Genomic DNA, 60,222 nt, shown 5'->3' with positions numbered 1-60,222 from the left:
GACTTTTTTGAGAATAATATTTGCCCCCAAATTAGAAGCACCAGCCACAAGAATACAAGGCAAAGTGATCAGAAGACACAGCAAAGCAAAAAAAAAAAAAAAAAAACAAGAGCTTTAGATGTAGGAAATTATTTAATATGTAATTAGTTTTAAAGGTTGGGAGTCAAGTGAAATAATTTCCAGTTTCTATAGCCACTGAAGCTGCTTATCTGGTGAATTCCCTCATCCCAGCAAAAATATCCTGTAAAATGCTCTAGGAGAGAAACGGAGCCCAGAATTGGTAGTATGATGTTGATGTTTGAACCATCAGTGTGAAGTTGCCCCCTACAACCAGTGATATTAAGAGCATCTGTTATGAACTATTAAGGCATATCAAATGGATATATTCCCCCCCCACACTCCTTTATTAGCCTCTTTCCTTTCAAAGAGGCAACACATGATACTGCAACTCAGGTACTTGGGGGTCTCATCCAGTCCCCCCCAATCAACCCAACAAGCTCACCATCTGTAAGAAGAGAGGTCAATAGGTGGCATTGAAATTGGAGGGACCACAGCCACCCTTGCTTTGTCATAGAAGCTGTAGCTGCCCTGGGATATCAGCCCTCTTCTCCTCTTGAGAACATCTGGGAAATTCTAGAACTGCAGCAATTGTTTGGGAGTTCATTTCATCCAAGGCCATGCGCTGCTGCAGGCGTTGATATAAACCAGGCTGCTTGCTCTCTGCAGGCTGCAAAGGGAGCAGGTAAAATTCTGCAGGGCACAACCTGGTGCTGCTAAATATTTTGCAAAAAAAAAATGCTCCCTTAGGAATGCACAATGGTGAAAGAATAAGGAAACCCCCACAGTGAGAGAATGGATGGTGAAAATGTCAGCAATCACAGAAATGGTCAGAGAGAAAAAAAAACCCAAATACTTTTGTGAACCTTATGTGGACATTTTGCTAAAAGAAAAAAGAAACAAGAATGTATAGATTTGAAGATTAAGAAAGACAGGAATCAAATGAAGGATTGAAGGGATTTGTATAACATCTAAGAGGGAGGAGGGACAATAAGATTATAATCATCTGTTCTGCTTGGACCACTCTTACTATGGTACCTGATTGGTGGATTCCCCCATTATTTTACTCCTTCCACTCATGCCATTCACTTTCTGTAGATGGATCTAAGAGCACACATAGTTTTCCCTGAGTATTGCATGACTCCCTTCATTGACAAAACCATCTTCTTGTTCCACCTTCTTTTCAGTTTCTGATGTTGCTTCGCCGATAAATAGGAGAGAAATTGGTATGGTAGGAGAGAAATGAATCCATCTACCGCTTTCTCAGTATCATTTTACTGCAAAGTCAATTCCCAAAAACTGAGACAGCAAAGGAGATTCTCAATGTCTGGGACTTTTGACAAGTATTCTGTCACTTTATTGAATTGGGGGGAAAGTGGGGGGATAAAGAAGCTGAGCATAGTCAAAAGCTGGCAATGCAGCAGTAGCTACATAATAGACTTTCAGAACATACTAATGGCAACAAAGGGGAGGAAATCCTCCAAAGATGGTGAAAAAATAATTTCTACCTTTTGTAAGCAAGCTCCCTAAACATTTCTTAAAACAGACAAGGAATTATGGCAGGTTTTCAAAGGCTGCATCTCTTGGAAGACCAAGGCAGGAAGATTTTCCAAATACAGACAGTCCCAGGTTTTGGATGAGTAACTGCCCCTTCCATTGATCATAGGATGCCATAACACTGTTACAGTGAAGAGGGGGAGACATGGAGTTATGAACAATTGTGATAGATTTTTGCATCAGTAGTATTATAGATGTATTGTTTCAAGGTAGGAAACGCTGCTACACCAATTGCTGGCTATTATTTGCGTTTGTGTTTCAAGGGTTATCTACTGAAGAGAATTCTTGGCCCAGGCTGCCTCCCATCTCCCAGCATCCCACTGCAGCTATCATACAGAATTGTGGGCATTTCAGGAGTTAAAGGTTGGAATTGGGTGTGGGGGTGGCACCATGGTGTAGTGAGAAACATAAGGAAATGCTATTAGTATATACTTTTTTATATGCGGTATTTCTGCTCAGCTTCTGGTCAGAAAAGGCAAGCTTTCATTGCTTAATGGTTCTTTTTGAACTATAAATTCACAAAGATACAAATATGCTTCTTGCCTTATTATTCTGTCTGACCTGAGCTTTCTTATTTCTATCACAAACTGGGCTGAAGCTTATTTTTGTCTTTGAAATGGAAGCATAATCTAGGTGTCATTTCTTAGCTCTCAGCACCATCTTGTGGTCTGCCTAGAACATTGCATGTATTTTCATAAGTTTCTTTTGTGTGTACAGTACATTCAAAAGGTATTCAGCCCCCCCTTCACTTTTGTCAATTTTGTTATGTTGCAGCCTGATACTACAGTTGTTGAAATTCATTTTTTTCTCATTAATCTACACTCAGTACCCGATAATGACAAAGTGAAAACAGAATTTTAGAAATATCTGTAAATTTATTAAAAAGAAAAAACAGAAATACCACATTGGTGTAAGTATTCAGACCCTTCAGTCAGTGCTTTGTTGAAGCACCTTTGGCAGCAATTACAGCCTCGGGTCTTTTTGGGTATGATGCAACAAGCTTTGCACACCTGGATTGGGGGATTTTCTGCCATTCTTCCTTGCAAATCTTCTCAAGCTCAGTCAGGTTGGATGGCGATCATCAGTGGACAGCCATTTTCAAGTCCCTCCAGAGATGTTCAATAGGGTTCAAGTCAGGGCTCTGGCTGGGCCACTCTAGGACAGTCACAAAGTTGTCCCTAAGCCACTCCTGGGTTGTCTTGGCTGTGTGCTTGGGATCATTGTCATGTTGAAAAATGAACCTTTGGCCCAGTCTGGGGTCCTGAGTGCTGTGGAACAGGTTTTCATTGAAGATATCCCTTTACTTTGCTCCATTCAGCTTTCCCTCAACCTTGACCACTCTCCCAGTCCCTGCTGCTGAAAAACACCCCCACAGCATGATGTTGCCACCATGTTTCACTGTTCGGATGGTATTGGGCAGGTGATGAGCAGTGCCTGGTTTCCTCCAGACATAACGTTTAGAATTGAGGCCAAATAGTTCAATCTTGGTTTCATCAGACCAGAGAATCTTGTTCCTCATAGTCTGAGAGTCCTTCAGGTGCTTTTTTGCAAACTCCAAGTGTGCTTTCATGTGTCTTGCACTGAGGAGAGGCTTCTGTCTAGCCACTCTGCCATACAGCCCAAATTGATGGAGGCTGCAGTGATGCTGTCCTTCTGGAACTCTGTCCCATCTCCACACAGGATCTCTGGAGCTCAGTCAGAGTGACCATCGGGTTCTTGGTCACCTCTCTTACTAAGGCCCTTCTTTCCCAATTGCTCAGTTTGACTGGGCAACCAGCTCTTGGAAGAGTCCTGATTGTGCCAAACGTCTTCCATTTGAGAATTATGGAGGCCATTGTGCTTTGGAGAACCTTCTGTGCAGTAGAAATTTTATTGTAGTCTTCCCCAGATCTCTGCCTTGCAATAATCCTGTCTCTGAGCTCTGCAGGCAGTTCTTTTGTCCTCATGGCTTTTGCTTTGTTACAGTATGCATTGTCAACTGCGAGGCCTTCTAGAGAGGTATGTGCCTTTCCAAATCATGTCCAAGCAATTTAATTTACCACAGATGGACTCCAATCAAGATGTAGAAACATGTCAGCAACGATCAAGAGAAATGGGAGGCACCAGAACTAAATTTCAAGTGTTGTTGCAAAGGGTCTGAATACTTATGCCAATGTGATAGTTCACTTTTTCTTTTTAATAAATGTACAGACATTTCTAAGATTTTGTTTTCACTTTGTCATTATGGGGTACTGATTGTAGATTAATGAGAAAAAAATGAATTTCAACAACTGTAGAATCAGGCTGGAGCATAACAAAATTGACAGAAGTGAAGGAGGTCTGAATGCTTTCTCAATGCACTGTATATCCTACACAATCTTTTTGAAACAAAATTTTATTTTGTTGATCTCTTATGAGATTAATCTATCTCTCAAATAATAGGGAGAGATGAAATCCTAGTTTCATGCATCTATGCTACAAGATAAGGAGGTTGCATGATATGAATTCTTTCTCTTTTTCTCCATTTTAACCTTTTTATTACTACAAAAGGTAGCATTGGTAGTGAGAACCTTATGTTTCTCACATACTGGGATTAGGGGAAGGGTGCCAGATGAGGTGCCACTGGAAAACAGGTAGTGGTAGCAACTCTGTCACTAATCCAAAGTTGGGATACAGATCTTGATGTTCCAGAAAGTTTTGGGGAGAGAAAGTTAAAAAGTATGGCATCCTAAGTTTTGATCCAATACTTCACCTCCACCACCACCATTATCACCACCACCACCACCACCACCTTTGCCAAAGCCACCCTTGGTCAAACAAACCCATGAAACTTATTATCTCAAAAAGAATCTTTATTCTGTAAAATGCCTTTGATCAGATTGTACTCTGTGATCACAACTGAAGAGCACAAGCAGATAAAGAAGCTGATTAGCAGATGATAAATTCTGTTGGTGGTACAATCAATTCACAGTTTACAGGTAGCTGTCCAGTAATGCAGGTTTTTTCCATGGCAATGATTTCGCCAGCCATCCCTAGAGGACAAAATTAAGAAAAGAGAAAAGAAAATACAGCTATGTGGAAATAAAAAAAAAATAAGGCAGTGAGATGATAAGAGAAGTAGACAGTTGTAAAGTGGCCTGTGCACTTTCTTCCATATTGCATAAACTTAAGAGTGCTCCTCACCCATCTCTGGGTCAACAGAGAACTATTCCAGCATGAAATATGTTGTCCCCATTATGAATCCCTCTCCTGGTTGTGTTTCAAACCAATGTTTGCCCCTGACTTTCCTTTGAAAGAAACCCCACCCTCTCTCCCCTCTTCCTCTCCCTCTTCCTCTCCTCTCTCCCTCTCTTCCCACCTCCCTCTTCCCCCCTCTGTCCCTCTTCCCCTCTCTCTCTCTTCCTCTCTCCCTCTTCCCCTCTCCCTCTCTCTCTCTTCCCCTCTCTCCCTCTTTCCCTTTTCCTCTCTCCCTCTCTCTCTCCCTCTTCCTCTTCCCCTCTCTCTCTTCCCCTCCCTCTCCCTCCCCATTTTCTCCCCCTCTCCCTCCCCTCTCTCTGTGCCTCTCCCTCTCCCTCCCTCCCCCCTCCCTCTCTCTCTCCCTCTCTCTTTGTCATAGTCTGAGGACAAGAGGAAGACATTATGATGAGGACTCAGCAGAAAAAGATATTGGAGGGCCATTATTTGAGCCAGAATTGGGTGCAAATAGGGAAAAGCTCAAGTTGTATTTGATGTGTGACTGGAGGGCTGGGTGAAGGAGAAAATCAATGCTGATGAAAGATAAATTTAATCCCTTACCAGGCTTCCAAACCTTCTGGACCTGCTACAGCTCTCTTGACACAAATTATATCATCGATGATTTCATCAGTCACCAAATCTAGTGAGCAAACGGGAAATAATTGTGGCATGGAATAGAATGGGAGACATTCGAACAAAACAGCCAACAGACCTAACAACTCAACCTGACAATTTTCCATATTGATCTAGTCAATCTTTGCTTTTTAGGAGGTTAAAATCCAAACCTTCTCCACTAAGGGAGATGTCCTTAAACTGGAGATGCCCACGACGGAAGGTGGAACTTTCAGCATAGCAATACAAAATTAAAATGCACACCTTCTTTAATTGGATGACAATTACAATAGAAATGCAACATTCGGGTCAGGACAAGTGAAACATCCTGTTCCCTAAAATAGCTTCTTAGGAACTTGAGAAATAATAAACCTTGAAGCTCAGCCATATATACTTAGATGGGTAAGGGACATTGACAAGGCTGGAAAAAAGATCTGCTTTCAGATTTGGAAGTTTCTCTTACTTTAACTTACAGTGAAGATGGTGTTACTACTCATGGCTGATGCTTCCTGTCTGGACTATCTCAAAAGGCTGACATCAATCTTGCAAGTCTCAAAGTACATCTCTTTTGTTTAAACAAAAAACATGCATGAAGTTTCTTCCTGCCTCACCCTCTGTCTCGGCTGATGGAGAATGGCCATGATTGGCAATGCTAGTGGGTAACCTGTGGGACAGGCAAAATGGTACAACTTTCTCCCCCTTAAAAAGGAAGAATATGGTCACATTAACCCCTTGCAGTTGGAAACCCGAAGTGGATTCATAAATGACAGAACCAATAGCACCCAGCTGGCAAAACATGAATCTCTTTCCCAGTTTAAATGGATTTTTCGATAGCACAGGACTGCAGCCCTAGTGCTATTTCTAAAATATAGATTTAGCACTAAAAAAAACCCTAGCACTCTAAAAAGTGCGCTAAATCCATGAATGTAGGATATTTGATTTGTGTACATAAGGAATCTAAGCAATTGCATGTCTGTCGTTGATTTGTTCATCCTGTTTATAGGCTCACTACTTCCACCTAGGAATGGAGGAGAAATTAGTTGATTTTGAGATTTGAAGGCATGTTTTTCCAGTTTTATGACTTCCAACTATTATACAATTTACATGTTCATTTGCATATTTCTAAAATTTATAATCCAGGTTGTGTGTGTGGGGGTGTGTGGGGGTGTGAACAAAGATATTTTATACTGAAAATTCTACAAAATACATAGGCTGAAAGTAATGTGCATGGGAAATAACATGCAACATTTGTGAAAAGCAAAAATGTTCAATGAATAGCTGTGGAGTGCCTTGGTGCTCTCTGAGCTTGGTTGTTTGCTTATAGACATTTTATTATCTGACTAGACAACATCATTAATGTTAGTGAATGTGGAGTTAGTTCTCTGTTTATACACAGTAGCTTGACCTGCCAGTGTTATTGGCTACTAGAGAGAATGTGTTCTGATCTGTTTGTCTCTTAGCTTTTTTTACTGGAGCCATGGTGAACTACTGGTTAGAATGCAGTATAGCAGACTAACTCTGCCCACAGCCAGGAGTTCGATCCTGACTGGCTCAAGGTTGACTCAAGCCTTCCAGCCTTCTGAGGTCACTAAAATGAGGACCCAGATTGTTGGGGGGCAATATGTTGACATTGTACACCATTCAGAGAGTGCTGTAAAGCAGTGGTCCCCAACCTTTCCAGTTTTGTGCACCGGCAGCAGCAGGGACGGGAGGAGAAGGGATGGTTTTGTATGCATGTCTGACACTGACAAAAATGGAGCTTGCGCGGCCTGGTTCCCAACTGGCTGCAGTCTGTTATTGGGCCATGGAGTGGGGATTGGGGATCCCTCTTGTAAAGCACTATAGAGCGGTATATACTATTGCTATTGTCTTTTTTGAATGATGAATAAATGTGGTTTATCTCTATGTGTCTGTTGATGGCTGATTTATCTGAATGCCAAGCTTTCAGGAAATTGCTAGCATTTTTAGATTTGGCTTGGTGTAGGATGCTCATAGTTTCCCAGCTGAAACTACAATTGAATCTGTCCATGTGTTGTGAAATTAAGGAGTTTTCATCATGTCCTCTGCCTGCTAGTTGATGTTCCTGGATGCTCTCTGCTAATCTTCTGCCTGTCTGTCATACAGTATATAGTGGCTGCTCCAGTCCTTACACTGTATGTTGTAGATGAATCCTGTTTTTTTTTCTTCTCAGGCTACTGGGTCTTTTGTCAGGTACAGTAATTAAACATCTGCAAGAAAACAACCAAACTCAGAGAGCACCAAGGACGGCACAGTTCAATCCTGAGTTACCTATAATTCTCTTTTAATAAAAAAGCTTTGGCACGTTAACAAAAATGAGAAATTAAAAGAAATCCAGACCCAGATCCAACATTCTCTCTGGACTTTAACAGGAATATTTTAGAAAAAAAACCACTTACCACGACAAGATAAGCTGCAGAGGTTCTTCGAAGTGCTGTGGTGATCAGCACACCAGGAGCGACTGTTGATCTGGAAAATGCCATATTCAGAAGTACCATCAGAGTTCTGGGTCACCTTAGCTGTGTTGAAACCACTCGCAAAATATGCCAAGCAGACCCCTGAAGGGAGAAAATGATGTACAGATTCACATCCGTGTGGAAGTTTGGTTCAGAAAAGAAGCAGGTAAGAAATAAGAAATCACGCCAGAAATAAGACCGTTCGTTTTACAGACAGATTATTAGCACTACATGATGAATCCAGTTTGCCTAAGGCAGGGGTAGGCAACCTTGGCTCTTTTATGACTCGTGGACTTCAACTCCCAGAATTCCTGAGCCAGCCACGCTAAGGGGAAAGGGAGAGGTTGCCAAGCTGAGCCATGCTGGCTCAGGAATTCTGGGAGTTGAAGTCCACGAGTCATAAAAGAGCCAAGGTTGCCTACCCCTGGCCTAAGGCTTGAATCGCAATGGCACACTGGGTAGCTGGGGGTATATATGTGAAGATACATGGCCTGCTTGTACGCTTGTAGTAGAATACAGAAATTAGTCCCGGAAGATCAATTTGGAAAGGAACTTAAAGATTAGTGGGATACAGGTGATCCTTGACTTACAACGGTTCTTTTAGCGACCGTTCAGATTTACAACAGCACTGAAAACAGTGTCTTATGACCGTTTTTCTCACGAACGTTGCAGCATCCCCATGATCACATGATCCAAATTCAGATGCTTGGCAAATGACTCGTATTTATGACTGTCGCAGTACCCCGGAGTCGTGTGATCCCCCTTTTGTGACCTTCTGACAAGCAAAGTCAATGGGGAAGCCAGGTGCACTTCACAACTGTCTTAATAACAACTGCACTGATTCACTTAACAACTGTGGAAAAGAAGGTCATAACAATGGGGCAAAACTCCCTTGACAAATGTCTCACTTAGCAAAAGAATTTTTGGGCGCTATTGTGGTCATAAGTCCAGGACTACCTGCATAGTCTTCATTTTCTCAAGTTAAATGCAAAATAATCTCATGCACAGGAAAGAATTTGGTATTCTGCAATAATTATTCATTTTACAAGGTGGGGTTTTTTTTAGTAAATACAAGTAGAATACAAATGCTTAACATGGAATATAGATGAAGCCAATGCTTCTCAAGAGAGGGGAAAAAAACATTATTTGAAAAATAAAACAAGATGTAATTTGCCTACAAGAGACACACATTAGAAAAAAAGAAATAAAATATTTGATTTATAAATATTTGGGTGAAGAATTTATCTCAGCAACAGCTAAAAAAAGAAATGGAGTTGTCTTGTGTATAAAGACCCAACTAAAATCAAAACTTGCATTGACTGTTATCCAGGGAAGATTTTTTGGGTCGTAAGCTAATTTGCATGATACTAAGACTTTGATACTGGGAATCTATGTTCTAAATGAGAATAAATCACTGTTCTATAAAGCAGGGGTCCCCAACCCCCGGTCTGTGGACCGGTACGGGCTGCGGCATGCCAGCAACCGGTCCACACAAACAAGCAAAGCTCCATCCATGGGATGTAGACAGCACACAAAACCACGCACTTTCCGGTCCATGGAAAAACCTCTCTCCACGGAACCGGTCCCTGGTGCCCAAAAAGATGGGGACCTCTACTATAAAGAACCTATGGAGAGATCAATAGGTTTCTCTTATGAAAATTGGTGTTTAATGGGGGATTGGAATGGAGAGATTTCCCCACAGCTTGATGGAATGTCTGAAAAAAAAATTAAAATCACCAAAGCAAATAACAATTTTTTTTATTTGATGGACAGTTTAGGGCTGGTTGATATATGGATCCCCAAAAATGGTAATTTGGGATAGTACACCTAAATTTCTGAAAGACATAGATCCTTTTCGAGAATAGACATGATTTGAACTTCAAAGAATTTGGCTACTAAGATTTCTGAAATAGAGATATTACCAAAGGCTTTTTCAGATCATAATCCTACGAGTTTGATTTATGAAAGGAAATCCAATTATTTAGATGGAGACTTAGTGAAATGTTACAGAAAGAAGCAATAGTGGAGGATTGTAAAAAGAAATTAAAATCAAAAGTTATTTCATACAATATAATTGTGACACAAAAAGAAGAGGCAAACAGGAAAGACAAGCTGTTTTGGAAGAGATAAAAAGAAAATAAGAATTAAAGAAATTTCCAGAGAAGTATTTCTCATCAAATTAATTTTTTACAACTATAATTATGCTAACAGTAAAAGAAATTAAAATAAAAATGAACTAAAATTTTTGAGTTTACAACAATCTAATGAAAAATAAGCCGTGTTGATTTTCTTAGATGCAGAGAAGGGCTTTGATAATTTGAAATGATTGGTTCTTGCTCAAAAATTTGGAAGATATGAACTTTGAAGATAACTTTATAAAATGGCTAAGATCAAATTTTAATTCACAGAAGGAGCAAATAATTGCTAATGGAGATCTAACAAAACAGAGATAATGGAACAAGATAGGTATTACCCACTGTCTTTTCTCTTGTTTTATTTAGGTTCTTAAAATACTGAATAGAGATTTAAGACAAGAGGAGAGAATTGTGGGAATAAAAATTCTTTAAAATTCTTTAAAAAGAAACTTAGAAGTTCAGGGCTTTTGCAGTTGACTTTGATGTTGGTTTGGAAGATCCTTTAAAAATATTAATGGGAAAACTAAAATAATTTGGTACATTAGCAGGTTTCAAGGTCAACAACAGAAGACAAAGATATTAACAAAAAACCATGAATGTAGAAGATCAAATAAAACTGATGAATAAAACAGGTTTTAATATTGAGAAGAAAATAAAATAGCTGGGTATCAATTTGACAAATATGAACTGTATATTATTTCAAAATAACTATGTTAAGACATGGAATGAAAAATTTGCAGAGAGAGATCCTGCGTAAGACACTAAACTAGTGGAAAATAGAGGGTTGGATGGCAGGGTGTTGAATATTTGCAGATACTCAAACATTTATACTCATAAATGTTTGGAGCCTTAAGCATTATGTTGCTCAGACATGTTTTATTGTTTGTCTTGTGTTCTTTGAATAGTAAAAGCATGTTCTCCATCTTTTCTCCAGCAGGATTTCAAGAGCTGTGGTGGCGTAGTGGTTAAAATGCAGTGGTTAGAATGCCCACTGCCAGGAGTTCGATCCTGACCAGCTCAAGGTTGACTCAGCCTTCCATCCTTCCGAGGTCAATAAAATGAGGACCCAGATTGTTGGGGGCAATATGCTGATTTTGTAAAGAGCTGTAAAGCTATTGTTATTTCTAATCCACATATCTATGTAATCCAGGCCAACAAAGAGGCTGGATGCATCACAGTGCTACAAATGTTATTAGCATTCTTCAATCTGTTGCATCTAAGTTAAAGACTGTCCTAGGTCTGAGGATCCTTTACCAGCTTCAGCATAACATAATACATCCAACTTTGTCACTAATGTCAGACAGGTCATGTTCCTTTTCATTTTGGGTAAGCGGGTTGGACAAGATGGCTATTTCGACCCGTAGTTCCATTAGTGGCTATTGCAAGTATGGAAGTCAAGTCTATATACTATATCTATAAAAATAAACAACTGATCATAAATTATACAAAAACAAAAAAGTTTTCCAATAGCAGCTGCATGCACAAATGAACAGTTAATAGATATATAAACAAAGAGGTAAATCAGTATAAGTATATAGAGGTTATTTTTAAAACAATAAGGAATTTTATTATTTATTTATGTGTTAGATTTATTTGCTGCCTATCTCACTGTGGGGCTACTCTAATTAAAAGGCTCAAATTAATTATGCTGCCTCAAAGGCATACAACAGGGCCACAGCCAGCCCAAAATTTTATAGAATACAAGGAGGGAAATTTGGTCTGGCAACAATTAAATTATCTCAAGCCAAACCAATAGCACAAAGGATGTATGGAATATAATTGGATCTACCTTCACATCCTACAATCTGTGAATGGGTCCAATCAGCTTTCCTTAGGACATAATAGGTGTTAGCATAGCTAATGTAATCTTGAGGCTAGAAAGAGGCTTGCCAAGTGTTCAGGGCTGGTCCAGAACACTAACAATTTGATTCATAGTTACATCAAATCCCAGGATATTATTTCCACTGTTGCTAAAATATCAAGACTACTGGCAATTAGTTTGCGGGGGGGCGGGGGGGGGGAGAGGCATATTACCTATAGTTTCTCACCTAAATATCTAAGCCAGCTGGGTTATCCATGTGAATAGTTTAAGAAGGGATAGCTGATGTGGAACACCCTAAAGTGTTGATCCTCCATACTTCCACTGCTCATTGGCAAAAGGTACTAAAGGTGCCCCAACCAATTATTTACAACATTCTATTTTTTATGGGGAAAAAATTAAATTTATTGTTAAACCTCTATCACCCATCTCGCCGAGGCAGCTCTATATAAATAAGCCTTGCACTAGCTGACTCCTGCACAGTGTGGCCGCATGAAAAAGTTCCAGAATCAAACACAGCACCTGAACAGCACTGGAAGAATGCAGGATTCAGAGCCATTTATATTCCTGCCTCAGGTTTTCTACAGTCTGTTTTAAAATATGTGCTATGAGCACGTTCAGCAAAACCAATGTGTTCTTTCTTTCTTTCTTTTTTGCCACCCTTTCAGATAGAAAGCTGTAATCATTATTTTAAAAAAGAACAGTCAGGAGGCTACTCACAGTTATCCAAACTGTAGCCCTCATGCCCATCCAATCCCCAGCGTCGCAATATTGCTGCCAGATCACAGCGATTGAAGATCTTGCCATAGACTTTCACCATGAGGCAGGTCAACAGAGCTAACCACAGGCAGAGACCTTTCATTGCTCCTCAACAATGTGCTTCTGTTATCTCTGGTACCCTGAAAATGGGAGGGGTTCCCCCCCCAGGCTGGCAGATCTACAAAGAAAAGAGAAACATCTAGAGGCAAACTGTTGATGAGAAGGTTGCACTTTGATAGGGAGAGTTGTTTTTGTACATCAGGAAGCAAGAGTGCAGTGCAGAGGCACACAAAATGGAAGTGCAGATGGCATTGCCAAATGTCCAGAGCTGACTTGTGCATTGTGGAAAGAGTGGTCAGCTCATGAAATACTTCAAAGTAATTATTTAAGAGACACATATATAGAGAAGAGGCTCAAGTCTTGCTTGGTTTATGTATTTTTAAAAAAAAACTTATTAACAGCACTCAACCTTGCTCACCTCCTGTCTTTTGCAACCAGAATAGTTTCTAGGTTGATTTACTCAGAATGTTTTGAATAAGAAAACTCATCAAAGTTTTCAGAAGCCTGGGAAAGAGTATGCATGTGGGACAGGCTACAGAAGTGTTTCAGAAACCACTGGGGGAAAGCAAGGAAGAAGCTGTAGTCGGAGACAGAACTACTAATGCTGTTTAACATCTACCTGAGGCCACTGAACATTAGATGAGGTTATCCAACAGTTTAGGATGAGGTATCAACAGTATGCTGATGACACCTAGCTTTTCATCTATACCCCAGGCTGCCAGAGTGATGTCATGGACATCCTGTCCCAATGTCTGGAGACTGCAGGGGCCCAAATAGGATGCAGCAGGCTTCAGCTCAACCTAAGCAAGACTGGCTCATGAGTGTTTGGACCTTCCAATGCTGAGGAGTTTCCATCTTTAGTTTTGGATGGGGCAGCGCTGTCTCAGACAGACCCAATGTGCAAATTGGGGGTCCACTTGGGACTCACAGCTTATAGTGGAAGAACAGATGGCAGCTGTACTTATGCACACCTTTTGATTGTGCACCAATTGTACCCATTCCTGGATTGGGAAGCCCTGCTCATTGTCAGTCATGCCCTCATGCCCTCCCATCTGGACTACTGCAATATACTCTACACAGGACAGCCCTTGAAGAACATTTGGAAGCTTCAATTGGTGCAGAATGCAGCTGCATGGGTAGCAAATGGTGTCAGTTACTTGGCAGACTGTAACATCACCGCTATGTGCACTGCATTACTTGCGCTTCTGGGTACAACTCATTATCATTTTTAAAGTCCTTCAAAGCTTGGGACTGGGTTATCTGGAGATCATCTTCTCCCAGTTATTTCTACCCATTCAGTCTGATCAGGCAATATGCTCTGGGTCCTGTCAGTCAAGGAATGCCTGGTGGCAGGAAGCAGGAGATGCACCTTCTCTGTCTTAGCAACTGCCCTCTGGAAACTTCTCCCTCCAGAGATTAGGTTGGCCCCAATCCTACTGGTCTTTTGTAAGGTCCTCAAGACCTGATTATTTGCCCAGAATTGGAGCTAAGCTGGATCCGGGCTAGGCTGGATTTGAACTTATGATCATGTGATTTGCTTAATGACCATGGTGATTGACTTAATGACCATCATAAAAATAAGTCTGAATGTGTGGGGATTCGACTTATGACCGCAACCAAAATTCCAGGCTCAACTGTGGTTATAAGTCAAGAACTACTTGTATTGAAAGCCATTTCTTGATATCTTATTTCTTTCTTTTCTATTTTCCTTTAGCTTTTTTCCCCTTGCACTTTTTCCTTTCTCTTTGCATTTTTTCTGTTTTTTTCTTCCTTATTTTATGTTACTTTGCATTAATTTTTATCTTTATTTTTTAAATTTTTAATAAAAAATATTTTAAAATGATGTTCGGGGATTTGGAGGCTAAATCCTACAAACAGTAATTGAAGAACTTGGTATGTTTAGCTTAAAGAAGAGAAGGCTAAGGGGAGACATGATAGCAGTTTTCTGATACATGAAGGGATGTCCCAGGAAAAAGAGAATACATTTATTCCCCCTAGCAACTGATAGCAAGAGAAGAAGCAATGTGTGGAAGATTTACAGTGGAGATCCAAACTTGAACTAATAGACTGACATAAGGCTCTGTAGTGCATAGGGCTCCCGTGAATCCATGTTCTGTTAAGCCTGACCTAATCAGCAGTGTTCTCAGTTACAGTCACTCAACAAAGGATTGCAGGGAACAACTCTCAGTACAAGGCTAAGAGAAACAGACTCATGTACTTCAAGATCTGAGTAGGAGACTTTTCAGATTCAAATGCTGGCCTATCCTAGCCCCTTTCAGATATACCTTAAATGTGCACAAATGTATACATTGGTTTACTTGGGTATGTATTAGATGACTATGTTATGGGCTACTGAGCACGCTCCTGGTGAGTGTCCCAGTCAGTTCCATAGAGAAATAAGGTAGAAACAACATACAGTATTACATGATAACAGTAAGGCAGAAACTCAGGATAAATAAACTGCCCTCTGCCTATGATGTGGAAAATACAATTATATACAGGTAACATATGTCCCATCAGCACTCAATGATCGATACCTACAAAGATCATGGGTACAAATAAATGAACAATAATTTCAGTTCGTTTTGGTGCGGATGGCTGTATAATCACTCGCTGTACAGTCTCTGTGAATGTGCATTCAGAAGTATGCCAGCCTATGCCCTTCCAGGTGTTGTGGGCCCCATCTGCCCTCAACTCTGACAAACAGTGAGAGATACTGTTTTTCCAAACTTAATTGACTATACAGGTACTTCTCACACTCAGAGATAGAAAGAGCTGCTCAGCAGAAGTGATCTAAGCAGATCTACAGGAGGCAATTTATATTTCAACTTAAGTCCTCTGGCTTGTGATGCAGGGCAACCAGCCAATAGTTATCACCCTCTGAGGAGGAAGAAGAGTTGAGGAAGGCTTATTTTATCAGTGGCCCATCTCTTACCTCAGTCCCAAAGTTCAAAATGATTTGACTGCATGTCAAGTTAGCATAGCAGCCAGGTAAAACGAAAGAAAGAAGCATTCAGAGTATTATCCTTTATGGGTGCCAAGTCAAGAGCTCCAGAAGATTCCAAGTGACAGCTGACAAAGTGAGGCTCCAACTTTCCAATTTTTTGCCTGATAGCAGGTCGAACTTCTCCAGGCCACAACAAAGTTCTTAATTGGCCCAGCAAGACACACTTGCCAACGTACCCCATGAAGAGATGGCAGTTCACCTGACTTCTAGAACCTCAGCTCTGAGGTCATCCTTTGATGTCACAGCCTGTATCTGCTCTCAGTCTCAAGCCCAACCTTTTGGAATGAGAAATTCTCATCTGTCATATTCATGCAATGGCAGCCATTCCTGATTTTATCTCTCCTCTGAAAATCCATCTCCTTAACTTTACTGTATGAAGCCAGCCCTGAGCTATTTGATTGGTTGATTGCTTAGTTGACTGATTGGATTGTCTGATTGATTAATTGATTGATTGATTTGAAAGCAGCTCAGTTCTAAAATGTCTATGGATGGTTCACACTTAAAACAGGAAAACAATAAAAAAAATCTCAGCGTCTGGACAGACTACACAACAGCCAACCAAATAGGACTCCACAAGCACCCTACCTCAAGGCTTGGGAGAACACCCAGGTTTTCAACAACTTGCAGAACATCATCAGAATGTAATATGGATTTCTGGGGGAACCTTATCATACAGACAGAAATCATCAAGTAACCTGGCTTATGCCATGAAGAGCTTATACCTTACACAAGCTTATACTTTGAAGTGCATCAAAACTCTACTAGCAACTCTGCAAGCCATGGAAAAGTGGTGTCACATGGGCACATTGAAGTATGACCAACACTGCCTGTATTTTGGGCCAGCTACGGCTTCTGAAGGGCCTTCAACAGCAACCCCACATACAATGCACTGCAGTAGTCAAACCATGAAGTAACTAGAGTATGAATGACCATCTGAAGAGCTTCTCAATCCAGGAATGGATGCAACTACCACATTAACGAAAGCTGTGTAAAGGACCTCTTGGTCACAGCTTCCATCTGTTCTTTAAGCAAGAGCTTTGAATCCAAGATTCTCCCCCTCCCCCCAAAAAATGAGCACCAGTATTGAATGGGGAAGTGCAATTCCATTCAAGACAGAAAATCCCCAGGTAAAGGGGCCCAAAACCCACAGCCACTCCATCTTGGCAGGATTGAGCTTGCATCTGCTCCTCCCCATCCAGACTCATCCAGACTCCAGACACTGAGATAAGACACTGATAGCATCACTTGGCCAGCTCAGATTCAAGATGTACAATGGGGCATCCTCCATCTATTGATGATACTAGACCCCAAACTGATGGGTGACCTCATTCATGCGATGTACTGTAGATGATAAAAAGAAGGAAGTGACTATCAAGTTCTGAGACACCCTGCAAATGCCTCTGTAATCCAAGAAGCTAGATTGCAACCGCAACTTCTACTCAAACCTCAGCACATGATCTCACGTTCAGAAAGGACAGAAAAGGACTTGCGCATTCAGTTATATGTGCATAGTTTTCACTTTCAACCAAGCAGGGCCAGCAGATATGCAGAGATCATGATCGTAGTCTTCTCTGTTTACCATCTACATGTAAATTAGAATCTATTTTCTGGCTTCTGGAAGGCCATTGAACATAAGGAGATACAGACACAGCGGTGATAATTTCTCCCAGCCACGCCATACCCCATCTATTCCCTTTGCAACTCACCACATTCGAACAATGGTAGGGGTAAAGGCATACAATGAAACTGAAACAACACCTAGACTCTTCCATTTATAGAATGGAATGGAATGGAATGGAATGGAATGGAATGGAATGGAATGGAATAGAATAGAATAGAATAGAATAGAATAGAATAGAATAGAATAGAATAGAATATATACAACATGAAAATATATTCATCATAAATCGTGAAATACAATACATCATAAATTATGTTGACCCTCTGAATGAATCTTGCCTTTTTGAAGAACTGGAAGCTCTTTTACACTCTTTTCCTATATTACTGGAATATCCTGGGCAAGGAACAGGCATAAGCAAAACCAATTTGGCTGAGTAGGCCATAAAATCCATTGCTGGAACTCATTCCATAGTCAGAAAGCACTGTCCACAAATTTGGACTAATTGAGAATGCCACACTCGCACATCTATACCTCTACCCTCCACATTCACACAGCTGCTAGACCTGTTTGCTTCCATCTTGCCCTTTTGTGCCTGGATTTGTTCTTAAGCTGCACAATTAATATTAAAGCCCTGCAGAATAACAAGGGCTGGACTGCTGGGACATACCGCCTCTAGGTGGGATAGCCAGAATCGGAATGTGGTGAGGCTATTGAGGCCATGAATTAAACTCAAAGGGCAGAGGTAGGAGGTGGTGATGTAGGCAGTGTCTTCTTTTGAGGCTGAGTAGTTCTGCTATTTCAAGGGATTTGCCCTGACAAAAGACAGCCATGATTGCTGGAACCTTATCTCGGTCCTGGGCTGCCACCCACAGAGGGCCTCCAATTCACTGTTAGGCAGGGAAACCACTCAACTTGTTCCCGAGGCAATTGGCATGCCTCAGTGCTTTCAGACCAATCAGAGAGAATGTTGTAAAAATGGGAAGAAAAACACACTCACACCAGCCTATCCTCAACAGAGAGGTGCAATACACTTTTAATGAAGACTGTGGCTTCCAGACTAAATTAATGGGAATTTTAGCTGAGCAAGACTCATCTAAAGCACCTGTGCACATGTGTTGTCTGTGTAAAGGACAGCTATGTGTGGATGCCTTTTATAGGTACACAAGCCGACCTGCCAAGCTGCAGCCATATCCAGATTTCAAATACTCCATGCTCCTTAGTGTTGCTTTATCCCTTCCCTTTGTTGATCATCTCCACCACTGAATGGTGCACTCCAGGCCAAGAGGTAGGAGGCATCTAGTCAAGCTGCAAGATGCCCTGACACACCCCCACACAGTCAGGTGAAAAAAGTGACGTCAGCCTTCACTTATAAGTTTAGGAGTGGGGAGCACTGAAGATCGTAAAGGAGATGGAGGGTGGACAAGCAGGCAAGAGGAAGAGTGTGGGGTTCACTGAAGCATATCCTGAGAGAGCTGGTGAGTTGAAGAACCTTGGTCTGCAGGCAACAGGGACACTCAGAGGGCACCTTGATGCAAAGCAGATTGAGTAGAAGAGAGTTGGTTGAAGAAAAGGTCATCCAACAACTTAGAGAAAAGTTGCTGTGTGAAGAGGATTTCAGGGTTATACTTATTGGGAGCCAGCACATTGCTTATCCATTCCCAAATGAGAGATCATGGAAGCCAGTAGTTAGGAGACCATGAACCTGCTCAGGATAAATAGAGGAATGATTTTTTTCTAAACCACTGGGGTTGAAATAGTTTTCATCTCTGTGCTTTGGTTCTCTATTAAATTAGCCATGCTTGCTATGGGGTTTTTTTTTTCCTTCCTTCCTTCCTTCCTTCCTTCCTTCCTTCCTTCCTTCCTTCCTTCCTTCCTTCCCATTTAATCTCCACAAGATAGGGCACAGCAAAAATACGCCAGGAAATTACATTACATAAATTTGAAGCAGGCCATTTCGGCTATCTGCTCCACTCTTTCCTCAGGGCAGAACTCCAAATTAAAGCATCCCTGACCAATATATTTCTTCTGGACTTGGGACAGAATAACACAATAAAAAGGCATATCCAGGCATGACATGCAGTTTTGATTGATTCTGCCCTCTGAATCCAACTCTGCAAACTTTGCAGCCTGATTCACTGCATAAAATCCCCAGAGATAGTGTCTCTTGTATTTGCCTCCAGTTTTTCTCTTTGCACTGCAATGGTGGGGGGCAGGAGGGAGAGGGGGACCCACATTCTGTAAGGCTGCTTACTGCTGTGTAACTTCCTAGTTCCTAGAAAAGGGCTTTCTCAGACTTTTGGAGGAGCTGGGTTGGCTAATCCAGGATTCGTGTGTTCAGGACAGAACTGTGGCCCCTGCTTGGTGTGGTTTGGCTGGCAGCTCTACTAAGCTGGGCAACTTTCTTACATCCTCAACAAAAATACAGCACTGGGTGGAGGGAAGGGGGATTTCCCCCCCCATCACATAAGCCCTCCTCAACCAGAGCTAGTAGATAGTAGGGGGGAGATTGAAAATGCTTAGTGGATTTATAATTCTCAGCGCAGGTCCTCCCCAAACTGAGGGATGCACACTTCTTAATGAGAAAGATCTTTGGCTCCGAACTTGGGTGCTCAAATTCCTCAACATTGGGGACCCAAATTAATTAGTTTCTCAGGCAAGGCCATTGTGTTGCCTTGGCTCTCACGATCTCAGGTTCTCCCAGAGAGTGGGGGCTGAAGCATCATATTTCCCAAGCTTAATCTTAGCTATTTTGGTGAGATGGAACTGAGAGAGAAAAATACTGTCCTACCACAGGATTTGATTATCAATATATCACAGTATCGGATGCTGCCAGCTGCCAGCATTAAAAAACATCAAAATATAAATGCTCAGCCAAAGATGCGCAACATGTTGGCTTTTGCTTTTCTTAAGAGGTATTTTGTTGTACGAAACAGTGCTAGTGAAAGTACGGTATCCCTTCATAGACAATCTTAGGAGCTTAACACCACAGGTTTCTTTAAACCAAAGGTCTTCAAAAAGGGAAACACTAGCACCTGGGGGTGGTCTGCAAGACATTGTGTTAAGAGTGCAGAAAGAAAACATTAATTTATCCAAAAAAATAAAGATATTAAGGTATACCAATATAAAGAATATTTAAAATGTAGCATTTGTATCTTGAGGACATGTTTTATAATGTACGTATTAGTACAGTATATTTATATACTTTATACATGAATATATAGTACATATATAGGGTACATAGGATTTGGTTAATGATGCATGTGTGGCTTAGACTGAGAGACAAATCCAGCCCTCTGGCATGGTTTATGAGTCAAACTATCTGGCATAATAAAAAATGGATTAATATATGTGTGGCAGGAAATGGCACTGGAAGAATCTTAAGCAAAGATGGGATGGGACGGACAGGATGAGGAAATAAGTATTTTATTTCTTGCTGCAGCCACTGTGTTCTTTATTGTCTTCTCATACCTTTGCTTTTTTATTATTGTAAAAAGCAGCCATTCAGATATTGTTATGTGTGTCTATATAGATCAGTGATGGCGAACCTTTTATTATTATTATTTTTTTTATTATTATTTTAATTTCTATACCGCCCTTCTCCCGCAGGACTCAGGGCGGTGCACAGCATATTAAAACAGATATACATATCAATAAAAATAAAAACCCCTCTAAAACCAAATTAAAACCAAATATTCGAAGCTGTGTTCCAATTAAAATTATACTTAAAATCGTCCCTAAATAAAATCCTCCTTAGGTCAGGCCNATCTAAGCAGATCTACAGGAGGCAATTTATATTTCAACTTAAGTCCTCTGGCTTGTGATGCAGGGCAACCAGCCAATAGTTATCACCCTCTGAGGAGGAAGAAGAGTTGAGGAAGGCTTATTTTATCAGTGGCCCATCTCTTACCTCAGTCCCAAAGTTCAAAATGATTTGACTGCATGTCAAGTTAGCATAGCAGCCAAGTAAAATGAAAGAAAGAAGCATTCAGAGTATTATCCTTTATGGGTGCCAAGTCAAGAGCTCCAGAAGATTCCAAGTGACAGCTGACAAAGTGAGGCTCCAACTTTCCAATTTTTTGCCTGATAGCAGGTCGAACTTCTCCAGGCCACAACAAAGTTCTTAATTGGCCCAGCAAGACACACTTGCCAACGTACTCCATGAAGAGATGGCAGTTCACCTGACTTCTAGAACCTCAGCTCTGAGGTCATCCTTTGATGTCACAGCCTGTATCTGCTCTCAGTCTCAAGCCCAACCTTTTGGAATGAGAAATTCTCATCTGTCATATTCATGCAATGGCAGCCATTCCTGATTTTATCTCTCCTCTGAAAATCCATCTCCTTAACTTTGCTGTATGAAGCCAGCCCTGAGCTACTTGACTAGTTGGTTGGTTGGTTGGTTGGTTGGTTGGTTGCTTAGTTGACTGATTGGATTGTCTGATTAATTGATTGATTGATTTGAAAGCAGCTCAGTTCTAAAATGTCTATGGATGGTTCACACTTAAAACAGGAAAACAATAAAAAAAATCTCAGCGTCTGGACAGACTACACAACAGCCAACCAAATAGGACTCCACAAGCACCCTACCTCAAGGCTTGGGAGAACACCCAGATTTTCAACAACTTGCAGAACATCATCAGAATGTAATATGGATTTCTGGGGGAACCTTATCATACAGACAGAAATCATCAAGTAACCTGGCTTATGCCATGAAGAGCTTATACCTTACACAAGCTTATACTTTGAAGTGCATCAAAACTCTACTAGCAACTCTGCAAGCCATGGAAAAGTGGTGTCACATGGGCACATTGAAGTATGACCAACACTGCCTGTATTTTGGGCCAGCTACGGCTTCTGAAGGGCCTTCAACAGCAACCCCACATACAATGCACTGCAGTAGTCAAACCATGAAGTAACTAGAGTATGAATGACCATCTGAAGAGCTTCTCAATCCAGGAATGGGTGCAACTACCACATTAACTAAAGCTGTGTAAAGGACCTCTTGGTCACAGCTTCCATCTGTTCTTTAAGCAAGAGCTTTGAATCCAAGATTCTCCCCCTCCCCCCAAAAAATGAGCACCAGTATTGAATGGGGAAGTGCAATTCCATTCAAGACAGAAAATTCCCAGGTAAAGGGGCCCAAAATCCACAGCCACTCCATCTTGGCAGGATTGAGCTTGCATCTGCTCCTCCCCATCCAGACTCATCCAGACTCCAAACACTGAGATAAGACACTGATAGCATCACTTGGCCAGCTCATATTCAAGATGTACAATGGGGCATCCTCCATCTATTGATGATACTAGACCCCAAACTGATGGGTGACCTCATTCATGCGATGTACTGTAGATGATAAAAAGAAGGAAGTGACTATCAAGTTCTGAGACACCCTGCAAATGCCTCTGTGATCCAAGAAGCTAGATTGCAACCGCAACTTCTACTCAAACCTCAGCACATGATCTCACGTTCAGAAAGGACAGAAAAGGACTTGCGCATTCAGTTGTATGTGCATAGTTTTCACTTTCAACCAAGCAGGGCCAGCAGATATGCAGAGATCATGAGCGTAGTCTTCTGTGTTTACCATCTACATGTAAATTAGAATCTATTTTCTGGCTTCTGGAAGGCCATTGAACATAAGGAGATACAGACACAGCGGTGATAATTTCTCCCAGCCACCCCATACCCCATCTTTTCCCTTTGCAACTCACCACATTCGAACAATGGTAGGGGTAAAGGCATACAATGAAACTGAAACAACACCTAGACTCTTCCATTTATAGAATGGAATGGAATGGAATGGAATAGAATAGAATAGAATGGAATGGAATGGAATGGAATGGAATGGAATGGAATGGAATGGAATAGAATAGAATAGAATAGAATATATACAACATGAAAATACATTCATCATAAATCGTGAAATACAATACATCATAAATTATGTTGACCCTCTGAATGAATCTCGCCTTTTTGAAGAACTGGAAGCTCTTTTACACTCTTTTCCTATATTACTGGAATATCCTGGGCAGCCAAGGCAAGGAACAGGCATAAGCAAAACCAATTTGGCTGAGTAGGCCATAAAATCCATTGCTGGAACTCATTCCATAGTCAGAAAGAACTGCCCACAAATTTGGACTAATTGAGAATGCCACACTCGCACATCTATACCTCTACCCTCCACATTCACACAGCTGCTAGACCTGTTTGCTTCCATCTTGCTTTTTTGTGCCTGGATTTGTTCTTAAGCTGCACAATTAATATTAAAGCCCTGCAGAATAACAAGGGCTGGACTGCTGGGACATACCGCCTCTAGGTGGGATAGCCAGAATCGGAATGTGGTGAGGCTATTGAGGCCATGAATTAAACTCAAAGGGCAGAGGTAGGAGGTGGTGATGTAGGCAGTGTCTTCTTTTGAGGCTGAGTAGTTCTGCTATTTCAAGGGATTTGCCCTGACAAAAGACAGCCATGATTGCTGGAACCTTATCTCGGTCCTGGGCTGCCACCCACAGAGGGCCTCCAATTCACTGTTAGGCAGGGAAACCACTCAACTTGTTCCCGAGGCAATTGGCATGCCTCAGTGCTCTCAGACCAATCAGAGAGAATGTTGTAAAAATGGGAAGAAAAACACACTCACACCAGCCTATCCTCAACAGAGAGGTGCAATACACTTTTAATGAAGACTGTGGCTTCCAGACTAAATTAATGGGAATTTTAGCTGAGCAAGACTCATCTAAAGCACCTGTGCACATCTGTTGTCTGTGTAAAGGACAGCTATGTGTGGATGCCTTTTATAGGTACACAAGCCGACCTGCCAAGCTGCAGCCATATCCAGATTTCAAATACTCCATGCTCCTTAGTGTTGCTTTATCCCTTCCCTTTGTTAATCATCTCCACCACTGAATGGTGCACTCCAGGCCAAGAGGTAGGAGGCATCTAGTCAAGCTGCAAGATGCCCTGACACACCCCCACACAGTCAGGTGAAAAAAGTGACGTCAGCCTTCACTTATAAGTTTAGGAGTGGGGAGCACTGAAGATCGTAAAGGAGATGGAGGGTGGACAAGCAGGCAAGAGGAAGAGTGTGGGGTTCACTGAAGCATATCCTGAGAGAGCTGGTGAGTTGAAGAACCTTGGTCTGCAGGCAACAGGGACACTCAGAGGGCACCTTGATGCAAAGCAGATTGAGTAGAAGAGAGTTGGTTGAAGAAAAGGTCATCCAACAACTTAGAGAAAGGTTGCTGTGTGAAGAGGATTTCAGGGTTATACTTATTGGGAGCCAGCACATTGCTTATCCATTCCCAAATGAGAGATCATGGAAGCCAGTAGTTAGGAGACCATGAACCTGCTCAGGATAAATAGAGGAATGGTTTTTTTCTAAACCACTGGGGTTGAAATAGTTTTCATCTCTGTGCTTTGGTTCTCTATTAAATTAGCCATGCTTGCTATGGGTTTTTTTTTTCCTTCCTTCCTTCCTTCCTTCCTTCCTTCCTTCCTTCCTTCCTTCCCATTTAATCTCCACAAGATAGGGCACAGCAAAAATACGCCAGGAAATTACATTACATAAATTTGAAGCAGGCCATTTCGGCTATCTGCTCCACTCTTTCCTCAGGGCAGAACTCCAAATTAAAGCATCGCTGACCAATATATTTCTTCTGGACTTGGGACAGAATAACACAATAAAAAGGCATATCCAGGCATGACATGCAGTTTTGATTGATTCTGCCCTCTGAGTCCAACTCTGCAAACTCTGCAGCCTGATTCACTGCATAAAATCCCCAGAGATAGTGTCTCTTGCATTTGCCTCCAGTCTTTCTCTTTGCACTGCAATGGTGGGGGGCAGGAGGGAGAGGGGGACCCACATTCTGTAGGGCTGCTTACTGCTGGGTGACTTCCTAGTTCCTAGAAAAGGGCTTTCTCAGACTTTTGGAGGAGCTGGGTTGGCTAATCCAGGATTCCTGTGTTCAGGACAGAACTGTGGCCCCTGCTTGGTGTGGTTTGGCTGGCAGCTCTGCTAAGCTGGGCAACTTTCTTACATCCTCAACAAAAATACAGCACTGGGTGGAGGGAAGGGGGATTTTTTCCCCCATCACATAAGCCCCCCTCAACCAGAAGAAAGGAGAGGAAGAGTAAAGGAGGGGGGAAGAAAGTAGGAAGGTTGGAGGAGAAGAGGAGAAGTGGGGAGAAAGGGGAGGAGAGTGGTGAAGGAAAGAGAAGAGGAGAGGAAGAAGAGGGAAGTAAGGAAGAAAGAGAAGAAAGGGAGAAAGAAGGTAGAGAAGAAGGAGTGTGGATACAGTGAAAGGGGAAATGGACGAGCAACATCAAAAGTCATGTGTATGATTTATTTCATTTAATTAAAAGTATCTTATATATAAGAATGTAAAAAGAATGTATCTTAACATCTGATAAATATCATGGTATATTTATGGGGGAGAGTTTGGAAAAAAATAAAAAATTATGGTAAAAAAAAAAAGCCCCCCTCAACCAGAGCTAGTAGATAGTAGGAGGGAGATTGAAAATGCTTAGTGGATTTATAATTCTCAGTGCAGGTTCTCCCCAAACTGAAGGATGCACACTTCTTAATGAGAAAGATCTTTGGCTCCGAACGTGGGTGCTCAAATTCCTCAACATTGGGGACCCAAATTAATTAGTTTCTCAGGCAAGGCCATTGTGTTGCCTTGGCTCTCACGATCTCAGGTTCTCCCAGAGAGTGGGGGCTGAAGCATCATATTTCCCAAGCTTAATCTTAGCTATTTTAGTGAGATGGAACTGAGAGAGAAAAATACTGTCCTACCACAGGATTTGATTATCAATATATCACAGTATCGGATGCTGCCAGCTGCCAGCATTAAAAAACATCAAAATATAAATGCTCAGCCAAAGATGCGCAACATGTTGGCTTTTGCTTTTCTTAAGAGGTATTTTGTTGTACCAAACAGTGCTAGTGAAAGTACGGTATCCCTTCATAGACAATCTTAGGAGCTTAACGCCACAGGTTTCTTTAAACCAAAGGTCTTCAAAAAGGGAAACACTAGCACCTGGGGGTGGTCTGCAAGACATTGTATTAAGAGTGCAGAAAGAAAACATTAATTTATCCAAAAAAATAAAGATATTAAGGTATACCAATATAAAGAATATTTAAAATGTAGCATTTGTATCTTGAGGACATGTTTTATAATGTACTGTACGTATTAGTACAGTATATTTATATACTTTATACATGAATATATAGTACATATATAGGGTACATAGGATTTGGTTAATGATGCATGTGTGGCTTAGACTGAGAGACAAATCCAGCCCTCTGGCATGGTTTATGAGTCAAACTATCTGGCATAATAAAAAATGGATTAATATATGTGTGGCAGGGAATGGCACTGGAAGAATCTTAAGCAAAACAAGATAGGATGGGATCGGACGGACAGGATGAGGAAATAAGTATTTTATTTCTTGCTGCAGCCACTGTGTTCCTTATTGTCTTCTCATACCTTTGCTTTTTTATTATTGTAAAAAGCAGCCATTCAGATATTGTTATGTGTGTCTATATAGATCAGTGATGGCGAACCTTTTAGAGACCGAGTGACCAAACTGCAACCCAAAACCCACTTATGCATCGTCAGGTGGTGGGTGGGTGTGGCCCATTGGGTGGGTGTGGCCCATTGGATGGGCGTGGCTACGGTGGTAACGGCAGACTGGGTGGGACTAAAAAGTTCAATCAATCAATTCCAACTTTGCAAGATCTTTTTTTTCCCCGCGAGAAGTTGAAATTGACTGATAGATTGAACCTTTTTTTTTTGTACACAGCGGCGGAGGCCTAAAGCGAAAAGGTTTTATAAAACCCAATTGAAGGCTTAGGACTGGGGCGACGGTGCAAGTGCCCACAAAGAGGGCTCTGCGTGCCGCCTCTGGCACCCGTGCCATAGGTTCGCCACCACTGATATAAATTATGGGAGTATGGGGTTCAGCTGCCCCCTTCATAAAGTACCTTTTCTTAAGTGCTGCTATACAGTTAGGCTTCCCTAAATGTGCCATCATTATCAATACTTCACTCAATCCCCTTTACTACCTTTCAGATCCTGCACAATGTAGGAAGTTTTTAAAATGAGGTAGGTTTGCCCACAAATTAATGCTAGCATCCTATCAATGTACAATATACAAAACGATTTGATAGGCATATGGTGTTTTATGGGCTGGTTTTATGTTTTTGTACACCACGCAGAATCTGATGGACTGCAAAGTAAATAAATAAATAAGTAGGGGAATATTCTGAATGGTATAACTAGCTGGTATAACTAGCTTCTGGTTTGAGGGGGCCTGGGAAGATCTTTTCATGTTGATCCCCTGCTTCAGGTCTTCCTGATGACAGCAGCTTTCCAAGTAGTCTGAGGATTGCTATGCCAATTTCCTACGATCCCTGCTGCCCTTTATAGTACTGTACTGAAAATGGAAGTTCACAGACCCAGATGCTAATGGAGAAACCTCATTTCTTCAGTGCCCAGTGGGAGGTTTCCTCACTTGCATCTAATCAGAAGACAAAACATGCCTATAATATCTTGTCTGGGCTGTGTGCCCATGATGTTGCTTTCCTTTCTTCTCCAGCCCATGAGTAAGCAGACTTGAATCACCTTTCATTGTACCTGACTTAAAGTAAAAGACATTTCCATATCTTGAGGCTTTCTTATTCTGACACCATAAAAAGTTAGCCTCAAGATATGTAAAATCCGCTAAGCTTCATTGTCCAGGACCTTTGAGGGAAGTCAGGAGACTGCCGGGACTGAGAATAAATACAATAGGACCCAGCATTCATGGAATTAGTAGTTTTCATTATAGAAAAGCCTTTCTAAATATTAACCTTCTCTCTTTTTTATTGTTGTACTTTTGGCCCAGGATTTTTTGGAAACTAAACAATCAATTACCATTAATAACTATGTAAATTTTATTTTTGGAAAACTAGTCATCTAGGCATAACACCTAAGATGATGGGGCAAATGAGGGTCTGGACAAGGGCCTACCTTTATTATAAATCCATCTTCAAAAGCGTTTTGCTTCTATTCCACTTGTAATGAAAGATATTCCTGGATATAGTACTAGGTACTGGCTACCACATTCACAAGGATGGGAATTATTCAGGCAATTGCAGCAGGCCATATTCAGAGTATTTGAATAGTCTGAATATTGGAATATTTAAATAGAGGTTCCTTTCAGATTAGAAGAACAAGACATCAGGGAATTTTCTTATTTCCTTCCAGATATTGATGCTTCCCTCTATAAGAAATTCCCTGGCCTGGCTGGAGGGTCCCTGCTTTCTCCAGCAGTCCCTGACTCCCTGAATACAACTGCCATTCCTACCCGCCGTCGACACCGCACAACCTTCAGCCAGAATCAACTAGACCATCTGGAGACAGCTTTTACAAAAAATCATTACCCTGATATTTATTGCCGAGAAGAACTGGCCAGGGCTACCAAACTCAATGAAGCTCGCATCCAGGTACCTGATCTACAGAGCCAGAAAACTTCTGATTAATGGGCTGCTAGACATATTAAAATAGCCCCAAAAGGCTTTTTAGAAATTGGGTAAATAAAGCAGCCATGGGTTGTCCCTTGCTTTATACCAAAGAATCTGTTTTCCATCAAGAGTGCTAATGGAAATTCACCCTGGATGCAATTCACAGAATATGGACAGAACTATCTATTTTGCTTTAAAACGTTTTCTGGCAGCCCTTCCTTTTCCTCCTCAAATGGCTGTCAGGCACGCAAGATATTATGTTTGCTAGAGATGTGAGTTCATTGCTAGCATGAAGCTGCTAGGCCAAGGGCCCAAGAAATTGAGTCCATTAATCATGTGCCCACCCACTCCCTGCCCATCCCTGCTACATACCACTACAGGTTAAAGGATGTTTGAGTTTTAACTATTAAAAGCCACATGCTTTCCTTTTATATTTTGAATTCCAAGTGAATTTATTCCCCAATAATATTTGAGTATTTTCTTAATCCCATCAATGAGTTCATCAGTTTGAAATTTGGCATCCATTTAACTTTAAATATTCAGTGTCATGCATAAATTTGAGGCACTCACAATCTATTGATGCAGTAGCAGCTAAATCACTTAAATCTGTTGAGAAGGATTTCAGCTGAGAGTAGAAAAGCCGGGTAGTTGCTAAGAACCTCTCTTGGCCCTCTAGACAAACATGGCTGTTATGCAATTTTGCCCTTACCGTATTATTCATAATCTGCTTTTGCTCTGTCCTTGTCAGGTATGGTTCCAGAACCGGCGGGCAAAGCAGCGAAAGCAAGAACGGGCCCTACCAAAGCCAACCACGCCTGCTGTTCTCTCGATCTGCCCCATTCCTGTGCCTCCTCCTCGACAATACCAATATTCCCCCACACTTGGACCACATCCTCATTTACCCCACTTCCCTTCCACCTACACTCTACCGCCCCCCTCTCCTACTTCTGCCCCCTTTCCTTGTTCTGTCCCCCATCATCCTCAAAGCCCTCGTAGTCATGAAGACTGGTATAATTCACTGCGCGCTGTGGGCTCTACAGCTACCCCGTCCACTTCTGTGTTCTCTCTTAATCTTGATCCCGGTATACACTGGGACTAGGAGCTGTTTGCATGCAGGGACTGAGAAGTACAGGCAGAGGAGATCATAATAAAGATACCCAAAGGTGTCTTGTTCATTTTTTTCTGGCAAAGCTGTTTTCTAGGCATGCAGAATGTTTTCAATCTGAAAAGGGTTTGTGCTTGAAACTTCCTTGTTCCAACTTGACACAGAATAGAAACCAAAATCAGCTGGGCCGCAGATGACAAAGCATAAAACTATGAGGACCAACTGGATTAGAAATACATCTAATTTTAACAAATGAATAATGAAACAAATGTGACTTGTATCTCTGAATAAAATAATATACAGGTAGTCCTCTACTTACAACCATTTGTTTAATGACTGCTTAAAATTATAATGGCACTGAAAAAAGTGGCATGATCTTTTTTTCTCACTTATGACCATTCCAGCATCCCCATGGTCACATGATGAAAATTTGAATCCTTGCCAACTGGCATATATTTATGACAGTTGCAGTGTCTTGCAGTGTTTTTCCTTCAGGGGAACATGTATACCATTCCTCTTCCATTACTTTCCCACAACAGTCCAGTTCAGCCCTGTAACAACATGTTTCTCTATGCACACTGAATTGAAATTTAATTTCTATTACTGTGATGGAGTGCAGTAAGCAAAGATTCCCAAGAGGGAGGGGGTGCATTCTAGAGGAGTAAGAGTCGAAAGAGGGTGAAGACAGCTCCTCCCTAATAGTACACAGAATATATTGTAGATGCAGATAGTAGAGTGCTCAGTCTGGCAAGATTTTGTCTATAGGTGTGGAACAATAAAGACCTCAATTTGGAAGAATCATGTGTCATTCTTGGTTTTCAGCCTGACAATTACCCTCACACAGCATAATGCTTATTATATCACGGAGTGAAAAATGTCTTAGTCCAGCAACTGGAAAGTACAAGCCTGCAGAGAGAGATGATAATATTTCTTGGGCACCATGGATAACCTTTTTTCTCAGGTACTGTCAAGCCTGACTTTAAAACCGAGTAAAAGAGATATAAAACCCTAACCCTGACTTTAAATCCAGGTAAAAGAGATATAAAAATAGAATCAAGATTCAATCCCTTTCTAGCCTACCACTTCTGCTATACCTACATTTCAACTCCCGAGAATATTTTCTGAATATTTTTCACACACTTGATGCTGGTCATTCAATGACAGCTTTGCCTTTCAAAATGATTGTTTCATGCTACTTCTCAGCTTCTGACACTCTCTTGTTTCACTTTGCAAACTACAATAAAAAATGTGAGGAAAGGGGCTAGTTTTCCTGCCTGAGCAGGGGGTTGGACTAGATGACCTTCAAGGTTCCTTCCAACTTTATTATTATTATTATTATTATTATTATTATTATTATTATTATTATTATTATTATTATTATTATTATTATTATTATTAATGAATGACTGTATGGCATCAGGTCTGGATATCTGAGGGATCACTTATCTCCAATCATTTCTGCCCACTCAGTAAATTCCAGCAGAGTGGGTATGCTGCAGGTCTCCTTTATGCCATTGTTCTAATTCAAACAAAAGTGGCAAGATCCCTATTATCCTTATTTTCTGCAGGAGGGTTGTGTATGCTGCTTTGAACCCTATACAGCAGTATAGATGTCTTGGTTATAATAACCCCAAAAAACAACTCCTTTCCACACCTATCACCTGCAAATCCAGTTAACAGCAGAGGATCAAGGAATATTTCCAGACTGCAAATATGTCCTTTCCAAATGAACAACAGAGTTGGAAGGGACCTTGGAGATCTTCTACTCCAGGGGTAGGCAACCTTGGCTCTTTTATGACTCATGGACTTCAACTCCCAGAATTCCTGAGCCGGCCATGCTGGCTCAGTAATTCTGGGAGTTGAAGTCCACGAGTCATAAAAGAGCCAAGGTTGCTTACCCCTGTTCTAGTCCAACCACCTGCTCAAGCAGGAGACTTTATACCATTCCACACAAGTGGCTGTCCAGTCTCTTCTTATAAGCCACCAATGTTGGAGCACTCACAACTTCTGAAGGCAAGATGTTCCACTGTTTAACTGTTCTCACTGTTAGGACATTTCTCCTCAGTTCTAGGCTGCTTCTCTCCTTGATTAGTTTCCATTGTTTCTTGTATTGCCTTCCGATGCTTTGGAAAATAGCTTAACCTCTTCTTTGTGGAAGCCCCTCAGATATTGGAATGTTGCTATCATGTCATCCCTTGTCCTTCTTTTCAGTAGATTGGACAAATCGAATTCCTGCAACTGTTCTTCATATGTTTTAGTTACCTTGTTTAAATGCCTTCATATGTTTTAGAACAGGGGTCTTCAAACTTGGCCCTTTTATGACTTGTGGACTTCAACCCCCAGAATTCCTCAGCCAGGCACGCTGGCTGAGGAATTCTGGGAGTTGAAGTCCACAAGTCATAAAAGGGCCAAGTTTGAAGACCCATTTTAGAATCTTGTTTGCTATTTACAAACAGCATTTATTTGGGGGATAATATATTCAGGCTATCCTAATAATCAAGCAGGAGCAGATCATGATCCTCTCAGCAACACTTCCTGTCTTTAAATATACGCCAAACCCAGGGGGAAAAGGAGATGCAATGGCAACCTTTTGTGCTTATCCTAGCAACTACAGTACATGCCAGAGACAGCTTTGTTTGTAAAACTCAAGTTATCTTGTCTGCTAGAATGGAAAAGGTTCAGAATGAAATTTTCACGTATGGCAAAACTTGCATCTCCATAGTCATAAGAGATACCTCTAGGTCCCATCTGCTCTTTCACACATTGGGGACAGGAGAATTGAAGTAATGGTGTTTTCTAATTCCCTTAGTATTTGATGAGGGTACCAACAACTGATTGTGCTGACTGGGTGATTATGGGAGTAAGCGGTCACTGTATTTAGAAAGCATCGTGCTGATCAATCCCCCCTCCCCTTTCAAAGGATCTCCTGAGTAGACATGGACATAATTAGATTGTTCAGCTCTCATCATTTAAAAACTCTTCAGAAAAAAATACTTATTACTGGATTTGTAAGACTGCTCAACTCAATAATGGTGGCATGCAAAAAAGAACAAACCAAAACCCAAAAAAGAACCACATATGATAAAAGTTTCTTTCCAGCCTTTCTCCCTTTTGTGGCCAAACAGGCATTTCTTCTCTAGGCGACCTTTATGTCAGAATACACCAACTCAAGATCCGCAAATCCCCGTTGCTCGATCAGGGTGTTGGAAGGAAAGTCTTCATCCTGGTTCATCCAAGCTGGGAATAAACATGGCAACTGCTTTGGGAAGAAGGTTGTAGTTTATTGGAGAGGAGAGCCAGACAGGAAGATGGTTCTGGCAGCAAAGAGGAGAGAAAAAGGACTGAACACATGTAGGAAGTAGGTTTTTATACCCTCTGAAACCTTTTGTTTTGAACTATTTCCTGTTCCTGTTTTGAGGCTATTTCCTGTGTCATGTATTCTGACCTGAGTTTGGGTATGCCCTTTGGCCTTTGTGAGTTAATCCTACCATGTGCTGTCTCAGGTGGGGTATGCAGATTTTATGTCTTTGTCTTCCTAATCTCCTAGCTCCAACTTTCCTGATGGTTTACATCTGCATTTGTACAGAGCTGGCTTCTACTTGGGGGAGGCAGACTTGGGGCTATTAAGAAAAACTGGGCATGTTTTTCTGTCTCTTTAGAATCCTGGGAGGAAATATATTTTTCTGCCCTTTTAATATTTCCTTCTCTGGGGGGCTGACTTCCCACAAGGGAAAAGACGAGAGCATTAATTTCTCAAACTCTTTCATAGGGTATCTTCATCTCGGCTGGAAAAAGTGGTAGGAACAGAAAGTGGTAGCTCCTGAAGTGCGGAGAATTCTAGCTCTCTGCCGCCATCTCGTGGCCGCCCAGAATTCTGCACTCTAGTTTTGACAATCATACTCGTTTGGAAACACCTGCCTGCTTCTTCCTGTTCCCGTCCTTTTGCTACACACGTCTATGGAGATTCTCAGTCATTCAGGCCATAGTTGTCCCAAAGATGCTTTTTTACAAGGCAACTGGACTTTGTTTTTCTTTGAAAACATTTCACTTCTTATCCAAGAAACTTCTTCAACTCTGATTAGATGGTGGGGAATGGAAGGATTTATACTCCTTTATACACACGTGGAATCGGGCAGTCAGAACCGAAAGTAAAAGCAGATTCACTAAAATAAAATTAACAAAGGCGGGATTAAAAACAACTTTACAAGTACACGTGTCAGAACGTAATTACGTGAAACCATCCAGAAGACACTTTCACGTCAAATAAGCTAGGGATCGTGCGTGCGGTCACGTTAGCACTTAAGGCCCACCTACGAGTCAACCGAAAGGACTCTGCCTCGAGAGCTTCCTTTCCGGGGCGCTACACATCCGGCAAGAGGAAACGGTAGCAAAAGCGCGATCCGGCCGCTTTACCCGCGCTGCAGCACCCGACAGCCATAGAACGGCCCTGTGGAGGCCACGTGATCGCGATCGGGGGCGGGACCCAATATAAGCGTCGCGCGGGCGGTGTTTTGGCCTCATTTTGAGTACGTCCAGCCCAGGCGACTTCTCGTAAGTAAACTCCAAAGTTTTTAACCCCACCACCCCCCATGAGGGGAGTGGAAAAAAAACTGCCCTTAGCCTATTTACAGGGAAAGGACGGCCTCCTGTTCTTGAGGAGCGAGAGGCGCGCGTGTGCTCCCGACCGCGTGTGCGCGGCAGGCTTTAGGAAAGCGAAAAGCTCGCGTCCCGAAAGCTTCGCCAACTGCCGAAGAAAATAAGGTGGCAGTGCGCATGCGTGGTGGAGTGCATGGAGTGTTGGGTGGTGGGGGGGACAGTGGCAGTACGAAGGAACAAAACGTTCCCTCGCGCGGGATTAACAAAATGGCGCTCGGGGCGCAGCGGTAGAAACTCGGTCTCGTCTCCTTCTCAAGCCGCCGCAAGGCTTCTGCCGCTTTGTTCCCGGGCAAAGAACAGCTTGGGCGTCTTTGCTGGCGGGGGAGCGTGGCCTAAGGCGTCTTTTTTTAAGGATCCTGAACCCAAACGGGGCGCTAGGTAAAGTTAACTTTGAAAGACGAGGAGGGCGGAACAGGCTCGTGGGGGCAGCTTCCGCTTAGCGGCCTGGAAGAACGGTTAAGATCACGTGGAATTCCGGATGGCCTGTGACGTTCGGAGCCATGTGCTCAATTCAGGCCTGGCGATACTCCATTGGTAGATTCGCCGGAATTACCCACGCCGTGGTGGCGGCGTGTGGAATAATAGAAAGTCCTCAGTGCTTTTCGAGGTTTTGTTACTGGGCCTGGTGGACTCTCAGTCGTTTGGTTTACGTCTCCCGTAAGGAAATATGGCTAGTGTATTGTATATGTCTGTGATTTATATATATGTATATATACGTGTCTGTGTACCTGTGTGTGTGTGTGTACGCACATACTTTTGAGAGCAGGCATCAGAATTTAATTTTTTTTAACGTGTGCCAATGTGTTCACAGAAAAAAAAAGTGACAATAAAGGTTACTTATTTCACTTACTTTCTTTTCGTTTATTATTCAGACTGTCACCATTATGTCTTCTGAAGAAGGAAAACTATTTGTTGGGGGACTGAACTTTGATACTGATGAACAAGGCCTCGAACAGCATTTCAGCTCTTTTGGTCCTATTTCTGAAGGTAATGTGTTTGGCTAATAAAGGGGAATGAGTTGCTGTTGAAGTTAACCAATCGAGATGAATGACTTTTTTTTTCTTCCTGTACACTCAGTTGTTGTGATCAAAGACAAAGAAACACAGCGATCAAGAGGCTTTGGTTTTATCACCTTTGCCAATCCTGATCATGCATCAGATGCCATGAGATCAATGAATGGAGAGGTGAGATTTTTTTTTCAAAATTATATTATTTGTTATGGCCACAGTCTAAATATATGTAGTGTATTTAGTGAGATGGACTCCATGATACCCATGCTATGCATATCATTATTGGCTATTAGTAAGGAAATGATAAGTTTTGATACAATTTGGTCAGTATTCACAAATATAGTTTCCTTCAAAGTTTATCACTTATTCCATGCAAGCTAGAATGACTCTCATGCAAAATAACTTTCTGTTGCCTGCTTTTCATCAGCAAAAAAGTACATTTGGCATACTGCTAACACAGAGGATGCTGAAGGCAGTAGTTGGAATGAGGGAACAAATGAGGATTAAACTGTAGAACAAATCTATGAAGGAAGAGTCGATTGAGTTGAGACTGAGTTTACGATAACCTCACTCAAAATATTCCTGAGAGGTGAAAAATGTGAGCTAACATGGGCATCCTGGAAGTAAGAATGTGTTGCAAGAGTATAGAGGTATATTGAGTGATGTTACTGTAAACTAAGTCACTATTTTTTCCCATTTTCCATGAAGTTCATCTTGAAAGGGAATGGCATGATGATTTTCTTGCAATACTAAATAAAATGGGAGGGCTTTCAGTTTATATATGTCAGTTTATTGTTTGTTTATTAAATTTACCATTTTAAGAGCCAAAAGAGTTTCTAAATTTCCTGGATCTTCTAAGAGGAGTACTGTGTAAAAGATCTTAAATATAGTAACTGCCTATGTTAATACAGCAAGATAAATTAAGTAGATCACTGCGCTTGGATTGATATGACTTTTGGAAATAAATTAATCTCTAACAGTTGAAAATAATTATTTCTATATTGTAGTCTTCCAAAGAGCTGGTATGGTTAAGGACTAGTCTGGCCTTCCCCATTTTAAGCCCTCCAGCTATGTTTTAACTAATCTTAAGTTGGATCCCAATATATCTGGAAGATACCTAGTTTGAAGAGGCTAGGATAGCATATTGGATTTGAAAGTTCATCTTAGAATATTTAAATTTTACTGGTTGAACTTTTACATGATTGTGTAAATAATTACATGCAACATAGGTTTACCACACATTCCATATTGTAGCAACTATTTGGTGGTTCTCCCAGGCTTTTGGGGTAGGGTTGTCCAAGCTATTGCTTGTTGTGATTTATATGGGATATGCAATCTGTTTACAGTGTTAGGGAGACAACAGGTTTGGGGTAGTGATTAAGGCGTCAGAAGCCATGATTTCTAGCCCTATCTTAGACACAAAGCCAGTTGAGTCACCTTGGGCCAATCATTCTTGGTCATAGGAAGCAAGCAGGGACAAACTATTTTTGAAAACCTTGCCAGGAAAAGTATAGGGACTTATTCAGGCAGTCTCCAAGAGTCAAACGTTGACTTGAAGCTACACTCTGCAAAAGAATGTTTTGTCCTGACATGGTTTTTTAAATGTTGTTTCACATTTGTTTAAAGTGTAAGGTGCCTAGAATTGTTCTCATGTTGAGGGGGTTTTATATTTAATAAATAAATTATGAGTGGTAGCTTTATTATAAATATAAATTATGTCACTTAGCATTCATATTCATTGGCTAAAATCCTGTTTTAAGACATAAAAATGGTTTTATATCTAGAAGAATGTGGTGTAAGAATAATCAGTTCCATTCCCTGACAATCACTTCTGAAGTATTTGTTCATTATCAGTCTATAGATGGGCGCCAGATCAGAGTTGATCATGCTGGGAAATCTTCTCGTGGATCCAGAGGTGGCTACTTTGGAGGCAGGGGACGAGGTCGTGGCTATTCCCGGGGTAAGAGCAAGACACCTATGATAAATGTTTAATGCATTGAACTAAAGGTGAAAGAGATGGGTTTCTGCAATTCAGCTGTCATTGAAACTTTTTAATTATAGGTGGAGACAGAAGCTATGGCGGAGACAGAAGCTATGGTGGAGACAGAAGCTATGGTGGACGTTACGATAGCCGCAGTGGGGGCTACAGTAGTTCACGTGACTACAGCAGGTAATTGTAGTACAAATTTTATTTTACAAATCCATTCTATAGAGAAGAGGCATAAAACGTTATTCCTTGTTTTCAGAAGTCAAGGAAGCTACAATGATCGATACTCCTCAGGAGGTTCTTATAGAGACAGCTATGACAACTGAGGTAAGTAGGCGTTGGAAAGGGAGTGAAAAAGTGTCTTTCCAAAATGCCCTTAAACTTTCAGTGCTCCAACTTACACTGGATAGTGGCAGTAACGTACAGCTACTGAGTTAAAATCAAACACGTGTTTTTTCCATGTATTTGCCATTGATTGCAGGCCTTCAATCGCATTACTGATGAATAAATTGAGTGCATGTTTGGACCTTAAAGAGTTAAATTTTTAATTGAGAAGTTATCTGAGTGCTAAGTGGGGGAGGGTCCGAGATTCCTAGCAACACTAATCTAAAAGTTTAGGAGTGATGAATTGCTGCAACATGTCCATAAACCTGTGCCTTTATGATTATACCTGCTTCTTGTCCTCAGCTCACACCGAGTAAAAATCCTTCCTGACTCGAGATCGTCCTTCCAATGGCTGTATTTATAAAGATTTTTGGAGCTTCGCTGAATCTTGTTTAATTACCTACATGATCTTCCCCTTATATAGCTTTTATCACATGTAGCCTGAAAGCTTCCTCTACAAGATAGCCTGTTAGACTTTACTCAAGGGGTTTTTTTAAGTGGTTTTTAAGCATTTTTTAAATCCAGTTTTATTTGTCTTGCCTTTGCAATCTAAGTTTTTTTAACTTGACACATGGGGCCCTACAAAGTAAACCTGTTGGAAGCTGACCAGACTCTTGAAAAAGTACAATCATTTGATGTTCATCTCTTGGCATAACAAGCAAGGGTGGCAAGGCAAAAGAATCTTGATATTATTAAAGATATTGGTATTACTACATTGATCATAGTAAAAGCTATTTTAATGTAAAGTAAACCTATAACTTGAATGCTTTGAGAGGTTCTTGAAAATGTTTGTTTATATTGTCCATTTTTTTACTGGAAGAAATATGCATAATTTCAATTAATTGTATTTGAAGTGAATAAGGAATTTCCTGTACTGAGGTTTTGGCTTTACGAAGCCCATTAAAATCCCATCTGAAACAATTCTCTGTTCCTAATGTTTGCATTACACATCTTTGATAGTTTAGTAGCTAGTAAGTAAAAGCATTTTAGATAAGGGCCCTGACCTGGTATCGTGAGTAATGAGGGGTTTATGTATGCTAAGAGTTTTTTAAAAAGTATGAAATAAAAATGCAAAAATCTGACAAATCAGGAGGGATAATTATAGATAGCTGTATTTCCTCCTAAATGTGTTTAAACAATGCCCTAGCATAGGGGTCTTCAACCTTGGCCCTTTTATGACTTGTGGACTTCAACTCCCAGAATTCCTTAGCCAGCTTGGCTGAGGAATTCTGGGAGTTGAAGTCCACAAGTCATAAAAGGGCCAAGTTTGAAGACCCCCCACCCTAGCATAATTTAACACCATTATCTATACAAGAGTCTAAATGTATCTTAATATCAGATGAGTATTAGATTGTAAATGAATATTATCAAATATGACTCAAGTATGGCCAATATATTTGTTCTAGAATGTTTCAAAGTGTATTGGGATCAACATTGCAATACTACTTAGGGAAATCTTTTTTACTTCTAGGAGGGGGTAGTGGCTGAAATAAAAATTGCAGCCCAGTGATGACTGTTGATGAAAGAACTTTAGAGACTTGCTAAAAGGATCCCAGTGGGATTTCTCGATACAGTGGCACTTAAATAGTTTTTAAACGTGCCGTTCAATAGTGAGTTTAACTAAGATTTGACTCTGACTAGTATTGATTAATTAATATTTCTGGTTTGCAAGTCTATACTGCCATAGAAGAAACAAGATGCTAAATTTATAAGCTGTATGGTGATACTTGAATTTGTAACATTTCTAAATTTTTCAAATATGTTCACTGAGTAACCTTCATGGGTTGCTACTTGCTTTAACTGTAATGCATTTTAATATTGGTATTCCTAGAGTGGAGGGCATGGAAAAGAACTTCCTTTGCTTATACAAACACTTCCAAAAGTAGGGAATGCCCTACTTGGTCGTTTGAGAAATAAATGGCTTTGAGCTGGTAGAGAAATAAGCTTTTGACATTTGGAAGGCCTAAGGCTTCTGTTCAGCTTTAAGGCTGGACTGATGCTTAGCTGGCCTTACCTGTAGTTAGGTCTGTCCTGTTCTTACACTGTGAGAATTCTCTGCTAGCATGTGGAAGCCAGTGTCCTTGGAGACCCCGAAGTGTGTTGTCCTCCTTCAGTGCGATCCATGTGAGACGAAAGCTGCTCTTGGCTAGTTCATTTGTGGAAATAGTCCTGTATTTCGAGGTAACTCTTTTGCTCATGTCTGCATCTTTTCTCCCATAGAGCTCCATTCTTGTTGCTGCAGCAAACAGACCTTTGTTATTGGCAAATTTATTGGGCAAATCTAGGGTCTCGTTGGACCCTAGAACCTGGACCTCTTATCTGTTTGGGGTTTGTTTTTTTTCCTAATCCTGGGGGGGAGGTTCTGCCAGGCTCCTATAACTTGACATTCCACTTCAAGGAGGAGGAAGGCAGTCAGCTAAAACAATATTCAGATCCATTCAGCCACCTCTCTGTTCTCATTTTTTTCCAGTCTCTTTGTGTTTTATGAAAACTTGGATTGTTACTTGGATTGATGTTTCCTAATAAAATCTAGTTTGAGTGTGGGAACTTTCTATTCCCACTTCTTAAGATAACTTCATAATTTTGAACAAGGGCTTAAATATGGGAGAAAAATCATGTTAACTTGGGGAATCTTCTGAGGACTTGGTGAACAGTGTCACCTAGGCCTGAAATATCCTGTTAAAACTGTATAATCATTTAAATATTTTTGAAATTTTGAATGAACTTCTTTAAGTGATACTTATTGTTTGCAGGGGAGAAGATTATAGTGGTTATTCTGCCCTAAATAATAATCATTGACCACTGAAATATTGAACGAGACTGCTGCTTCACCTAGGATTTAAAAACCACACTATAAAGTAAGTAGATTTTCTTTCTTCAAAGTAATACTAAATAATACACCTATTTGCCAACATCTCATAATACACCTAATCTGAGATTATAATTGTTTGTTTATGGATTAAATTTATATGGCTTCCCATTTTATACCCAGGTGGCATACATACAATCAAACCAACAAACAAATGCCATTTAAAATAAGTATAAATAAAGGTGATAAGAGGGAATACATTAGAATCTTGTACATGATGCAGTGAACATAGGCACCCTGTTGGCAGTGGTTAACCAGACCTGATAAAGCTACATTTTAAGAGGTTTTGGGGAAGTCACAAGGGTTGGGGCTAACCCTCCCTCAGGTGAGATGAAGTGTGTTTCCTGTAAAGCTGAATAGAAGTTGACATTCATAGTTGAAGAGAAAGTACAGAAGTCTGAAAATAGATTTGTATTCAACTTTTTACAGGCAAAACAGAATTGCATTGTTCAATGCCTTATATGAGAAATTATGCCAGTAAATTTAGAAAAGAAATTTTGTTAGATTTCCAATATTACTTAAGCAAATTTGCCCTGTTGTGTGTGATACTTAGAACATTACTAAGAGTATTATTGTAAGGTGTGCTATCAGCATTTATTCATGGTACAATTTTTTTAAAGCTAAAAAACGGTTGCAATATTCGCAATGTTTTATTATTTTGATGTTATTTGGATAATGGAAAGAGCCCTGAGATCCTGAAGAGCCCCTTCTGTTTGAAAGAGTGTATTCTGGTAGTACAGTGGTGTAAGCACTAACAGGCATAGCAGTTTCTAAAAGTAAAAAAGAGAGAGAAAAGTATTAGGAGGTATTAGTTCCAGTGATATGTATCATTGTTCTACCTTGATAGTCTGTCACAAAATATGTCTGATCATCAAAGGTTTCTTTTCTCTGTTGTATGATGATTGACTAGCACATTCTTTCTTTACAGGACTTTCTGCTCTATTTGCTGGAATAGTGTGACAGTGAACCAGAGGAAGATAGGAGCCAAGATTATCCAATCAGGTTTGTTAAGCAATTTATATATTTTCTTCAAATAAGGGAGGTGGAGATAGAAAAAAATTTGAATCCAATTTTTGGGTTTAAACATGCCTTCTGCAAAATGGTTGCTGGTGCAAACTTAATTTTCATCAGCTTATATGTAATTGGTTCAGCATGCTAATTGTTCTTATATTTTATATCAGATTGCTGGAATTCACACCTATCAGGATTGTTGTAACAAGTGTCATCATAACAGACCAAGAGGACTTGTCACTAGGTTGTATTAGATTGCTGGAAATACATGAATCCACAAGGAATATTTCTGTAACTAGCCAACATAGTTCTACCTAAGAATCCATACAAAATTGGAAAACATCTTAACCACCTTACTGAACTTGTATATTGATGAATAATTATTCTGATCCTGTATTGATTTTAGAAGTTGGGGAAATGGATATATGTATCTGCAATATACCTAAAAGTTATTATGAAGAATGTCAGATCAAAGTTAGAGAACCTTTAATGCTTTTGTTTAGATCATGCATTACTGCTGTACACAAGATTATTGTTTTTTTAAAAGTATGTTCTCTGCCCCAAAACATTTTTTCATTTCCAAAACTATCAACATGGCAGTTTCTAATAAAAGTGTACTGATTGAACAATTGCTGGCTTAATAAATGTATTCTACTTGCTTTCGGTGATATAATTGGTGGCACAATCGCAGGACTGTTAGACTGTTAAGCTGGCTATTATATCTAGAGAGAAAGATGCCAGCACCCATGCCCACGTAATAGGAAATCACGCTGACAAAGGAGGAAGCTGAGTGAAACATCGACCAGGATGCAAATGAAAGCTACCAGCCAACTAAGATCATCTGGAAGTAAAGGTTTGCTGCAGCGGGCATAGGACAGGAGTAGGCAGGTGATTGCCCCATGGCTCTCCTTCACCCACCCTTCAAGACTGGAAGCCATTTTGAGTTATTTAGCTGGAGGACAATAAAACAAATGTGTATGCAGCTATTATAAACTGGTCAAGAAAACAGACTGCAAGAAGATTGGGACTGATAACAGCTGGAGGGTTTGGTGAGTGAAGGAGTTCACCTCGAGTGAGAGCCATGAAGGGAAGGTGTACCTTGTGTAGTGGGGTGCTCAGCAATCCAGTGAGAGAACCCTGAGTGCTGTTGGATTATAATTTGAAGGCTGAATAAGTTTTCTGACTACCCATAAGCACTGAGGTCTATGCGGAAGCACTTTAGGTAGCAAAGACCTCAGGAATTGTGTATGAGATGGGAGCCACAGATCAGGACATGTATTGCTATGAAGGGGGAAGGGGTCTGAAGGGATGGGAGCAGGCTGTAAGATTCCAATAAGGATAATGTGAGAGTCAAGGGCCTAACTTAGTGGTAATATACCAAATCTGGATTTCCTGCCCAGAGCAATGGCAGATGCTCTGGATTTGGGGGAGATCTTGATTTCTCCTCTGCCATGGATAAATCACTCACTAGTGAACCTCAAATTCTTGGGTACCATCCCCCTCTGCATGGAGATCAAGACTATTGCATCGTCCCACTCCTACCAACTAATGGACTAATTGGGTTCCAGAATTATTTCAGAAAACCTGCTACTCAATCTGAAGTTTTGGTGGTTGCATGAGAGTAGCAAAGAGGCAACCGCTTTAGATCAGATTGCACCTGAACAGACTCTCCATGCCCAGGTTTCCTGAAGTATTTGATGTAATTGAGGGAACTTAAGAGGGCTAAGAGACACCTAAAGCATCACTGGTGAGAGACATAGAGCAAAGACCATGAAGTAAGCTTGCTATTAAGGCCTATCTCTCCACCCTTACTATATCAGCTGATAGTCGCTCAGTGGCACTGTTTCATGTAATTTTAGTCCCTCAGAGGGAGCAGTATCAAAATATATCTAAAGGGTTGCTGTGAAAAACATGCTGCACATTGAACCCCAGCCTTATAGCAGAGTCAATGCAAGTAGTGGGGGGTTACACTTTGCAAGGTGACCTGGGAAGAGTTTGAGCCTCAGAAGCTGAAGAAGTGGACTGGGCCCTCTCAGCTGCTAGTTAGGCCTTTTGTGTGTTAGATACATGCCCCTCCTGGCTAATTAAGGCTGCGTAGGAGAGGATGCATGAGTGGATTTAGGCGGTAGTTAAACTCCCCCTTCTAGAGAAGGAGTGGTCCCACCAGCTCTTAAAGTAATGGCCCCCTCAATAGACCATCTCTTAACCCAAGTAGTCTGGATATTCTTTGTCCAGTCTCTTTTTAGGGAAGGTGGTGGAAAGTGTCACATGGCAGCTTCAGAGAAACTTGGATGAGGCGGATTATCCCTGACTTCTTGACCTATCATGGTATCCTGGGTCAGCTTCAGGAATTGGTGCTACTTCTCCCTCCAGTCAATGTTAATGGAGCAAAATCCAGCATATGTCCCCTAATTTGTGGGGTGTCTCAGGTTTCTATTTTTTCCCTTCTATTTAACATTTACATGAGGATGCTGTATGAGATGATCTGTGAACTTGGGGTGAGATATCAATATGTGGATGATACCCTTTATATCTCTATCCCAGACTCTGAGAATGTCCTGTCTCAGTATCTGGAGGCTGTTGGCACTGATTGGGGCATAATGGTCTCCATCTCAACCATAGCAAAACGGAGTGACTGAATATTTGGAAACACTGGAAACAAAGTTCTTCCGTCTTTAGTTCTGGATGGGTTTATGCCAGGGCTTTTCAACCAGTGGTACGGGTACCACCTGTGGTACCTTGGCACCTGGCAGGTGGTACATGACCATCCTAGAAAAGTGGTAGTGGGGGAGGGGAATGAGCTGAACCAGTGGCAGCACCGCACGAGCCTGAGCGAGAGATGGCTGGAGCTGCAGGGCTGTCAGGGCTCAGCGGAAGCGCCAGGATCAGTGCCTCTTTCCAGCTGATCGGCGCTTCTTCGGGGCTGTCAGGGCTCAGCGGAAGCGCCAGGATCATCGCCAGGCTCCAGCTGGAGCTCGGCACTGATCCTGGTGCTTCTGCTGAGCCCAGAAGAAGCGCCGATCAGCTGGAATGTTGCAGCATCTCCAGGGTCTTGTGATTTACATTCAGATGCTTGGCAACTGATTCATATTTATGACTGTCACAGTGTCCCAGGGTCATGTGAAGTGACCAAAACCTGCTGCAACCACCCAGCAGACGGGGGGAATAAAAACCAAACACCCCCCACCCCACCCCCACTGCCAATCCTCAACAGAAATGCTCACAACAATGAAAACCTCGGACAGGAGGAAGAGCACCGCTGGGTGGGCAGGCAGGTGTCTTGCTCGGCTGTGGCTTGGGGGGCACTTTTTTCAGTGCCATTGTAACTTCGAACAGTCACTAAGTGAACTGTTGTAAGTCGAGGACTACCTGTATTTCATCACTTTTTTCCTTTTGGAGGGGGGTCATCAAGTTTTTGACACCTTGCTAGGCGACTGGTGGTACTCGGATGTTGCCATATCCTAAAAGTGGTACAATGGGTGAAAAGGTTGAAAAGCCCTGGTTTATGCTACCCCAAATAGACCTGGTGCACAATCTGGGATCCTACACTTGTGTCTCTTGCTCAAAGATCAGGTGCCAACCATGATTAGGAAGGCTTTTGCGCACCTTTGGGTGGTGCACTAGTTGAGCCCATTCTTGGACTATGAGGCTCTGCTCACTTATGCCCATATAACCTCTTGTTTAGACTACTATAACCCTATATGGAGCTGGCCCTGAAGAGCATTTGGAAACTTCATCTGATGCAGAATATGGTTTCAAGAGTAATAAATGGTGCTAGATATATTGCATACATAATACCACTTCTGCGTGAGCTGCATTGGTTTCTGGGTATAATTCAAGGTGCTGGTGGTCACCTTTAAAGCTCTACATCAGTGATGGCGAACCTTTTAGAGACCAAGTGCCCAAACTGCAACCCAAAACCCACTTATGCATCGTCGGGTGCCGGGTGGGTGTGGCCCATTGGGTGGGCATGGCCCATTGGGTGGGCATGGCTGCGGTGGTAACAGCAGACTGGGTGGGACTAAAAAGTTCAATCAATCAATTCCAACTTTGCAAGGTCTTTTTTTTCCCGCGAGAAGTTGAAATTGATTGATTGAACTTTTTTTTTTGTACAGGGCGGCGGAAGCCTAAAGCGGAAAAGTTTTATAAAACCCAGCTGAAGGCCTAGGACTGGGGCGACGGCGCGCGTGCCCACAGAGAGGGCTCTGAGTGCCGCCTCTGGCACCCGTGCCATAGGTTTGCCACCACTGCTCTACATGGTTTGGGACTGGGTTACCTGAGGGATCACCTTTTTCCAAGAGCCTATCTGTCCAACCCAATATAACAAAAGTGGTATGCTGCAGTTCCTGTGAGCAAAAGTGTCGACTAGTGGGGAACAGAAGACAAGTTTTTTCCACAACGGCCCCTGCTGTATGGAACATCCTTTAGAAGATAGAATGGCTTTCTTTTATATTTTATTTTTTATAAGTCCTGTCTTGAATATGTTCTGTAAATATTTATAAAATGCTGTTTAATTTGATGATTTGGTTAAATCAAATTGGTTTGATGGTTAATTATTAGGTTTTTATCCTGCCTTTCTTATATATCTCAAGGTGGCAAACATATCTAACACAGGTAGTCCTTGACTTGCCACCCCAGTGGAGCCAAAAATTTCTATTGCTAAGCAAGACAATTGTTAAGTGAGTTGTGCCCCATTTTACAACATTTTTGCCACAGCTACTAAGTGAATCACTGCAGTTGTTAAGTGAGTCTTGTGGTTCAGTGAATCTGCCTTCCCCCATTGATTTTGCTTATTGGAAGCCAGCTGGGAAGGTTAGAAATGATAATTATCTGACCATAGGACAGTGCAACTGTCAAAAATAGATGCTAGTTGTCAAATGTCCAAATTTTGATCACATGGCCATGGGGATGCTGCAACAAAACTGTAAAAAGTGCTCATGAGTCACTTTTTTTCAGTACCATTTGAACAGTCACTAAAAAAATGTTGTAATTTGACAACTACCTGTACTGTATCCTTGCCTCCTATTTTCTCTGCAACAACCCTGTAAGAGTGTGATTGGCCCAAAGACTCCCTTTTATATCTAAGGGAGGCCTAGAACTTGGTCTCCACTCAGTCTCCTTGGTTTCTAGGCCAGCACCATAACCACATCAAACTGGCTCTCTTGAATTGGACTAGAACATCAAATCAGAAAACTTTGAAGTTATTTCAGTGGTTTTTATATAGTACTTATATTCTTCTGCTAAAACAGATTTTTAAAATTTAAATATTTTAAAGATGTGGCAACTAACCACATCTTGATTTGAGGGAAATTTTTATCTCCTCTTCCTTTTCCACCTCAATCAGTGTAGTGAAATGTGAGTATTCCGACATTCTTATTTTACTAGCATTCCTATAATTGCTCAACAATGCATCCATTTATCTGACCCAACTTCACCATTTTCGATACTACTTCAATATGCAATCTCCACTGAAGGAATACCATAGTCTACTGATCTGATGAAAAGGAAAAAAATGAAATTTCCAAATTCTGCAAATGAAGTAATTATGAAAGCACAGAAAGAGTTGATGCTCTTGATGCCATATAAACATTTTATTCTTGCTCTACTATTCTGAAATCAGGCATGATCAGTGATAGAACGTAATATGCAATCACACACAAATGTTTGAAATTTTTGGATGTTTAAGATATGACTTAATCTGACAAATAGAACATCCCTTGCTTCCATTTTGCTGGTATTAACATGATTCCTGATTGTGGACCCTGATAAAATGAATGTCTGAGTACAGCAGTCTGGCATTAAACTGCAATGATGAAAAATGTGAAATTGTCATCCAATCCAGGATCCAAAGAATCTAGTGTACATACTTTGAATTCAAAGTGTGTATCTGGTGAGATTTTCGTTGTGATGTGAGGGTATAAGTTCCTCCTTCCCTCCCAATTATCTTTAGCTTCCATGCCTCCTTTTCCCAATCCTTTGATTTTTTAAAATGTTTTTTTTAGTCAATTACTGATTATTATCTGCCTCTTCACAGAAATTATGCAGTATCTATAATCAGGATATCCATCAACATTTGATTAGGGGTTTACTTTCTTGATTAGAAGTCTATTGTCTTCTCTTCAACAAAACATTCTTTTTATTTCCCCCCCCCCCTAAATTGGAGATAAGGCATTACACAAATTTTGGCTCATTCTTCCAGTTTTATTACTCTCTTAGAAAGTGGAAACCCGCGAATTGGAGGCCCGTTATGGCCGCTGCGACACGTACGCGGCCGTGCCGTTCGCACAGATGTAATTCCTACCAAGGAAACGCTGATAGGGCTGCAGTAAGACGCCGCAGTTTGAAAAAGAGTTTTCCTAGAGCGGATGGGCGTCTCCGCTATTTAGGCTAAGCCTCGCCCACTGGCAACGCCAACCAATGGCTGCTCTGGAGCCGCGCAGAAGCGTGTGTAACCAGCCTCGCTTTAACACTCGTGTTTCCCTCGCCGCCATCGCGATAGCTCTTGCTTCGGTAGCGGACGGGTCTTTTACGCGGCTCTTGCTTCGAGGCCTATTTCGGTGAGTGCTTTATATCGGAGTGCGCTCGGGCTCTTGTGGGTGGAGAGGGTGCAGGGGTGAGGATTCGCGAAGAGAACTGGGGACAAAGGCTTTTAAGGAGAGGAGGGAGAAGGGGCAGGGAAAGAAAGGAGAGACGCTTCACAAAATGGCGGTTGCCCAGAAAGAACTACTGAGCCCTTACGCGCATGCGCTGGTTTTGAAACTCATTTTTCACTGTCTTGCGCCTAACGGACAGTGAGGAAGGACGCGCTGCTCTGAGAAACGCGGTAAGTTTCGTGAGTATAGTAACCTGCGGTGATAACGGCGTGCGGAGGAAAAATCTTCACCCCGAATAGGGCGGCGAGGGAGCTGACTTGGCGCATGCTTAGTTGGGTTTTTCTCTGGAACGTGAGCTGCGCTCCACTCGCCTTCCCGCATTCTGTTCGGACCACGTGCTCGTGGCCATTTTACCGGGGGGAGGGGAATACGTTGGGAGGGAAAATGCCGCTAGTCTCTTAACCGTAGCGGTACTTTATTCCCTTACCCTATAATGCAAGAAGATAAAATACAGATTTCATTCCTTATTGAGAAGAATGCAACGGGCGGGCTGGTTTTTACAGTACTTTGTTATCCTTATCTGACAAAAGCAGCATCAGATTCTTATAAACTGCCTGTCGGGATCATTAAGGTTTAATCAAATCATCTGTATATTATATTTAGATGGGAACCTCCAGATAAAAGTGCTGATATAAATATTTTAAGTTCTGTTTCAACAGGAAATATTATGTACTTCACAACTTTATGAATATAACAATACCATGAAGGCTGTAAATAAGCAGGTGGTGCTTATAAAGGAGACAGGTTTGATAATGATACCTTAAATCCCAGTTTACAGGATGAAATATTGTAGTTGGCCTGAAAGGCAGCTTCCTCACAGGGAAATAGCACAGACCCTCAATTTCCCAGAGATGAAAAGGATGATGACATACATTATCAAAGAAGGTGTACACATTTTATAAAGGAAAAATAAAATAATGCAATTGGTGAATAGATTATCCCTGCCTTCAAAAACTGGCATTGGAAAAGACATAACAGGAAAAGGTTTTCAAGACTTCTAAAGCAACTTTTACAGGTCTACATGGTTTATCAGATAGTGCTTTTGATCTGGAGAAATAGGAAACTTTTTTCTGCTTTTGTGATGAAATCAAAATTTTTGAGTAATGTACAGTAGCTAACTGCACTGTTACAGTTGATTTCATTGCTGTTTGATTAGGTTTGCTTCATTTGGACACAGATCTCAGCCTCCTGTATCCATTTGTTTCTAAAAAGACAAAAGGAATGTATCATAAAAATCGACACTGTGCCTAGTAAATACCAATTAACACAATAAGATCTATGTTTAATTCTTGTCCTGAAAGAATAGATGCTCCTTATCTTGAAATCCACAAAAAAAATTGATTTTATACTATTTTGCATATATTTAGATTTTAAAGTACCAAGTACCACTTATCTCCCAAAAAAACCCTATATATCTCTGCTATAGGTAGTAAGATTTAATGAAACAGCCTTTTAAATGCATATAATTAAGAAACTGTATTCCACCCCTTCCTCAAAGCTACTTAAAAATTACAGTAATTGAAGCAGTCTAAAAATATTTTAACTAGTGTGGGTTTTGCCCTTATGTATATTCTTGCAATTTCTCAGAATTAAAGAACCTTTTGCTTACAGATCACTTAAACAATGGCGTCAGATGAAGGAAAGCTCTTTATTGGAGGACTCAGTTTCGACACCAATGAACAAAATTTGGAGCAGTTGTTCTCGCCCTATGGTGACATTGCAGAAGGTGAGAAAATGTTTCAGACATACTAGGTTGCACAAAATCACATTTATTTCTTTTAATTATATTGCTTTATACAAAGTTAGATGTACCATCAGCAACATGTACTGTGATGCAGTGCATAAAATGTTCAGTAGAGGTGTGGACAAAAAAACTGTTGTGTTTTGCTTTAAATGACAAAACACTGTGATCTGGAAACTCTTAACATTCTATTCTAATTTAGTCTTGTTTCTTTTGTTTAAAAGAACCCAAAACAGTTTAAGGTGTTTCATCCATGAGCAGCAGTGTGAATAGGTTTGCAAAAATCTAGAGAATAGAATTAGAAATAGTATAAATAGAATAGAGCTGGAAGAGATCTTGGAGGTCTTCTAGTCCAGCACCCTGCTCAAGCAGGAGAACCTATACCGTCTCAGACAGGTGAATGTCTACTCTAGTCTCTTAAAAATCTCAAGTGATGGAGCACCCACGATCTCTGGAGGCAAGCTGTTCCACTGGTTTATTGTCCTCACTGTCAGGAAGTTTCTCCTTAATTCCAGGTTGTTTCTCTCTTTGAACAGTTTCCAACCATTGTTTCTTGTCCTTCCCTCTGATGCTTTAGTGAACAACTTGGCCCCCTCTGCCTTGTGGCAGCCCCTCAGATACTGGAACACTGCTATCATGTCCCCCCTATTTCTTTTCTTTAGACTAGCCAAACCAAAGTCCCGCAGCTGTTCTTCATATGTTTTAGTCTCCAGGCCTTTGATCATCTTAGTTGCTCTTCTCTGAATTTTTTCCAAAGAGTAAGAGATACCAGAACTTCACAACATGCTACACACTCCTTGAACGCCTGCTGCTTTATTTTCAAATTCCATTCAGTTCATTCCAAACAGTAGCAACAGGAATGTAACTAACTGGTCCTTCCCAATGCTCTGATTCAGAGAGGGACATTTAACAATTTTCATTTTCAAGAACAAGATGCAGCAGCTAAAACGGAACAAACCTTTGAAAAAATTCTATCCAGAACAAACTGCGTTTTGTTTGGGGTGAAGAAAATTTGGCATGACCATTATTTTGCAAAAAAAAAAAAATATGCTTCATAGTTTAGTGCACTACCAGTAATCATGATTAACACAGTTAAACAGCAACCTCTGACTCCATCTTGGTTTGTTTTAACATGACTCCAATTAGCTAAAAAAAAGGTGTAGCCATTCAACAGTTCACTCTAAAATCATGAAACCAATCATCACTATTCCTAGTGATGTAAGATTTTTTTCAATTATCATTTAGCATAATCCTTGATTTAAGACTTGACATAGTCCAGTGTTTTACTTTTGAGGTAATTTTGCTTCAACTAATCCTAAACAAATAGTTTGCTATTTTATTTGCTATTTTCATTTGAATGGTTTTAATTTAAAATCATGTAGAAGCATATACATAATTTCAAGGATTTATTTCATATTATGGAAGACTTCCTCTGATGAGTGTTTGGTAAGCTAATTATCTTAATGAGTAAGGACTAACTGTTAATAAATTTTACTTTTATGGTAATCAGCTGAACATAGTTAATATAGGAGATAACTAGGTGGAGCCTGAGGGCAGGGTCAAATGTGTCATCAGTTTGGAGTTGTTACATTCCCACATAAGATCTAAGTCCAACCTGTGTGTTGAACTCTACTCCTGTTCCTCGTTTCTTTTGCCTGACAGTTAATATGGGTTGACAATAGGGAGATTTGAAAGAGTTTATGTAGACATGAACATCTGTGATCTAAATTAACGTGCTTTTTTTTATAATCTCAAGTGGTTGTGGTGAAAGACCGAGAGACCCAACGATCCAGGGGATTTGGTTTTATTACCTATTGCCGTCCTGAAGATGCCAAGGATGCCATGCGAGCCATGAATGGAGAGGTGAGAACTTTAGTTGATGACTATCAAGATGTTTACAGTGAAGTTTCATGCTTTGCTATTTCTCAGCATACTTCTCCTGTAATATAGATTGACAATTGTAATATTACATTATGTTCCCTCAAATCCTGCAGCTATGTCCACTTACACAAGTATCTCTACTCATAGTATCAAACTTCTGGAATCCTAGAGTTCAGAAATACTTCAGAAGTCATCTAATCCAAGGGTCCCAGACCCCTAGGCCATGGCAGACGATCAGGCCGCAGCCTGTTTGAAACTGGGGCACAGGAGAGATGCTTGTGGAAGCTCCACTTGTGCAAGGGGAGAGCATGTGCAGCTGCCACACACACAAATGGAGCTGTGATCATGTACACCTACCACTCACATGCCCCCCCTCCCACCTGCACTGGCCTGGGCCACCAACTGGAAAGGTTGGGGATAGCTGATTTAATCCATTTTAATCTCTTTTGTTAAAGCACAGACTCATAGAAAAACAGTGTCTTCTAAACTGGATAGTAAGAAAGTGTTTTAACTTTTGTAGCAACTGCATGCATTTTAAGTTTTTTTCACAGAATTTTGTTAAGGTTGAAAATAGACTTAAGTTTTAATTTGCACAATATTGTTACCAGGCCTGCAAAAACTCATAAAACATCTCAAAATTAATGTCAGGTAATGTGTGAATAGCATGATTGCTAATATTAGCCCCATAAAACAATTCATTAGAATTACTGTAATTCCCCTTAACTAATGTGCACAGTTATCTGAAAGCTGCAACAAACAAATCCTGGCCCTATTTAAGACACTGAGTTTTGTTTTTTTAGATAATGGCTGCATTATTGATATTTAAATATAATTGAGGTGTGTCCTGAGTCTGGATTACTTATCTGCTTGGCTTAGAGACGGCAAGTTGTTTCAGAAAGGAAGTGCAGATAGGCTGCAGAAAGTTAGAATATAATTTACTGGTCGTATTGTTTTTTGGGCATTATGTATTATACATTAGAAGAGAGTTTGTTCCTGTTATCAAGCTGTAAAATGGAGAAATACAGTCTGCAGCTGAATGACCCTTAGAGCTTCTCCAAAAATGGCTATCAAATTGGGCTTGTGGAAAGAAAAGGAACATACATGCTAGAATCAAATGTATTATTTGACCTAACTATACCCATTTCATCCTCGCCCCAAGCATCTTCCTTTTGGTAGTAGATGCAATTGTATCAAATAAAAAAACTTATTTGATTTTTTTCTTATAAGTCTGTGGATGGACGTCAGATCAGAGTTGATCAGGCTGGAAAATCTTCCCGTGGCTCTTCTGGAGGCAGAGGGCGTGGTCGTGGATTTTCTAGAGGTGAGCTTTCCTACAATATTATACTTGCCCTTTTATCATAACCTCCACTGCATTGGAACAGTAAGATTTAACAGAGAGCTTTCTCTTTGCAATAGGAGGCGGTGGATATGGAGGTGGCCGTTATGACAACAGAAGCGGTGGATATGGTGGATCCAGAGACTATTATGGCAGCAGGTAAGCTTTTTTAGAGGCAAATTGTGACCCTTACAGATTGGGTACAGAAAGTGGATAGAGATGCGCACAATATTTCATGCCTCAACTGAATCATACATAAATACATACTGGTTCATTAACAGAACAAAGTAGGAATGTTCTGGGCCAGATGCAGATTAAGAGATGATGATTCCAGGCAGAAATAGTTTGGAGGACAGTGGAAAAATTAGGAAAAGCCAAGGACATCAGCAGTCCATAAGAGGGAGAGAAGGGGGAACAAAGCATTGGGAATTGGGTGTGGAAAGGCCAGCAGAGTATTGCATGCTGGAAACCTGTTTCGTCTGAGACTATGACTGCACATTAAAGAATGGGCACATGGGCCAATACTTTGACAACTGGGGGGGGAGGGACAGTTCAGTAGAAAAATGCCATGCTGGGAGTTGCTGAGGAGAGAGAGGGAGCATTGCACACCAGCCCCCCCCTACTTGTCCTGTACAGTATTTCAGGATCCCACTAGACATTTTCTAATTCATTCCTAGCAGTGGCAATTAAAAAAAAAAAGACCATGCGGAAGTTATAACTGGTTCTGAATGCAACCACGTGGCAATGTTAGGCATGCCTTGATATGACCTTGCAACACCTCTGCTTCACAAACTGCACTGTTTGCCGTTTTGCTTCCAGGTGCAATTCAAAAATGAAGGGAAACTGAAGGAGGGATTGAAACAGATATAAGCAGAGAAAATAGATAATTTCAATTGCATATAGTTTGACCTAGAATTCTGGATTATTGTTTCTTATATCTTCTAAGATATGAGTTATCAGCTAATACGGATTAGAGGGTTCTTAAATGCAAAATTACATGAGAATCCATTCAGAACCCACGTGCCTAATTCTAAGTAATATAAACTGATGGAAAAATAGATATGGATTCAAAAGGAAGATATAAAAAAATTGCATATGAAATAGCTGTTAGAAACATCTTAAGCATAGTGGTATAGGATGGCATGAACCAAATAACCCCCAGGAAAAAATACAACTGCTTTAAGTGGTTCTGGACAGGTGCTAATTGTCTGCCTGCCCGTATTTCACTCTTTAAATCAGCCCTTCTGCTTAATATTACAACTAATGAAAAAATCTCTGAGGACATACATAATTAATAGATGCATCATATAGTTGATTTGGCCTAGCCATAATACGTTGTATTAGGTGATAATGATAAAATATATCCAGAATCACACAACTATCATTTGCACATATAGGATAATGTAATTTTTTGCTTGCGTGCAATGAGTTTTGCTCTCAGAATTATTATTTGCACAATTTAACTAGCATTGGGCTAAATCAGTGTTGTGGTTTTCTTGCAGAAATCAGGGAGGCTATGGGGACCGTTACTCTGGAAGCTCTTACAGAGACAATTATGATAATTAGGTAAGTATGTTTCTTTAGTATGTTCAAATGGGATTAAGAAGTATGCTCCTGTTATGTAATAGGTAGTAAAACATAGTATTTAGCCTTCTACATGATTATTTTGCCAGCAGAATACAGCCTAAATGAACTGTCCTGCTGGAGAAAAACAGTGGGACAGTTCAACATCTTTACAAGTTGATTCCTAAAGGAACTGTTGCACAAGTCTATACAAATTCTGACTGCAGCCTTTGCACACAGAAACATCCTTTGGACTATACGCTTTGATAAATAAACCACCACATACCTCTTAGAGCAGGGGTGTCAAACTGCCGGCCCGTGGGCCGGACGCATCACGTGGAAGCCGCACTCACCCCATTGCCGGCAATGGCAAAATCGGCCTGATACGTTGCGCGACATCACATGACGTCGCGAGTTTGACATGCCTGTCTTAGAGCCATGCTTTTTTGAAAGAACAACAAAAGTATTTGCAAACATCCCCTTAACAACGGAAACTTAGCTTTGCCCCCCCCCCCTTTCCTCATGCTCCTTCTTAGATTAGTTGACAGCACCATTACCCAAGGCTGTAAACAATTTAGCCTGGGTTGGGAGGAGGGAGACTAGTTTAGTTAAATGTACCAGTTTCTTCAGTGTGCTTTACAATTTGTACCTGCTTCTCGTTCTCAGCTTGCACCGAGCATAAATCCTTCCTGACTCAAGATCGTCCTTCCAATGGCTGTATTTATAAAGATTTTTGGAGCTTCGCTGAATCTTGTTTAGTTCTCTACCTGTATCTTCCCTTTTTGTAGTCTTATCACAAGCAGCCCAACAGCTTCTGCTACAGGATGGCCTGTTAGATCTTTTTGGAGGAATTTTTTTAATTTGCTTTTTTTTCCTTTTTTTATTTTTTACAGGTGTGTTTAAGCATTTTGAATAATACATTTATTGTTTTCCCCCCCTGATTTCTTTTAACAAGCCAAGGTGGGGGGGGTCTGACCTATATATCATCTATAATTCCCCAGAGCCTGAGCAAGGTGTGAAGATCCTCCTTGTTTTTATAAATGCATTAATACCTGGTAGTTTTGTAAAAGTACTATGATGTAGTGAGGAAGGGGCATGGAGGAAGGCAGCCCCCCCTTGATTATTAAGGGAGACTCGTGTTGATCTTCAGAAACAAATTTATACTGTATGATGTACCTAGAACCTGAAGCTTGCAGAACTTGCAAGTTCTTGAAAAACTGTTTGTTTATATTTTTCTTTTAAACTGGAAGACTCACATGTAATTCAATATTGTACTAAAAGTGGTTAAGGTATTCCTGTATTCAGTTCTTTGGCTTCACGAAGCCTATTAAATGCCCTTCTGAAAATGAATTCTGTTCTTGACATTGTAATACTACAACTCTTTGCAGCCAAGTTAAGGCTGCAGTAACTACATGGGTACTTGGATAAATGGAAATCTTGATAGAGGGCTCAATCACATAAGTGGGCAGGCTACAAGCATAATGTTTTATAAAATAAGTTCATATAGACATTGCAGTAAAAGCTTGGAAATCAAGCTTTTGGAACTAGAAGGGTTGTTTCTGTGTTATAGAAGTGTGCAAAATACTTGGTTTTGGAACATTTCAGATGTAAAATTTATGGAAGTTTTACAGGTATTTTGAATTGGAAGTTTAGACTGCATCCCAGATGCTTGAAATGTCTCATTTCTCACATAGATGTTTCACCATAATTTTTTTTGAACCTTTTGAATGTTTTACAGTAAAGTGCTGTTAAAGCTTTGCATACAAGACACCATTGTGGCCTTTTTATTTTTTAGGATTCCCTGCCAACCTAGGCATTGCTTAGATATAGCAAATAAACACATTTTAAAGGTTATCAGAAATGTGAGATTCAATTTAAATATGATGAAATAATTACCTTCTGGTTCCACATTCCCAGGCACTATCATTTGTTGTTGTCTCAGTTTTTTATGCATTAATTAAAAGTATGTAAGTTGTCATAAAGAATGATTGTCAATCACTGTTCATCTTGCCCATTGAGTCTCTCAGAAGTGTTAGTTCCTAAAGTATTTTGTGACAATCACAATGCATTCATAGTGTGGTTGTATGCATAATCACTGAAGAATCACCAAACTCTTATTAGGTCTGCATTATATTTGTGAAACAAGGTTTCATTTCAGAAGCAGAAGAATTTTTCTAGATACACCACTATTAAAATACCCATGAATATAAGTTTCTTGCTAAAATATTAAGAGCAAAGAGCTATTAAAGCAAGATTGTAGTCCCTCGCAGAAATCTTTCATCTTTCAAATCAGCAATGTAATTATACAATATTAAAAGGAAAAAAATAAGGCAAATTTCCTCAGTATAGTTCATAGTGCTGACTATAATTCAGCTGTTCCTGCAGATTCTAAATAGTGGAAAAAATTATACGCCGATCTATATTGCCTCAGGAAAGATAGCTAAGTTAGTCTATTCTTACTGTATTTATAAAAAAAAACCATTTTGTGACCAAAATGGTTTTTGAACTGTTGCTTTTGAGCCCCAAATCTTAACTATTGAAAAATGACTGTTGATCCATTTCTGATTTTGTGGTATCATTTATTCATGCCACAAAATTAATGTGGCACTGGTATGTTATAGAAAAGGTTAAAATAATGCAAACACTGATACTGGAAGAAGCAATGAAACTGCAAGACTTCATACCAATTATAAATATTGAAGCATTTTAATATGCAGCTCCCCCGTCCTATGGGCCAACATGACAGCAGGAGTTAAGTCAGATGTCTGAAGAGTGATATCACATGTAATAAAATAAGCTGCATATGTTATAAAAATGGTACAAAACAACTATATACATTGATAATATTGTCTTGACTTCTGGAAACTTCTGGGTGTCAAGTAATTTTAAGCTTCAGTTATAGTTGATTGTGTAAGAATCCACAATATTCTAAGATTGCCGTGTTGAGTTGCACATAATGTATTCAGTGGAAGTGCCTACAGATTAATTGACCTGTAGCTGAATCTTCCATGTTGTACATTAAGATCTAGTATCCTATGTAGAGGCAATTTTTTACAGGTAGTCCTTGACTTATGACCACATTTGGGACCAGAATTTCCATCACTAAGCAAGGTGGCTGTTAAGTGAGGTGCACTCAATTTCACCACCTTTTTTTGCCAGGGTTAAGCAAAACATTGTAGCTCAGTGAACGGTGTGATTAAATCTGGCTTCTCCGCTGACTGCTTGTCAGAAACTATCTGGGAAGATTGCAAGTGGCAATCATGTGACCCTCGGACACCACAATCGTAAATGCCAGTCGCCAAGCACCAGAATTGTGCTCATGTGACGGGATGCTACAATGGTTGTATGTGCAAGGACTGGTCTCCGGTCACATTTTCAGTGCCACTATAACTGGTCACTAAGTGAATGGTTGTAAGTCGAGGGGTATCTGGTTCTAAAGTGAAGTTGTTGCTGATCTTTGTCTTTGATTTTGCCTCTTTAATGCATAGAGTTGCCTTGGACTGTGAGATGGGCAGCAAATAAATGTGATAATAATGGTCCTGTCCTTGAAGGAATCTGGATGAACCTAGCATAATGTTTAATATAAATTATCCCCAGGATAATGAGGATTCACCTGGAAGGCTCCATTATCAAAATATTATCACACAATGAATGCTGAATTAGAATTGTAACCTGGCTTTATTTGGCAGGTGGAAGGGGGCACCTCTGGATCCTGGAAGAGAGTTTACCTCAAGGCTGGAGTTGAAAACAAGACTTGCTCTTTGGGTACCTTTCGAGCTTCTGTCTTGTGCGTATGTTGATGTGGTCATTCGCAGACTTGAATATTAGATGGTCCACTCAGCCAGTGAAATAAGTTTGGGGGAGAGTACTAATTCCATACATTACTATTTGCCACACAAAGCCCTTCTTAACCAAGGCAGGCTATGGGTCTTCGGTTATGTTGATCTAATAGTTAAACAACCAAATGGCATCCCAACTAGTAAGACAAGGCTCGTGAAATTTGGAATATAACTTTTTTAAGATGGAATACTCTTTATTAAAATACTTGCTGTGGCTTCTAAAGGGTTTTCCTTCAAAAATCTATTTTGCTTTTTGTAGAGTTCATCAAAACAAATGTGGGTTATGATAAAACAGTATTTCCCATTTTTGAGCAACGAAATGATAAATGCCACAGCTCTCAAATAATTGTTCCCAATTCATCCTCTTTAAGAGTTACCCTTCAGTCCCGTCCCATCCCATCCCTTATAAATACCACTTATTATAAATTTGCATGTAAATAAATTCATGCAAGCAAAAGCTAATATGGCAGGTAGTCCTCAACAACCGTAATTGGGATCAGAGCTTCTGTTGCTAAATGATGCAATTATTAAGTGTTAAGTGCAAATGTATACCTTTACCATGGTCATTAAGCGAATCTGGCTTCCTCCATTGACTTCTTATCAGAAGCTCCCTGGGAAGGTGATAAGTGGCAATCATGTGACCCCAGAACTCTGCAACCATATATATATAATACACGCTAGTTGTCAGGTGCCCAAATTTTGATCATGTGACTGGGGATGTGATGCTTATGTGAGGATTGGTCACGAGTCACTTTTTGACTGCCATCTTAACTGAACAGTCATCAAACAAGTCCTAGGTTAAGAGCTATCTGTACCTTTATTTTAAAAATCCATAAAAGAATAACAACAAAAAAAGAATAAACATCTCTGCACCCACACCCCTTGAGTGTAATGCCATGCCACCTGTAGTCCTCAAAGACACTTTCAGGACAATTCCCAGCAACCACAATAACAAAAATCCCTGCCTTACATTTCATTGCATTTTTTAATGCAATGTCTGCCAAAAAATGTTTTACCCTGATTTTAATAGATTTCTTTACCAGATGCCATCATACTGTTTACAACCAAGTGATAATCCCACAAAGCAAAAGAGGAAAGTTTGCTTGGTCTTTATGCCAAGAACTGTTTTTAAAACAAGTTTTCTTCTTTTACTTCACAAGTTTTGGATAAATGACAAAAATAGGAATTCTTAATGGTTTTCCCTAATGTTATTCAGGAGAATTGTATGATATGGGGATTTTCTTCAGGGTGGAAGCATGAAAGATAAAGGTTATATTCCCTCTATATTGCCTTCTGGTTTCTTTAATTATCAACTATCCAACTAAGGTAATGTACTTTTTTTTCAGTTGTGGAAAGCTGTTTTTTTTTTTTTTTTT

At 40.6% G+C, this 60,222-nt stretch overlaps 4 protein-coding genes and 1 long non-coding RNA gene across 6 annotated transcripts; 4 read left to right on the top strand and 1 right to left on the bottom strand.

The window, feature by feature from the left end:
• Positions 1-4,558: 4,558 nt before the first annotated feature.
• LOC107300088 (lysozyme C) lies at positions 4,559-12,729 on the bottom strand. The gene is made up of 4 exons (XM_029286927.1): positions 12,588-12,729; positions 7,857-8,015; positions 5,389-5,467; positions 4,559-4,625 (listed from the first exon to the last, which is right to left on the bottom strand). Exons 1-4 carry the CDS (start codon positions 12,727-12,729, stop codon positions 4,559-4,561), a joined length of 447 nt encoding a protein of 148 aa, XP_029142760.1.
• Positions 12,730-26,197: 13,468 nt separating this feature from the next.
• LOC107300081 (homeobox protein prophet of Pit-1-like) lies at positions 26,198-29,910 on the top strand. The gene is made up of 3 exons (XM_015829424.1): positions 26,198-26,255; positions 28,555-28,793; positions 29,560-29,910. Exons 1-3 carry the CDS (start codon positions 26,198-26,200, stop codon positions 29,908-29,910), a joined length of 648 nt encoding a protein of 215 aa, XP_015684910.1.
• A 4,457-nt stretch (positions 29,911-34,367) lies between these two features.
• On the top strand, positions 34,368-38,874 carry LOC107300249 (RNA-binding protein 3). 2 transcript variants are annotated; one of them, XM_015829596.1, is made up of 7 exons: positions 34,368-34,467; positions 35,445-35,559; positions 35,650-35,756; positions 37,437-37,542; positions 37,644-37,752; positions 37,832-37,896; positions 38,257-38,874. In XM_015829596.1, the coding sequence occupies exons 2-6, from the start codon at positions 35,457-35,459 to the stop codon at positions 37,893-37,895; spliced, it is 489 nt and encodes a 162-aa protein (XP_015685082.1). In that variant the 5' UTR covers positions 34,368-34,467; positions 35,445-35,456; the 3' UTR covers position 37,896; positions 38,257-38,874. The 2 variants fall into 2 exon arrangements, with proteins under 2 accessions (XP_015685082.1, XP_015685076.1); XM_015829590.1 differs by having other exon boundaries at positions 34,370-34,467; positions 37,829-37,896.
• Positions 38,875-39,221: 347 nt separating this feature from the next.
• On the top strand, positions 39,222-42,464 carry LOC107300277. The gene is made up of 3 exons (XR_001549209.1): positions 39,222-40,811; positions 41,751-41,824; positions 42,004-42,464. It is a non-coding gene; the product is annotated as an uncharacterized LOC107300277 (long non-coding RNA).
• Positions 42,465-48,288: 5,824 nt separating this feature from the next.
• LOC107300266 (cold-inducible RNA-binding protein) lies at positions 48,289-56,357 on the top strand. Its single transcript, XM_015829607.1, has 7 exons — positions 48,289-48,390; positions 50,098-50,212; positions 51,984-52,090; positions 53,336-53,429; positions 53,525-53,603; positions 54,947-55,010; positions 55,674-56,357. The coding sequence occupies exons 2-6, from the start codon at positions 50,110-50,112 to the stop codon at positions 55,008-55,010; spliced, it is 447 nt and encodes a 148-aa protein (XP_015685093.1). The 5' UTR covers positions 48,289-48,390; positions 50,098-50,109; the 3' UTR covers positions 55,674-56,357.
• Positions 56,358-60,222: the final 3,865 nt, after the last annotated feature.

This window comes from Protobothrops mucrosquamatus, unplaced genomic scaffold (assembly GCF_001527695.2).
Source record: "Protobothrops mucrosquamatus isolate PMUCROS unplaced genomic scaffold, P.Mucros_1.0 scaffold_234, whole genome shotgun sequence".
NCBI classification, from domain to species: Eukaryota; Metazoa; Chordata; class Lepidosauria; order Squamata; family Viperidae; genus Protobothrops; species Protobothrops mucrosquamatus.
This window is presented reverse-complemented; position numbering and strand designations above follow the sequence as displayed.

Coding starts and splice junctions, on each gene's coding strand:
- LOC107300088 (XM_029286927.1), bottom strand. CDS start 12,729: ATGAAAGGTCTCTGCCTGTGGTTAGCTCTGTTGACCTGCCTCATGGTG. Junction 5,468..7,856: donor CTGCAGCTTATCTTGTCGTG/GTAAGTGGTTTT, acceptor TTTGCTCACTAG/ATTTGGTGACTGATGAAATC. Junction 4,626..5,388: donor CCAGAAGGTTTGGAAGCCTG/GTAAGGGATTAA, acceptor TTTGTCCTCTAG/GGATGGCTGGCGAAATCATT.
- LOC107300081 (XM_015829424.1), top strand. CDS start 26,198: ATGTTGGCTTTTGCTTTTCTTAAGAGGTATTTTGTTGTACCAAACAGT. Junction 26,256..28,554: donor ACCAAACAGTGCTAGTGAAA/GTACGGTATCCC, acceptor ATTTCCTTCCAG/ATATTGATGCTTCCCTCTAT. Junction 28,794..29,559: donor TCAATGAAGCTCGCATCCAG/GTACCTGATCTA, acceptor TGTCCTTGTCAG/GTATGGTTCCAGAACCGGCG.
- LOC107300249 (XM_015829590.1), top strand. CDS start 35,457: ATGTCTTCTGAAGAAGGAAAACTATTTGTTGGGGGACTGAACTTTGAT. Junction 35,757..37,436: donor TGAGATCAATGAATGGAGAG/GTGAGATTTTTT, acceptor GTTCATTATCAG/TCTATAGATGGGCGCCAGAT. Junction 37,543..37,643: donor AGGTCGTGGCTATTCCCGGG/GTAAGAGCAAGA, acceptor TTTTAATTATAG/GTGGAGACAGAAGCTATGGC.
- LOC107300266 (XM_015829607.1), top strand. CDS start 50,110: ATGGCGTCAGATGAAGGAAAGCTCTTTATTGGAGGACTCAGTTTCGAC. Junction 50,213..51,983: donor CTATGGTGACATTGCAGAAG/GTGAGAAAATGT, acceptor TATAATCTCAAG/TGGTTGTGGTGAAAGACCGA. Junction 53,604..54,946: donor AGAGACTATTATGGCAGCAG/GTAAGCTTTTTT, acceptor GTTTTCTTGCAG/AAATCAGGGAGGCTATGGGG.